At 42.4% G+C, this 71769-nt stretch overlaps 4 protein-coding genes across 7 annotated transcripts; all 4 read left to right on the forward strand.

The window, feature by feature from the left end:
* Positions 1 to 9078: 9078 nt before the first annotated feature.
* On the forward strand, positions 9079 to 19833 carry LOC110499412 (oocyte zinc finger protein XlCOF6.1). Of its 2 annotated transcripts, XM_036956264.1 has the most exons (3): positions 9079 to 9380; positions 15241 to 16260; positions 17326 to 19833. In XM_036956264.1, the coding sequence occupies exons 1-3, from the start codon at positions 9185 to 9187 to the stop codon at positions 17358 to 17360; spliced, it is 1251 nt and encodes a 416-aa protein (XP_036812159.1). In that variant the 5' UTR covers positions 9079 to 9184; the 3' UTR covers positions 17361 to 19833. The 2 variants fall into 2 exon arrangements, with proteins under 2 accessions (XP_036812159.1, XP_021432218.2); XM_021576543.2 differs by having other exon boundaries at positions 15241 to 19833.
* An 86-nt stretch (positions 19834 to 19919) lies between these two features.
* On the forward strand, positions 19920 to 30355 carry LOC110499413 (serine protease HTRA2, mitochondrial). Its single transcript, XM_036956263.1, has 7 exons — positions 19920 to 20581; positions 20920 to 21124; positions 22739 to 22933; positions 27700 to 27841; positions 28066 to 28135; positions 28257 to 28352; positions 28510 to 30355. The coding sequence occupies exons 1-7, from the start codon at positions 20106 to 20108 to the stop codon at positions 28673 to 28675; spliced, it is 1350 nt and encodes a 449-aa protein (XP_036812158.1). The 5' UTR covers positions 19920 to 20105; the 3' UTR covers positions 28676 to 30355.
* A 2838-nt stretch (positions 30356 to 33193) lies between these two features.
* On the forward strand, positions 33194 to 36842 carry LOC110499414 (phenazine biosynthesis-like domain-containing protein). 3 transcript variants are annotated; one of them, XM_021576546.2, is made up of 10 exons: positions 33194 to 33524; positions 33963 to 34068; positions 34247 to 34346; positions 34606 to 34704; positions 35031 to 35140; positions 35852 to 35881; positions 35963 to 36051; positions 36167 to 36342; positions 36422 to 36484; positions 36655 to 36829. In XM_021576546.2, the coding sequence occupies exons 2-10, from the start codon at positions 33985 to 33987 to the stop codon at positions 36765 to 36767; spliced, it is 864 nt and encodes a 287-aa protein (XP_021432221.2). In that variant the 5' UTR covers positions 33194 to 33524; positions 33963 to 33984; the 3' UTR covers positions 36768 to 36829. The 3 variants fall into 3 exon arrangements, with proteins under 3 accessions (XP_021432221.2, XP_021432220.2, XP_021432222.2); XM_021576545.2 differs by lacking the exon at positions 33194 to 33524 and having other exon boundaries at positions 33531 to 34068; positions 36655 to 36842; XM_021576547.2 differs by lacking the exons at positions 33194 to 33524; positions 34606 to 34704 and having other exon boundaries at positions 33531 to 34068.
* Positions 36843 to 58611: 21769 nt separating this feature from the next.
* On the forward strand, positions 58612 to 59568 carry LOC118942012 (transmembrane protein 100-like). Its single transcript, XM_036955559.1, has 2 exons — positions 58612 to 58714; positions 59020 to 59568. Exon 2 carries the CDS (start codon positions 59154 to 59156, stop codon positions 59559 to 59561), a length of 408 nt encoding a protein of 135 aa, XP_036811454.1. The 5' UTR covers positions 58612 to 58714; positions 59020 to 59153; the 3' UTR covers positions 59562 to 59568.
* Positions 59569 to 71769: the final 12201 nt, after the last annotated feature.

The raw sequence follows: 71769 nt of genomic DNA on the forward strand, positions 1-71769 counted from the left end.
TTGTGGGGCCCCAGTGTTGAGGATCAGCGGGGAGGAGATGTTGTTGCCTACCCTCACCACCTGGGGGCGGCCCGTCAGGAAGTCCAGTACCCAGTTGCACAGGGCGGGGTCGAGACCCAGGGTCTCGAGCTTGATGACGAGCTTGGAGGGTACTATGGTGTTGAATGCCGAGCTGTAGTCAATGAACAGCATTCTCACATAGGTATTCCTCTTGTCCAGATGGGTTAGGGCGGTGTGCAGTGTGGTTGAGATTGCATCGTCTGTGGACCTATTTGGGCGGTAAGCAAATTGGAGTGGGTCTAGGGTGTCAGGTAGGGTGGAGGTGATATGGTCCTTGACTAGTCTCTCAAAGCACTTCATGATGACGGAAGTGAGTGCTACGGGGCGGTAGTCGTTTAGCTCAGTTACCTTAGCTTTCTTGGGAACAGGAACAATGGTGGCCCTCTTGAAGCATGTGGGAACAGCAGACTGGTATAGGGATTGATTGAATATGTCCGTAAACACACCGGCCAGCTGGTCTGCGCATGCTCTGAGGGAGCGGCTGGGGATGCCGTCTGGGCCTGCAGCCTTGCGAGGGTTAACACGTTTAAATGTCTTACTCACCTCGGCTGCAGTGAAGGAGAGACCGCATGTTTTCGTTGCCGGCCGTGTCAGTGGCACTGTATTGTCCTCAAAGCGGGCAAAAAAGTTGTTTAGTCTGCCTGGGAGCAGGACATCCTGGTCCGTGACTGGGCTGGATTTCTTCCTGTAGTCCGTGATTGACTGTAGACCCTGCCACATGCCTCTTGTGTCTGAGCCGTTGAATTGAGATTCTACTTTGTCTCTGTACTGACGCTTAGCTTGTTTGATAGCCTTGCGGAGGGAATAGCTGCACTGTTTGTATTCGGTCATGTTACCAGACACCTTCCCCTGATTAAAAGCAGTGGTTCGCGCTTTCAGTTTCACGCGAATGCTGCCATCAATCCACGGTTTCTGGTTAGGGAATGTTTGAATCGTTGCTATGGGAACGACATCTTCAACGCACGTTCTAATGAACTCACACACCGAATCAGCGTATTCGTCAATGTTGTTGTCTGACGCAATACGAAACATGTCCCAGTCCACGTGGTGGAAGCAGTCTTGGAGTGTGGAGTCAGCTTGGTCGGACCAGCGTTGGACAGACCTCAGCGTGGGAGCCTCTTGTTTTAGTTTCTGTCTGTAGGCAGGGATCAACAAAATGGAGTCGTGGTCAGCTTTTCCGAAAGGGGGGCGGGGCAGGGCCTTATATGCGTCGCGGAAGTTAGAGTAACAATGATCCAAGGTCTTTCCACCCCTGGTTGCGCAATCGATATGCTGATAAAATTTAGGGAGTCTTGTTTTCAGATTAGCCTTGTTAAAATCCCCAGCTACAATGAATGCAGCCTCCGGATGAATGGTTTCCAGTTTGCAAAGAGTTAAATAAAGTTCGTTCAGAGCCATCGATGTGTCTGCTTGGGGGGGGATGTATACGGCTGTGATTATAATCGAAGAGAATTCTCTTGGTAGATAATGCGGTCTACATTTGATTGTGAGGAATTCTAAATCAGGTGAACAGAAGGATTTGAGTTCCTGTATGTTTCTTTCATCACACCATGTCACGTTAGTCATAAGGCATACGCCGCCGCCCCTCTTCTTACCAGAAAGTTGTTTGTTTCTGTCTGCGCGATGTGTGGAGAAACCCGTTGGCTGCACCGCTTCGGATAGAGTCTCTCCAGTGAGCCACGTTTCCGTGAAGCAAAGAACGTTACAGTCTCTGATGTCCCTCTGGAATGCTACCCTTGCTCGGATTTCATCAACCTTGTTGTCAAGAGACTGGACATTGGCAAGAAGAATGCTAGGGAGTGGTGCACGATGTGCCCGTCTCCGGAGTCTGACCAGAAGACCGCCTCGTTTCCCTCTTTTTCAGAGTTTTTTTTTTTTTGGGTCGCTGCATGGAATCCACTCAGTTGTCCTGTTTGTAAGGCAGAACACAGGATCCGCGTCGCGAAAAACATATTCTTGGTAGTACTGATGGTGAGTTGATGCTGATCTTATATTCAGTAGTTCTTCTCGACTGTATGTAATGAAACCTAAGATGAGCTGGGGTACTAATGTAAGAAATAACACGTAAAAAAACAAAAAACTGCATAGTTTCCTAGGAACGCGAAGCGAGGCGGCCATCTCTGTCGGCGCCGGAAGTCACCACTACCACCACCATGCTTGACCGTTGGTATGAGGTTCTTACTGTGTTTGTTTTTCGCCAGACATAATGGGACCCATTTCATCCAAAAAGTTGACTTAAGTTTGCCAAGAAGCACCTGGATGATCATCATTTTCGGGCGGTAAGGTAGCCTAGTGGTTAGAGCGTTGGACTAGTAACTGGAAGGTTGCAAGTTCAAACCCCTGAGCTGACAAGGTACCAATCTGTCATTCTGCCCCGGAACAGTCAGTTTAACCCACTGTTCCTAGGCCGTCATTGAAAATAAGAATTTGTTCTTAACTGACCTGCCTAGTTAAATTAAAGTACAATTTAAAAAATCAAGACTCTTGGAAGAATGTTCTATGGACAGATGATTCAAAAGTTGTAACTTTTTGGATGACATTATGCAAGCATGGTGATGGTAGTGTGATGCTTTGCTGCCTCGGGGCCTGGATGACTTGCCTTAATAGAAGGAACCATGAATTAAGCTCTGTATCAGATAATTCTACAGGAGAATGTCAGGCCATCTATCTGTGAGCAGAAGCGCAGTTGGGTCATGCAGCAAGACAATGATCCAAAACACAAGCAAGTTTACATGAAAATGGCTAAAAAGCCACAAATTTGAAGTTTTGGAATGGCCTAGTCAAAGTCCAGACCTAATCAGTTGAGATATGGCAGGACTTGAAACGAGCAGTTGATGCTTGAAAACCCACAAATGTCGCTGAGTTAAAGCAGTTCAAATCAAATTTGACTTGTCACATGCGCCAAATACAACCTTACAGTAAAGTGCTTACTAGCCCTTAACCAACAATGCAGTTTAAGAAAAATAAGTGTTAAAGTATTTACTAAAATTCCATTTAAAAAAAATAAAAATAAAAATGCATGCTAGAGTTGGCCAACATTCCTCCACAACGATGTGAAAGACTGATCAATAACTGCAGGAAGCGTTTGGTTGGAGTCATTGCCGCTAAAGGTGGCACAACCAGTTAGTGAGTGTAAGGGGGCATTCACACGGGGGCATTGGGTGATGCATAACTTTGTTATTTGTAAACTCAGGTTCCCTTTATCTAATATTAGGTTTTGGTTGAAGATCTGATAACATTCAATATAAAAAATATGCAAAAATAGAGAATCTGAGAGGGGGAAATTACTTTTTCATGGTACTGTATGATATGGTCATTAGAGTGGACTCTGCTTGTAAATTCAAGGTAGATTTTCCATGAAAATATTACACAATACACACTGCACCATTCTACGACATCAATCACTTGAATAGAGCCTGCCACACACGCATCTTGTCTGATTTGTGAAAACAGCTCTTGCAAATGTGTGGGGAAAATACTTTAAGGCAGAGAGAGGTAGGGAGGGCTACGTGATCTCTAAACATGTACAGTTTTACACTTTGGACTCTTCTCTGACACGACCCCCCCCCCCCCCCGCCCGCACTCGAACATTGACCCCCTGTGCTAGCAATGACTCACGTATTTTCTTTTAAGGCTTAATGTTTCCACTTTAAGCTGTTTGACCACAGTTGTGAATTCTGTGAATGTATTGTAATGTTTTTAAAATTGCATAACTGTCTCCATTTTGCCGGAGCCCAGGAAGAGTAGCTGCTGCCAAGGGGATCCATAATAAATACAAAAGACCAGCAACACTTCCTTTGACCTGGCTTTTTATTAACTCCTCTGTTTTTGTATTCTAGGGACCCTAGTGAGTAGACTGGACCCTGGTTTTACGGACACAATTTATAGTTTTTTTCTGTACAATGCTATACTTTTATGTGATGTATACAGTAGGCTACTTAAGTATAATTGCTATATAAAGTATAAGTACTTAAGTGTAATTGCTAAAATATACTTAAGTATCAAAAGTAAAAGTATACATCATTTCAAATGCCTTATATAAAGCAAAGCAGACGGCATCATTTTCTTGTATTAATTTATTTACAGAGAGCCAGGGACACACTCCAACACTCAGGCATCCTTTACAAATGAAGCATGTGTATTTAGTGAGTCTGCCAGATCAGTGACAGTAGTGATGACCAGGGATGTTATCTTGATAAGTGTGTGAATTGGACAATTTCCCTGTCCTGCTAAGCATTCAAAATGTAAGGAATCATTTTGGATGTCAGGGAAAATGTAAAACGTACATTTTTTTTTTTTTAGAAATGTAGTGATGTAAAAGTTGTCCAAAATATACATAGTAAAGTACATATATTCCCCCCCCCCCCCCCCCCCCAAAAAAAAAGTAGTACTTTAAAGTATTTTTACTTAAGTACTTTACACCACTGGAAATATGCCTACCTTGAAAATGTAAATATTTCCTCAATTTGGTACTTGAAAAGTCCTTGTAATTATTGTAGCCAATTTACAAGTTCTCCTGCTGCCTTATAATGATGCATGATTTCATTTTTGATCTGTTTTTGTGAGAGATGTGGCCACTTTCGTTTGTTTCCTGCTGCTTCAATTGAAGGGTGTTGTGCTACTTACTCTGTTGCGGTAAAACCACGTGCGGTTATTATGAGGACAACAACACGTTGGCTTCAACTTGGCTTTCCATACAAATCCTTTCATTACTAAAGGAACCCATTTCTGGTCGCTTTCTCGTTTTAAAAACAGCAACGGTGAGTGTGAAATGGTGAGATTAATGCTATGGCTATTCATGGATGTACTATCTGTGCCTGCTTCGGCCACAATAGGCTTCAGAAAATCGACATGCATGCATCCAATTTATTTAGTCAGGCACGTCTGTTATGTTTATTCCTTATATAATGACAAACTGGGGCGTAGGTTTAACTACTTTTATACTACTATGTATATGAACATATACTTCAGCTAGAAAACTCCATGTTTAGCCATGCAAGGCATTCTTTAACCATCCAGCCTAGCCTGCTGGGTAACGTAGTCTAAATGTTATTAACGCATAACAACACAACGTCCAAAATTATTCTATGTTAGGCCCTATTTCTACAAATATCCCTAGTGAATTGATGTTGATCATCTGTTGTTTTCTGCTTGATTGAAATTGATATTATTATTTGACCCTGCTGGTCATCTATGAACATTTGAACATCTTGGCCATGTTCTTTTATAATCTCCACCAGCACAGCCAGAAGAGGACTGGCCACACCTCATAGCCTGGTTCCTCTCTAGGTTTCTTCCTAGGTTCTGGCCTTTCTAGGGAGAATTCCTAGCCACCGTGCTTCTACACCTGCATTGCTTGCTGTTTGGGGTTTTAGGCTGGGTTTCTGTACAGCACATTGTGACATCAGCTGATGTAAGAAGGGATTTATAAATACATTTGATTGATTGAATGATTGACAGCACTGCCTCCTTAGATTTAAGAAAGAAGGCATCAAGGTAATGAGTTCATGTTTTCTATTTATTTAGTCAGGTATGTCCACATTATTCAATAAATGATACAATTGTATAAAACTAAGGTCCTTGAAAATTGTCATTTTAAATGCTTACAAAATGTATAATCCTAGGCCTATTTTGTTGTATAGGTAGAGTTATGGGCCAATTTGCATGTATTCTTCTAAGTACATGTGGAACTGCATAAAAATACGTTTTATTTTGGTTTCAAACCCTTTTGAAATGTTGATCCCAATGTCACACATGGGCCCCATTGTTTATAGAAAGACCCATACATTGCACTGTACACAATTATCTGCACAAAACAGATGAGTTTGAACAAAAAGCTAGGTCATATGAAGTGCTGCTGGACTTCTACGGTGGTCAAACAGTTTAATGTGGGGTGCTTGGACACTACAGGCAAAACAATCAATTGTGTGTCCATAAAACCAGGGTCTAGTCTACTCACTAGAATCCCTAGACTACAAAACAGATGAGTTTGAACAAAAAGCTAGGTCATAGGAAGTGTTGCTAGACTTTTACTGTGGTCAAATAGGTTTTGTGTGTGGCCCCTGGACACTAAATGGTACACACTTAGCACTGTACAGCACTGTTTGTGTCCATAAAACATGGGTCCAGTCTGCACTTTTGTGCTGTCGCTTACTCTTTGTTTGCTTCCAGTGTGAAATAAAATGCCATTTTATGCCAGACTTGCACTGTTGGCTTTGCCCTATAACTGAGGTGACACATTCTGACTATTAGCAGGTGATTAGGTGAGAAGCTAACTGCTTCAGCAAAAACAATGGAAACAATGTGATCAGTAAATGGAGTGTTAACTGTCTGGCATACCTGTAGATGACCTACATTATCCTAATGATGAGAAGACTGCAGACTTCACACATTTAAAGCCAGCCTTACATGCCAAAATATGCACCAGGTCAAGTGTTTGGCGAGACAAATCAATAATATATTTTTGAGGCAGTATCCTAGTGAGATCATGTTGCTACAGGTTAATATCCCTCCAATTATCACATGTATATTTTTCTTAAAATTACGTGGAAACAATGTTGATTCAACCAGTTTGTGCCCAGTGGGCTGACTCTATGAAGAGGATCTTGCATATAATTTGAAACTTCTGTTATACTGATTGATACATTTCAGGAAAAGTATTTGATTAATTAACTTCATTGTGATATTTGTTATGAATAAAGTATGCTTTTTAACCCAATTGCATCTCTTGACTTTTGAATAAATACAGTTGAGGACGAAAGTTTACATACACCTTAGCCAAATACATTTAAACTCAGTTTTTCACAATTCTTGACATTTAATCCTAGTAAAAATGCCCTGTTTTAGGTCAGCTAGGATCACCACTTTATTTTAAGAATGTGAAATGTGAGAATAATAGTAGAGAGAATGATTTATTTCAACTATAATTTCTTTCATCACATTCCCAGTGGGTCAGAAGTTAACATACACTCAATTAGTATTTGGTAGCATTGCCTTTAAATTGTTTAACTTGGGTCAAACGTTTCGGGTAGCCTTCTACAAGCTTCCCACAATAAGTTGGGTGAATTCTGGCCCATTCCTCCTGACAGAGCTGGTGTAACTGAGTCAGGTTTCTAGGCCTCCTTGCTCACACACGCCTTTTCAGTTCTGCCCACACATTTTCTATGGGATTGAGGTCAGGGCTTTGTGATGGCCACTCAAATACCTTGACTTTGTTGTCCTTAAGCCATTTTGCCACAACTTTGGAAGTATGCTTGGGGTCATTGTCCATTTGGAAGACCCATTTGCTACCAAGCTTTAACTTCCTGACTGATGTCTTGAGATGTTGTTTCAATATATCCACAAATTTTCCCTCCTCGTGATGCCATCTATTTTGTGAAGTGCACCAGTCCCTGCAGCAAAGCACCCCCACAACATGATGCTGCCACCCCCGTGCGTCATGGTTGGGATGGCGTTCTTCGGCTTGCAAGCCTCCCCCTTTTTCCTCCAAACATAACGATGGTCATTATGGCCAAACAGTTCATTTCATTTTTCCAAAAGGTACGATCTTTGTCCCCGTGTGTAGTTGCAAACCGTAGTCTGGCTTTTTTATGGCGGTTTTGGAGCAGTGGCTTCTTCCTTGCTGAGACGCCTTTCAGGTTATGTTGATATAGGAGTCGTTTTACTGTGGATATAGATACTTTTGTACCTGTTTCCTCCAGAATCTTCACAAGGTCCTTTGCTTCGCACCAAAGTACGTTAATCTATAGGAAACAGAACACGTCTCCTTCCTGAGTGGTATGACGGCTACGTGGTTCCATGGTGTTTATACTTGCGTGCTATTGTTTGTACAGATGAACGTGGTACCTTCAGGCATTCGGAAATTGCTCCCAAGGATGAACCAGACTTATGGTGGTCTACAATTTGTTTTCTGAGGTCTTGGCTGATTTCTTTTGATTTTCCCATGATGTCACGCAAAGAGGCACTGAATTCGAAGGTCAGCCTTGAAATACATCCACAGGTACACCGCCAATTGACTCAAATGATGTAAATTAGCCGATCAGAAGCTTCTAAAGCCATGACATCATTTTCTGGAATTTTCCAAACTGTTTAAAAGCACAGTCAACTTAGTGTATGTAAACTTCTGACCCACTGGAATTGTGATACAGTGAATTATAAGTGAAACAATCTGTCTGTAAACAATTGTTGGAAAAATGACTTGTGTCATGCACAAAGTAGATGTCCTGACCGACTTGCCAAAACTATAGTTTGTTAACAAGAAATGTGTGGAGTGGTTGAAAAACGAGTTTTAATGACTCCAACCTAAGTGTATGTAAACTTCCGACTTCAACTGTATGTGGTTTGTTTGTAGAATAAGTGATGTTCCTCAGAGTGTAAACTGTGAATTTGGAAACTAGAAGTGCTCCTGAGTAGAATTGACGTACAGATCATTTTGTATGGTGGAATATGTATGTCCAATATGAACATATTGGATTTAACTTGATGGTCCGACCCTACTGTCGGGGATGGTGCTTCCGATGGTCCTGGCATGGTTTCGAGGCCTGTTCAGAAATCTTGTGTTCGTGAATGTGCGGTGTCAAAGCACACTTTGATAATGAATAACGTTGACTTCATAGCTTTTATTGGTAAGGTTATCAATACGACTTGGGTTGTGGAAAGCAGAAATGCCAGGTTGAAGGTTATTGTGGAGATGGCAAAAGAGATATTGGAGTAAAATATAATTTTATTTTTTATTTAACAAGGCAAGTCAGTTAAGAACAAATTATTATTTACAATGATGGCCTACAGATGTTACTGTTGAAATGATTGTTGACATGCTGAACAATCTGAAGGGTGGAGTGTATATCAAGTTGAATGGGGTTGGGAAAGGGGGTTTGGGGGGAGGGTGTGTTAGAAGTTAGGGATTTATTTGGTTTCGAATTTTATTTTCATGGTAGTACAGAATTGGGGAGATCATGATTGATCGTACATTCCAGCACGGTAGGTGGCGGCATGCACTTCAAATATGTTTTGCGGACCGCCATGATACCATAGAAGCATGAGCAGCAGCGTTGTGTCCGACCGTAACTAGCGAATCTTGCTGCAAAAACAAAAATTTCTCAATCTCATCCCTTTCTTCCCTAACATGTATAAACTACAGCTGCTTAATCTGTTTCTCAACGAAAAATTAATCGCAGTTCCTTTGGAGATATCCGTGGCAGTTAAAAAAACGATAGCAGAGCACCAGGAAGAAATCTGCCGTTTGAGACGGGCGAATGAACGTTTACGAAGAATCCTGGATTTGGTTTTCAAACCAGAGATAAAGTTGCATAGATTAGCAGGTTTGTGACTATATCTCTCTATTTGACTGTCAGTTGACATTTAGCACAATTTTAGAGGCTTTGCGTACCACAAATTAGCCATACACTGACAGTGGGAGAATCTAAAATGTTTTGCTCAATTTCTCGCGTTTCTCCTCCGGTTGCCAGGTGTAGCTACATTTTCGAGACAAATGACGACCCAAAACCTGCCCAAAAGGCCTGAACCTGGGCAAATTTGATTTCACACCCTAATTAAACTCGCCAACGAATGTTCCATCAATGTATGTCGTTCTAACTCGTATGACTGCTATGAGTATGGTATATGGCCAGTATACCATGGCTAAGAGCTGTTATTTCATGACGCAACAAGGAGTGCTCGGATACAGCCATTGGCCATACACTAAAAATTCCAAAGGTCCCTTATTGCTATAATAAACTGGTTATCAAAGTAATTAGAATCGTAAAAAGTTTTTCTTGTCATACCTGTGGTATATGGTCTGATTTACTTTGGCTTTCAGCCAAGCAGCATTCAGGCTGAACCAGGTTTATAATTGTAAATAAATCCCCTTTGCGCATGTGCATAACTATAGATACATTTGACAGGAGAGTTTGGGCGATGAAAGTTGGACAGAGGATCCCAGTCTCTGAGCAATAAACACTTGGATGAACATAAACAAATGTTAGGCTATTTTCCTGCAATTGTGCTCTTATTATGTGCCAGATGTTGAGACTAAAAACCATTATAAATGGAATCCTATAGCCCCTGATAGGCCTACATCTAATTTTAGATGATCTACAGTAGCCTAGACATGATGTAGGCCTGATGTAAATTGAATGAACTAGCAGCTTGCTTAGTTCAAATTAAGACACATTTATTCCACGTGAATAGCGAGGGGATTTCGAGGTAAGATGTACTTGTGTTTCCCAATAGCCTGCTGGAATAGGCTACTGAGGATGGGGTCATAATTTCAATTTCTGAATTAAATATTAATAATATGTTGCTACCATGCTGTGTTATGTGTTGCTGCCTTGCAATGTTGTTGTCTTTAGGTCTCTCTTTATGGAGTGTTGTCTCTCTTGTCATGATGTGTGTTTTTGTCCTGTATTTATATCGAATTAAAAAAAATTTAAAAAATTATCCCACCCCGCAGGAGGCCATTTGCCTTTTGGTAGGCCGTCATTGTAAATAAGAATTTGTTCTTATCTGACTTGCCTGGTTAAGTAAATATGAAGTGAATATAATTGTATTTATTTTTCTCCCTGTAGCCTAATCTGACTACAGTTACCATCAATCTAATGCGTTCTAGCAACTGATCGGCAGTTGCGATAGAACATTGATAACTTCCAATTTAATTAATTAAACGTCCATTCAAATTTGCATAGTAACATAAGGCTACAACAACAAACTGAAGTTATAGGCTACTTATTGAATTGGTTTGTCAGCTCCATGTATGCTACACAAGTGGCACAAATGTATTTGCAATGAAGCCATTGATATCATCATTTCAACATATTTATTGTATCAAATGGTAGCCTACAATGGCATATTGATGAGTTTACTTGATGGCCAACAAAGGCAAATGTATCATTTTCCACAGTTTTAATGTCAGTTTCATTGAGGACTTAACAAATAAAAAGAACCACACAAGGGAGTCTCAACTTCCATTTCAGATTTCCACTCGTGCAGCCCCCAAGAACTAAGCATGGCATAAAACATTTAGCTCTTTAATTACTTGTTCCTTTTTATTCCTTATTATTTGTATTTTTAAAACGGCATTGTTGGTTAGGGCCTTGTAAGCAAGCATTTCATTCGGCGCATGTGACTAATAAAATGTGATTTATACCCTTTTCTAGTAATGTCAACATTCAACTGCAGTTTAAACCACCTCCAAGCGAATGTACATAATGCGCTCTAGTGCACCCAGTCGTTTTCCAGTGCTTTGTCTGCACTATTTCTTGCCGTGCATCAGTTCTAGCGTATTAATATGTTTTACGGAAAAATGGTTGAAAATAGATGTGCATTCTAGACATGCATTCTCCTCATGCTCACGTGACTCAGCCAATAGCTGTAGTTCTCTCTCAACAGACACACACCCCTCCGGCCCTCCCCATCACTCACTCACACCTGACAGTAAACTGCAGGTCACAGTGAAATATACATTTTAAAAAACACCATGGCAGCTGCGGTGCAACTTAGCCCAAAAACCAGCAACCCGCGACCAATACATTTTCACCCATTTTCACCCCTTTTTAAAGTACCAATTAGCGGGGAAACCAAGAATATGGCAACACTTATCTGCTGTGGTTCTCTCTCCTCTTTTTGAAAAAGGTAACTACATCATCTAAAATTGTGGCTCTTGTTTTAGCTCTTTAAAAGTATTTTTGTGGTAATTGAAAAAGTGTTCTGATTTTAGATTTGAAAATCAAGATTCCATGCGCTCTTAGTTGGTCTAAATTCAGAAAGTGGCCTACTTTGTCTGTCCATATAATTATTCCATTGCTGACGAAGTCTGTCATAATCTCGTGATCCAAGCCCATGCTTGCTATTATTATTTATTCTCAACCAGGCATGTTTACTAAACAACAGATCATTAGAACATAAAATTACAAATGTAATTACCTTCATCTAAATATGTGTTTGGATAAATGCGGTTAGAATTAAACTACCTTCATCTAAATCGGTGTCTGGAATAAAATCAGGCAGAAGTAGCCAGCAATGCTGTTTTGTTCAGTGGCAACTCATCATTCAGGGCAGGTGGGGCAGAACCACACCAGTTTTGAGTCCCACCTGTTTAGCTAAAAATATATACACACACACACACTGCCTTTGGAAAGTTTTCAGAACCCTTGAATTTTTCTATATTTTGTTACATTAGACTTTTTCTAAAATTGATTAAATAAATGTTTTTCCTCAGCAATCTACACACAATACCCAATAATGACAAAGATAAAATGAGTGTTTAGAGATGTTTGCAAATGTATTCAAATAAAAAAACTTAAATACCTTATTTACAAACTATTTAGACCCTTTGCTATGAGACTTTGAAATTGAGCTCCGGTGCATCCTGTTTCCATTGATCATCCTTGAGATATTTCTACAACTTGATTGGAGACCACCTGTAGTAAATTCAATTGATTGGACATGATTTGGAAAGGCACACACCTCCCTTTTATAAGGTCCCACAGTTGACCGTGCATTCCAGAGGAAAAACCAAGCCATGAGGTCGAAGGACTTGCTCGTCGAGCTCCGAGACAGGACTGTGTCGAGGCACAAATCTCGAGAAGGGTACAAAAAATGTCTGCAGCATTGACAGTCCCGAAGAACACGGTGGCCTCCATTATTCTTAAATGGAATACGTTTGGAACCACCAAGACTCTTCCTAGTTGTGTCAAAAGTTACATAGAATAGAATGTTGGGAGTCATGATGTCACAATGGGCCCTTTAGAATGCTGAGGAAATCCCATGAAAGTGGATGGAGGACAAAAAGCTTAATAGTTTGAAAAGTATTAAAGATATCAAAAAGTTGTATACACGCAACTCAATCCAGACCAGTCTGCATGACCACTCTGCAAGTTTGAACAGCGTTTCTATCTTAAACGGTGTAAGAGGAGTAGCGTCCCAACGAATAATACGTCTGAAGTATGTCTAAGATTTAATGTGGGGACTCTTGCTACACAAGCCCCATTAATAAATCAAGGTGACAAGAAGAAAAGTGGAAACAAATGGGCTTGTATGAAATAAGACTATTTGTCCACTAGCAAAGACTAGCAAAGCTTTGTCTATCAGGCAAATTACATTTACAGAAGAGGAATCCCAAAATATAAGGGAGATTCTCAATTGGGTTGCTTGACTCCTCGCGTCTCCTCCATCCTCTCCTTGCCTCTTTTTCAAAAAGGTAAAAGGAAGTCAAGGAGAGGTGGAAACAAATGTTCTTGTATGAAATTACTCTCCTTCTCCACTCGCAGGTCATCGGGCACATGACGTTTACAGAGGATTCCCAAACTGTACAGTACCAGTCAAAAGTTTGCCACACCTACTCATTCCAGGGTTTATTTTCTATGTTGTATAATAATAGTTTAGATATCAAAACTATGAATGAACTATGGAATCCTGTAGTAACCAAAAAAAAGTGTTAGACAAATCAAAATATATTTTATATTTGAGGTTCTTCAAAGTAGCCACCCTTTTCCTAGATGACAGCGTTGCATACTCTTGGCATTCTCTCAACCAGCTTCACCTGGAATGACACACTCACGTTCTGTCTTACACAGATCTTATTACTGTTAACATCTGTTCTTGTAGTCATGTTTCTTAACTTTGTATTATATGACATTTCAGATGTAGATTTGACAATTTGTTTATGAGATAGGTTTGATGTAGTGAACTACTTTTTAAAAGTAACTTAAACGGTAACAAAGTAACAAAATACACTATATTCCTCTTAAGGACAGCTTTACTATAGTTTTAACGTCTTCCAGTGTGATGTAATTGGTAGCTTGTTAAACTATATTTCAGAGTACCTCCCCCAACACTGTATACAAAGCATTCAGAAAGTATTCAGACCCCTTGACTTTTTCCTAATTTGGTCACGTTACAGCCTTATTCTAAAATGGAGTAAAACATGTTTACCTCAATCTACACACAATACTCCATAATGACAAAGCAAGAATATGTTTTTAGAAATTTTAGCAAATTTATTACAAACCAAAAATATTTTACATAAGTATTCAGACCATTTACTCACTACTTTGCTGAAGCACCTTAGGCAGCGTTAACAGCCTCTAGTTTTCTGGGGTTTGACGCCACCGCCATGCTTCACCATAGGGATGTTGCCAGGTTTCCTCCAGACGTAACACTTGGCATTCAGGCCAAATAGTTCAATCTTGGTTTCATCAGACCAGAGAATCGTGTTACTTATGGTCTGAGAGTCAAGGTGTCTTTTGGAAAACTCAAAGTGGGCTGTCATGTGCTGAGGAGCTGCTTCCGTCTGGCCACTACCATAAAGGCCTGATTTGGTGGAGTGGTGCAGAGATGGTTGTCCTTCTGGATAATCAATGGAAACAGGATGCACTTGAACTCACATTGCTATGAGACTTCGAAATTATCTGAATACTAAATAAGGTGTTTAAGTTTTAACATTTCTAAAAACGTGTTTTTTCTTTGTCATTATGGGCTATTGTTTGTAGATTTATGAGGAAAAAAATATTTTATACATTTTAGAATAAGGCTGTAACTTAACAAAATGTGGAAAAAGTCAAGGGGTCTGAATACTTTGCCTATACTTACAGTGCATTCAGAATCTATATCGGACCTTCAGCGGCATAGCTGAGCTGGTAAACTTATTTTCAAACAACCTCTACTTGGCTTTCTTCATTTTGGATTCGGAGGGCACTGGGTGTCTTATACACACCTGTTTTGAGTTGCAGGTGGAACTCTGATAACCAGAGAATATTCATAACAATATTTAAACCACTTTTTGTGTAAGGAGTTCCCTCGCCAATTTAGTCGCCGGACGTCTCGCGTTTCCCAACGTCTTTGCAGGAAGTATTAATTTCTAAGTGACACGGCCACATGTCGAAGAAGATGACTCTGGGTGCGTTCATAAATTCACTCCGGCTATCTACTCCGATTTCAGAGCACCCTCGTCTGAGTGTGTTAGAGACTACAAATTTCACAGCAAAAACTGTTATTCTTAATCTATATTTTAGGCCATTTTGTATTCAATTGTATCTAATACGTTTCTGAAAGAGTAAACCTATTATATTTTACTGGGATGCATCGTGTGTTCAGTCCAATAATCAGTCAAAGGTAGGTAGTAGCCCCATTTCCTGTCACTTTTCAGTGTTTTAATTTTGCTCTTTCATCCTTTCTTCCCTCCAGACCTCCAGCAATTCACTCTTCCTGAAGAGGAGGTTAACTATGGCCAGCAGCACTGTGAGCAGGAATGGAGTGCCAATCTGGGGCCGGTGGAATCTGATGCCGTAGAGTCTATATGGGACTCTATCAACATCATAACGGTAGAGAACCAAACAGAATCTGAAGACGAGAGCAACAGAGAGTCCCAATCAACCAGTGACTATCAGCCCCACTCTGATGTAAACCCAGACAGTGACAATGAAAAAGTGGATGGAGTGGTGAGCAGAATACCACCGTCAAGGTCAAAGAGGGGAAGAGGACGGCCAAGGAAGCACACCGGTGAGTCACCTGATCTGAAATGTGACGTGTGCGGGAAATTCTTGGCGACAGCAGCTAATCTGAAAAGGCATCAGCAAAATCATCACCGTGAAGAGAGACCAAGAAAAGAAACCAGTGGATTGCCTGATCTAAAATGTGAGGTGTGTGGAAAATGCTTTACGGCAGCACGTAGTCTGATGAGGCATCGGCGGAATCGGCACAGTGATGAGAGACCATACATGTGCGACACATGTGGACAATGTTTCACCCTGAACTGCTACCTGACCCGGCACATGAAGCGACACACGGAGGAGAGACAACATTCCTGCACCGAATGTGGCAAATGTTTCTTTCACCAAGAGAACCTGGAAAATCATATGGGTGTTCATAGAGGGGGGGATTTTAAATGTGATGTGTGTGGAAGATGCTTGACGACAAAAGGTGGTCTGAAATTTCATCAGAAAAAGCACACGGAACAGAAAACGCATCGGTGTAAAGAATGTAGCAAAGCCTTTTTCTGCAGGTCAAACCTGAAAAAGCATATGAGGATTCACACGGGGGAGAAACCATTTTGGTGCAAAGAATGTGGCAAATGCTTTGGTGAGAATGGAAGCCTGTCAAAGCATATGATGACTCACACCGAGGAGAAACCTCATCGCTGTAATGAATGTGGCCGATGCTTCGGTCTGAAGGGAAACCTGACAGTTCATATGAGGACTCATAGAGGTGAGGGAGTGCAATGTCATTTGTGTGGAACTCACTTGAAGTTAGCTTCAAGTCTGAAAAGACATCTGCGAACTCACAGAAAGAATATTCATAATGACTGAGAACATGTAAAAATCCTTTGTGTAAAATGTGTTAGTTGAAAGAGAATATTAAGAGGACATACCCCTCAGGTCACTGCTCGTGGTTAAAAGTACTGTCTGAAGTCTGGGAATCTGTTCAATGGTAAATTCCATTAATATAGTCGCCTATTAAGGCATCAATCATGAGCTAAGCACAAATGTTTTACTTTATTTTAGTTACTTTTTGAAAATAAATTGGGTAGAGCCCAGAGAAAAGATGTTTATCCATTGTTCTTTGTCAGGTAGCGATGTAGCCCACATAATAGACACATTGTTTTAACTTCTATGGCACTTTTCATGACCGAAAAAAATCTGGGTAGCCTAATTGCAGTTGAGGCAGTGGTGTGGTCAATTCTAGGGATGGGCATTTGAAAGTTATGAAAATGATTGAGTACTCGCATGTTTGTGTGAAACGGGGCTGAAGGCAACAACAAAAAAAGTCTGCAGTATGCTATCGGTTGTTCCAAATACTGGATGTTCTGACAATTGGAAATGACATTTTAACATATTTTCATTGCACTTGACATAATTTCAGGAAATGTAAATTTCTTTTGGAATGTCAGTTGGTATGGAATGCCTCGAAGTGACTGAATTTAAGTGGAATTGATCCCAACCCGAGTCATAGTAAGGTGTGTAGCACCCATGGCGATACTATATACTTTAATACTTATTACATTTCTGTTCAATTGTTATCATTTAATTATATGGTAGCAGCACTTGAGCCAGGAGTCTGGTTCCTCACTTATCCCATAACACCAGGATTGTCCTCTCCACAGGAGAGACTATGGGGACTTTCCTGACCAGCATCCATGCAGACAGATTAGCTTATCAAATACTTGCCCATACTTTAACCTAAGCCTTTACCAAACCCTTAACCCTATTCATTTACAAAGTTCTCTTCCAGAAATTACATTTTTTGTTTAAACTGACTGGTTTTGTATTATAGGGACTGGACCCTGGTTTTATGGACACACAAACTGATGCATTCTAACTGCAGGTGATATTGGGAGAGTATGTACATTATCCTGTGCTTGCTACATGGCCGCATGTACTATTAAATCTCTACCTGGCCACCAATCGGAGCCTGGTTCCTCTCTAGGTTTCTTTCTGGTTTTCTGCCTTTTAGGGAGTTTTTCCTCACTACTTTGCTTCTGCCTCTGCATTTCTTGCTCAGTGGGGTTTAGGCTAGGTAACTACTGTAACTGTAAAGCACTTTGACAACTTCTGATGTACATTTGCATGTACAGCACATTTGAGTAGAATTTGAGTAGGATGGCTTACCCACCACTACCTATGTGTTTTTATTCTTAGATTTGTTTTAAATTAGTTTTTATTTTTAGATATCTGATCTGTGCTCTTTAAGATCCTATTCTGGATGTTTTATTTTCTTTTGATATTGAACAGTGCATTGTTGAGAAAGAGCTTTTAAGTAAGCATTTCGCTGGATTGTTTTAGAATGTACACCTCTTATATCCTGTGCACCAGACAAAATAAACTTTTGATTTGATGTTCCAGGAGGAAGCCAAGAGCTTCGTCACCCAAGAGAACCATGACTAGCGTATTATGGAATCCCTGGACAACCCTAAGAACTATAACTTTGCCATCGACACAGATGGCCATGTGGTGAAGAGGACTTTGCTGCAATGTCTACCTCACTGCAGCACAGTCATCTTCACCACATGGCCATTTTTGTCGCGGGATGGCTTCTTCTTCTTCTATGAGGTTAAACGGCGGTTGGCATCCAATTTGTTGCATTACCGCCACCTACTAGACTGGAGTACAACTCCCTTATACTTTACTTGAAAAATAAAAATGAACTAAATAAATACCCTACAATCTAACGCTATACTCACTAATTTCAAATGTATATAAAATTAAATTAACACCCCCCCCCCACTCCACTAATTGAATGTATTTATTCCTACCTCATGCCATCACCCTAAAAGGATGGGACATCACCACTTAACACATCCTGTAACTCTTCTGCTGTTAAGTCTCGCACACCCAAATACCTCTGCAGCTGCTACCACAACCTCCATTTTCTGAAACTTCCGATCCATCCCTGCAGTACGATTGATAACCATTGCTATAAATGCAAAAAATCCTATCTTAATTAAACTTATTTCACTTTTTGGCCTCTCCCTCTATACTGATATTTCTACTACTCTCCCCATTCCTCCCCCTTAACCCATCTAACTCTACTTTCTTCACTGCCTCAGCATATGACAACTTCTGCACTACTCTAACCCTGGAAACCTCAACCTGCCTCTCTCACATGGAACATTTCTAATCCCCAGCACCATGGGCACCCCTACAATTAACACATACCACTACTTTCCCCAATACTACACATTCCTTTGTCTCATGCCTTTCTGCACATTTCTCACACATTGGACCCTCCCTCCTACACATTGCTGCCACATGCCCATAAACTTGACACCTATAACATCTTAATATATTCGGCACATACGCTCGTACAGGATAACTTCTATATCCTAACTACACTTTGTCAGGCAAAGACTCAACTTCAAAACTTAAAATAACAGACAATGACTTTTCTGTTTCCCCACTCTCGCTACCCTGTCTGCGTCGCTCGTCGTTTGATGCGACGCATCACATATGTAACCGTTGTGAAATGGCTAGCTAAAATGCAAAAAAATAAACTGGGCAAAGATTCCCGGTGTATGTGTAACAGTATAGCTTCCGTCCCTCTCCTCGCCCCTACCTGGGCTCGTACCAGGGACCCTCTGCACACATCGACAACAGGCACTGTTATCCATCGCTCCAAAAAAACTCTGCAAGGGGAACAACTACTTCAAGTCTTTCAGGGCCGTCAAGGTATCTGCAATGTAGTCGGGCAGGAACGCAACCCGTATACGTTTTACAGCCCACCGCACAGGGTAATGTCTAGACGGGATACAGCTTTGGTCAAATTGACATCAAAAGTTTATTTTTTTTGCATTTTAGCTAACCCTAACCCTTTCCCTAACCTTAGGAAACCCTCTCCCTATTGACTACATTAAAATGGTGGTATTCCTCAATGGTGCTGCCCATACTAAAATAGCATTTTTTCCACTAGAGGTTTCTATCATTCTCTATGGTCGTGATCTAGGTTGGGGACGTGTCCCCTAATTCTCCTAACCTGATAAGAATAAGTCACCTATAGGCCTGCATTGCCGTGAATAGAGTGGGTGGAGTAGAAAGTATTGCAGGTCATTTAGACCTCACTCCCCCATGAAATAACACTATATTATTTACTTCGGCACCTATAATAGTTCTCTCTATAAGCCTATATGTATTTTTTAAACACTGTATTGTATTGGGGGCATTTATTTGACCTTGGAACATGTTTAAAACCCAAATGTAATTCAAATGTCACTTAAATATGAACAAATATGAATCATTAATGTTTAAATAATCATTTTTTATATTTTATTAATAAATATAGGTTGACACTTCTATTACGTGCGGGGCTTTTATTTAGAACGTTTCTGAAATTCTGTGACCCGGAAGTACTTTTATTTGTGTTACTCGACCTAGTTAGGTCGTGGTCTGATAGCTGGTACGTGGATCTAGCCAGTAGCCACAGTTTTATGATTACGTTTTTATAAATCCGTAGGTTACTAAGGTCAGAAATAGTTGAAGATCCATATGGTCAAGAAAGGAGTGTGAATTGTTGAATTTGTTGTAAAAGTTATTTTACTGCATTCTGACTGATGCAACAACATGTCAACACATGTCAATCGTCCGCTCTTCTGGATAATCAGGAGGTACACTGGGGAATATCTCCGAAAATGTAACATTTTGAACGAGCGAACACTAGGACGAGTTTCCGGTGTTTCTGTCGGTTACAAACAGAACTCAACGGGAGACGCAAACACCTGTCATGTCAACAATGTTCCGACCATTTGGAGCGCAGGAGGCGGCAGGGGCAGTGGCTCAGAGCGGACTACTCTCCTCAAGTCAGTTGCTGTTGGGTTGGGACTCGGTAGTGCGGCAGTTCTGCATTTCAGAGGGGACGAGGAGGACAACGTTTGTGAGAGGAGAGGTTTACTTTGTGATTCGATCCTAGAACGTGTCTTGCCAACAGCCCACTGTGCCTCTCCTTTTAAACCCGACAGTCCACGATTCAAGTTCAACTTCATTGCGGATGTGGTGGAAAAATCTACGCCCGCTGTCGTGTATATTGAAATCGTCGGCAGGTAAGATCACATGACCGCTTTGATGGGCTAGTTTGTTTTGATAACAAAATACAATAGTGCCAGTCCCGTTTGTGCTATCGTACCAACTCCTCCATGTCACTGATGATCATGTCATGTTTGGATTGGCAATGTTGGCAAGAGCACATACAGATCTGAGACCAAGTTGATGATAACCCCTGACCAACAATTGCTCTCCATCCAGGGACTCCGCACTGCATCTGACCCAATTACTTCCAGTGTGTGTGTGTATTTAGGGGATTGTGAAAGGGCGTTCTAAATGTCCATTATAACCAATGAACAATAACGTAACCTGTAATGTTCAACTATGATACTGACAGGCACCCGTTCTCTGGTCGGGAAGTCCCCATCTCCAACGGTTCTGGTTTCATTGTCAGCAGTGATGGGCTCATAGTCACCAATGCCCATGTAGTGGCCAATAAGAGAGGAGTCCGGGTCAAGCTAACCAATGGGGAGACGTATAACGCCACTGTGCAAGACGTCGATCAAGTGGCGGACATAGCCACTATAAAAATCAATGCCCAGGTAAGAGGTTATGATTGAGGCATGACACTCACCCTACCCTCTCGGTCTGTCTACTCTCTTTATCACCCTCTGTAGCATTTTCTCCTCTCTGTAGCACCCTCCCCGTCTCTCTCTTCTCTTTAGCACCCTCCCCGTCTCTCTCTTCTCTGTAGCACCCTCCCCGTCTCCCTCTTCTCTGTAGCACCCTCTCCATATCTCTCTCCTCTCCATATCTCTCTCCTCTCCATATCCCTCTCCTCTCCATATCCCTCTCCTCTCTGTAGCACCCTCTCCATATCTCTCTCCTCTCTGTAGCACCATCTCCTCTCTGTAGCACCCTCTCCGTCTCTCTCTCTCTCCTCTCTGTAGCACCCTCTCCGTCTCTCTCTCTCCTCTCTGTAGCACCCTCTCCGTCTCTCTCTCTCCTCTCTGTAGCACCCTCTCCGTCTCTCTCTCTCCTCTCTGTAGCACCCTCTCCATCTCTCTCTCTCTCCTCTCTGTAGCACCCCCTCCGTCTCTCTCTCCTCTCTGTAGCACCCCTTCCGTCTCTCTCTCCTCTCTGTAGCACCCTCTCCGTCTCTCTCTCCTCTCTGTAGCACCCTCTCCGTCTCTCTCTCTCTCCTCTCTGTAGCACCCCCTCCGTCTCTCTCTCCTCTCTGTAGCACCCCTTCCGTCTCTCTCTCCTCTCTGTACCACCCTCTCCGTCTCTCTCTCCTCTCTGTAGCACCCTCTCCGTCTCTCTTTCTCCTCTCCGTAGCACCCTCTCCGTCTCTCTCTCCTCTCCGTAGCACCCTCTCCGTCTCTCTCTCCTCTCCGTAGCACCCTCTCCGTCTCTCTCTCCTCTCCGTAGCACCCTCTCCGTCTCTCTCTCCTCTCCGTAGCACCCTCTCCGTCTCTCTCTCCTCTCCGTAGCACCCTCTCCGTCTCTCTCTCCTCTCCGTCTCTCTCTCCTCTCCGTCTCTCTCTCCTCTCCGTCTCTCTCTCCTCTCCGTAGCACCCTCTCCGTCTCTCTCTCCTCTCCGTAGCACCCTCTCCGTCTCTCTCTCCTCTGTAGCACCCTCTCCGCCTCTCTCTCCTCTGTAGCACCCTCTCCTCTCCGTAGCACCCTCTCCGTCTCTCTCTCCTCTCCGTAGCACCCTCTCCGTCTCTCTCTCCTCTCCGTAGCACCCTCTCCGTCTCTCTCTCCTCTCCGTAGCACCCTCTCCGTCTCTCTCTCCTCTCCGTAGCACCCTCTCCGTCTCTCTCTCCTCTCCGTCTCTCTCTCCTCTCCGTCTCTCTCTCCTCTCCGTCTCTCTCTCCTCTCCGTAGCACCCTCTCCGTCTCTCTCTCCTCTGTAGCACCCTCTCCGCCTCTCTCTCCTCTGTAGCACCCTCTCCTCTTTGTATCACCCTCTCCGTCTGTCGTCTCTGTAGCCCCCTCTCATTACCCTCGAACTGTGTCTCTCTCCTCTGTATCACCATCTCCATCTCTATAGCACCCTTTCCGTCTCTCTCCTCTCTGTAGCCCCCTCTCCCTACCCTCTAACTGTGTCACTCTCCTCTCTGTAGCCCCCTCTCCCTACTCTCTAACTGTGTCTCTCTCCTCTCTGTAGCCCCCTCTCCCTACTCTCTAACTGTGTCTCTCTCCTCTCTGTAGCACCCTCTCCCTACCCTCTCTCTGGGGCTGTCGTCGGATGTGCGTCAGGGGGAGTTTGTGGTTGCCATGGGCAGCCCGTTTGCCCTGAGGAACACCATCACGTCAGGTATTGTCTCTTCAGTCCAGCGGGGCAGCAAGGAGCTGGGTCTGTCCAAACCCAACATGGACTATATCCAGACAGACGCTGCCATCGATGTGAGTACCCTGGTTTGTTTACAGTAACCCTAGCCTGCTAGTAAAGCATTGACAGTGACCCTAGCCTGCTAGTAAAGCATTGACTCTTACCCTAGCCTGCTAGTAAAGCATTGACAGTGACCCTAGCCTGCTAGTAAAGCATTGACTCTAACCCTAGCCTGCTGGTAAAGCATTGACTCTAACCCTAGCCTGCTAGTAAAGCATTGACTCTTACCCTAGCCTGCTAGTAAAGCATTGACAGTAACCCTAGCCTGCTAGTAAAGCATTGACAGTAACCCTAGCCTGCTGGTAAAGCATTGACTCTAACCCTAGCCTGCTAGTAAAGCATTGACAGTGACCCTAGCCTGCTAGTAAAGCATTGACTCTAACCCTAGCCTGCTAGTAAAGCATTGACAGTAACCCTAGCCTGCTAGTAAAGCATTGACAGTAACCCTAGCCTGCTGGTAAAGCATTGACTCTAACCCTAGCCTGCTAGTAAAGCATTGACAGTGACCCTAGCCTGCTAGTAAAGCATTGACTCTAACCCTAGCCTGCTGGTAAAGCATTGACTCTAACCCTAGCCTGCTGGTAAAGCATTGACTCTAACCCTAGCCTGCTAGTAAAGCATTGACTCTAACCCTAGCCTGCTAGTAAAGCATTGACTCTAACCCTAGCCTGCTGGTAAAGCATTGACTCTAACCCTAGCCTGCTAGTAAAGCATTGACAGTGACCCTAGCCTGCTAGTAAAGCATTGACTCTAACCCTAGCCTGCTAGTAAAGCATTGACTCTAACCCTAGCCTGCTAGTAAATCATTGACAGTGACCCTAGCCTGCTAGTAAAGCATTGACTCTAACCCTAGCCTGCTAGTAAAGCATTGACTCTAACCCTAGCCTGCTAGTAAAGCATTGACTCTAACCCTAGCCTGCTAGTAAAGCATTGACAGTAACCCTAGCCTGCTAGTAAAGCATTGACTCTAACCCTAGCCTGCTAGTAAAGCATTGACTCTAACCCTAGCCTGCTAGTAAAGCATTGACTCTAACCCTAGCCTGCTAGTAAAGCATTGACAGTAACCCTAGCCTGCTAGTAAAGCATTGACAGTGACCCTAGCCTGCTGGTAAAGCATTGACTCTAACCCTAGCCTGCTAGTAAAGCATTGACTCTAACCCTAGCCTGCTAGTAAAGCATTGACTCTAACCCTAGCCTGCTAGTAAAGCATTGACTCTAACCCTAGCCTGCTAGTAAAGCATTGACTCTAACCCTAGCCTGCTAGTAAAGCATTGACTCTAACCCTAGCCTGCTAGTAAAGCATTTACTCTAACCCTAGCCTGCTAGTAAAGCATTGACAGTGACCCTAACCTGCTTGTAAAGCATTGACTCTAACCCTAGCCTGCTAGTAAAGCATTGACTCTAACCCTAGCCTGCTAGTAAAGCATTGACTCTAACCCTAGCCTGCTAGTAAAGCATTGACTCTAACCCTAGCCTGCTAGTAAAGCATTGACTCTAACACTAGCCTGCTAGTAAAGCATTGACTCTAACCCTAACCTGCTAGTAAAGCATTGACTCTAACCCTAACCTGCTAGTAAAGCATTGACTCTAACCCTAGCCTGCTAGTAAAGCATTGACTCGAACCCTAGCCTGCTAGTAAAGCATTGACTCGAACCCTAGCCTGCTAGTAAAGCATTGACTCGAACCCTAGCCTGCTAGTAAAGCATTGACTCTAACCCTAGCCTGCTAGTAAAGCATTGACTCTAACCCTAGCCTGCTAGTAAAGCATTGACTCTAACCCTAGCCTGCTAGTAAAGCATTGACTCTAACCCTAGCCTGCTAGTAAAGCATTGACTCTAACCCTAGCCTGCTAGTAAAGCATTGACTCTAACCCTAGCCTGCTAGTAAAGCATTGACTCTAACCCTAGCCTGCTAGTAAAGCATTGACTCTAACCCTAACCTGCTAGTAAAGCATTGACTCTAACCCTAGCCTGCTAGTAAAGCATTGACTCTAACCCTAGCCTGCTAGTAAAGCATTGACTCTAACCCTAGCCTGCTAGTAAAGCATTGACTCTAACCCTAGCCTGCTAGTAAAGCATTGACTCTAACCCTAGCCTGCTAGTAAAGCATTGACTCTAACCCTAGCCTGCTAGTAAAGCATTGACTCTAACCCTAGCCTGCTAGTAAAGCATTGACAGTAACCCTAGCCTGCTAGTAAAGCATTGACAGTGACCCTAGCCTGCTAGTAAAGCATTGACTCTAACCCTAGCCTGCTAGTAAAGCATTGACTCTAACCCTAGCCTGCTAGTAAAGCATTGACTCTAACCCTAGCCTGCTAGTAAAGCATTGACTCTAACCCTAGCCTGCTAGTAAAGCATTGACTCTAACCCTAGCCTGCTAGTAAAGCATTGACTCTAACCCTAGCCTGCTAGTAAAGCATTGACTCTAACCCTAGCCTGCTAGTAAAGCATTTACTCTAACCCTAGCCTGCTAGATAAGCATTGACTCTAACCCTAACCTGCTAGTAAAGCATTGACTCTAACCCTAGCCTGCTAGTAAAGCATTGACAGTGACCCTAACCTGCTTGTAAAGCATTGACTCTAACCCTAGCCTGCTAGTAAAGCATTGACTCTAACCCTAGCCTGCTAGTAAAGCATTGACTCTAACCCTAGCCTGCTAGTAAAGCATTGACTCTAACCCTAGCCTGCTAGTAAAGCATTGACTCTAACACTAGCCTGCTAGTAAAGCATTGACTCTAACCCTAACCTGCTAGTAAAGCATTGACTCTAACCCTAACCTGCTAGTAAAGCATTGACTCTAACCCTAGCCTGCTAGTAAAGCATTGACTCGAACCCTAGCCTGCTAGTAAAGCATTGACTCGAACCCTAGCCTGCTAGTAAAGCATTGACTCGAACCCTAGCCTGCTAGTAAAGCATTGACTCTAACCCTAGCCTGCTAGTAAAGCATTGACTCTAACCCTAGCCTGCTAGTAAAGCATTGACTCTAACCCTAGCCTGCTAGTAAAGCATTGACTCTAACCCTAGCCTGCTAGTAAAGCATTGACTCTAACCCTAGCCTGCTAGTAAAGCATTGACTCTAACCCTAGCCTGCTAGTAAAGCATTGACTCTAACCCTAACCTGCTAGTAAAGCATTGACTCTAACCCTAGCCTGCTAGTAAAGCATTGACTCTAACCCTAGCCTGCTAGTAAAGCATTGACTCTAACCCTAGCCTGCTAGTAAAGCATTGACTCTAACCCTAGCCTGCTAGTAAAGCATTGACTCTAACCCTAGCCTGCTAGTAAAGCATTGACTCTAACCCTAGCCTGCTAGTAAAGCATTGACTCTAACCCTAGCCTGCTAGTAAAGCATTGACTCTAATCCTAGCCTGCTAGTAAAGCATTGACTCTAACCCTAGCCTGCTAGTAAAGCATTGACTCTAACCCTAGTCTGCTAGTAAAGCATTGACAGTAACCCTAGCCTGCTAGTAAAGCATTGACTCTTACCCTAGCCTGCTAGTAAAGCATTGACTCTAACCCTAGCCTGCTAGTAAAGCATTGACAGTAACCCTAGCCTGCTAGTAAAGCATTGACTCTAACCCTAGCCTGCTAGTAAAGCATTGACTCTAACCCTAGCCTGCTAGTAAAGCATTGACTCTAACCCTAGCCTGCTAGTAAAGCATTAACAGTAACCCTAGCCTGCTAGTAAAGCATTGACTCTTACCCTAGCCTGCTAGTAAAGCATTGACAGTGACCCTAGCCTGCTAGTAAAGCATTGACTCTAACCCTAGCCTGCTAGTAAAGCATTGACTCTAACCCTAGCCTGCTAGTAAAGCATTGACTCTAACCCTAGCCTGCTAGTAAAGCATTGACTCTAACCCTAGCCTGCTGGTAAAGCATTGACTCTAACCCTAGCCTGCTGGTAAAGCATTGACTCTAACCCTAACCTGCTAGTAAAGCATTGACTCTAACCCTAGCCTGCTAGTAAAGCATTGACTCTAACCCTAGCCTGCTAGTAAAGCATTGACTCTAACCCTAGCCTGCTAGTAAAGCATTGACTCTAACCCTAGCCTGCTAGTAAAGCATTGACTCTAACCCTAGCCTGCTAGTAAAGCATTGACTCTAACCCTAGCCTGCTGGTAAAGCATTGACTCTAACCCTAGCCTGCTAGTAAAGCATTGACTCTAACCCTAGCCTGCTAGTAAAGCATTGACTCTAACCCTAGCCTGCTAGTAAAGCATTGACAGGGACCCTAACCTGCTAGTAAAGCATTGACTCTAACCCTAGCCTGCTGGTAAAGCATTGACTCTAACCCTAGCCTGCTAGTAAAGCATTGACTCTAACCCTAGCCTGCTAGTAAAGCATTGACTCTAACCCTAGCCTGCTAGTAAAGCATTGACTCTAACCCTAGCCTACTAGTAAAGCATTGACAGTAACCCTAGCCTGCTGGTAAAGCATTGACTCTAACCCTAGCCTGCTGGTAAAGCATTGACTCTAACCCTAGCCTGCTAGTAAAGCATTGACTCTAACCCTAGCCTGCTAGTAAAGCTTTGTGGTCCACTGTCGTCGACGTAACTCCACTGGTCTGGTCATGGACGTGAACTAATTGCCAGTAGTCATTTAGTAGACACTCTTATCCAGATAAATGTACAATCGGTGCGTCCTGCTTGTAAGGAACGAGTTGTATGAACAACCACACATCACAAGCACCTATCTGCAAAATCAGAGCTAGTAAGAGTAAAGCGGTATGTTCTCCAAATGTATGACATGATCAATAATGCTTCTGGATTGTTCTGTCTTGCAGTTTGGGAATTCTGGAGGGCCTCTGATTAATCTGGATGGTGAGGTGATCGGCATCAACACCATGAAGGTGACGGCAGGGATTTCCTTCGCGATCCCCTCGGATCACGTCAAACACTTCCTGAACCAAGCCACCGACAAGAAGAGTGAGTTACTTTACCGTGCTGACAAAGTGCCATAGCCTGGTCCCAGATCTGTTTGTGCTGTCCTGCCAATTCCTATGTTGGCTCCTATGGTCATTGTGTGACAATAGGACTAGGTCAGACACCACCAACAGGTCTGAGACCAGGCTAATAAGACCATAGACCCACTACCTTGAAGTTATTTGCACTTCTTGGAAGTTTAAGGTTTTTGTGATTGTCTCTCCTAGAGTCTCGATTGGGGGTGTTGGACACCAAGCGGAGATACATCGGGGTCATGATGCTGACCCTGACTCCAAGGTAAAGGTCATATGACAGCTATTGTGCTGCACCTGAGTGAACAGGAAAGCTATCACCTACCTGGGGTAGGATGAATGACAGTGGAGGATTTAGCCATAGTTGGATGTCTATTCTGTTGCAGTATCATTGCCGAGTTGAAGCTGAGGGATCCCTCCTTCCCGGATGTCACTTACGGGATCATGATCCACCGGGTCATCATGGGCTCTCCAGCCAACAGGTGAGCAATTCAACTGATGTGTACATTGTTTATTCTTTCTTCCTGTGTCAGTGAAATACACTTAAGAATGTGGAATGCACTCTAAAGGTATATTTCAATAAAAAAATTCCAGGGCAGTTATGAAGCTAGGTGACCGTGTCGTTATAACCCTCCACAGGGCAGGTATGAAGCCAGGTGACATAGTGCTGGAGATCAATGGCACCAAGGTGAACACGTCAGAGGAGATTTACAATGCCGTGAGGACCAGCGACAGCATCACCATGGTGATCAGAAGGGGTCAGGACCTACTCAGACTACACATGACCCCAGAGTTCACAGAGTGATGTCATCAAACGTTGCCAGTTAGTGGAGCCGCATGACATTGAGGTAGTGTACGAAGAAGAGGACAGTTGGTGCACTGAAGAGGACGGGGATACTGAATGATCCCACCCACAACATGCTATCACATCACTGTCTGTGTGGTTCTACACAATAAATAAACCACAGGACAGAAGTCATGTAAGATATAAGATGGCCTATTAACAGATAGCAGCCGACTTTAAAGCCGAGTCCAGTCTGACTGATATACAAATCACCTTGTATCATAAATAACTACTCCAATATTATTTGTAGATCCATCAGTCACAATTTGCACGATTACATCGCAGTTTTGATGCTCTCGAACTCTGCCTACCATGGGTTTACAGTCGTGAGATAAGATGGGCTATGATTAACACAGTATTAGATACTGTAACTGAAGGCTGAAGGAAGTGACAGTTGGTTGTGACTGATTGGGTTCAAACCAAGACACTGCCCTCAACAGACCACCATGTGATTTATAATGAAACAGATACTTATACTAACATATTGAGCTATAAGGCTCTGCACTGAAGTATTTACAGTTATGACATCAATATACAGTACATCCATCATCAATTAACTTGTATTGTTCTGGGATTTAATTACAACTTCATTGAAGATCTGATATAACCAACAAGGGGTGTGATTCAATCCGGTCTGTGGTAGATCCGCGTTATAGCGTGCTTGACATTTTAAAGGTAATTTTTAATACAGCCAACATATGAAATGTTTACCATTAATGCCATCTCTGAAAATGCTGTGAAATTGTCTTTAAAAGTTGCATTGTCTACAAGTGCTTTCAGATTTAATCCCGCCCAAGGTTGTAATTAGGGTTTTCATTATAATACACTGTATCAGTTGTGGCACAATATTTTTACTGAAAGTCACTACAATAAACTATTTTAAAATCAGATACAGTCCTACCAATCTCAGCATCCCAGAATAGAAAACCTCATGTTAGTCTGAGAGATTACTGTACAACACACTTTACTTGTTTGTTTTTGGTAAAGCAGGTAGTAGGTTAGCATATTTCCCTTTCTACTTCCTGCCTGTGTCTTAAATAGTGTGGTTTTAAAGGTTCAGGTTGGGTTGTGAGAAGTAGGTATTGATCTTAAGCCAAAAAAGTAAATTAACATGAGCACCACAATGCCTAACTTCAGTGATGCTCTACCAAGGGGTTCCAGCAGACAGCTTTGACCTACTACAGTAGCTATGTTGGTCTATTGTATTTCAAACAACATATAGACAGGTTAGTTAGGATTCAAAACTACTGTAGTAGGTCCAAGCTGTGTGCTGGATAATTTTATTAGAGCATTGAAGTAGGCATTGTGGGGCTTATGTGATTTTCCTTTTTTGATCACAGACAAATGCCTGCCTGACAATGTTGTTTAATTTCCATGGTTTTTTTTACACTGAAAGTAATTATACAACATTTCCACATGCAAAAGGTGTCTTTTTTTTGTAATTTGCACTTCAAATTATGTTCTAAAAATTGAAGTGTTGGAGCTGAAAATGTGGACTCAATTGTTAAACAAATTTGTCAGAGATGGAGAAGTATGCACTCTGGAAAGATATGGATATGCAACCACCCCAGATTTAGACATTCGAGTGGTGTGACAGCCACAAACTCAAACATAACAAATGCAAATACATATTACCTTACAGTCAATGTCTCTAGTCTCATCCTTCAGATGCAGTTGGAACTGAGTTGATAACCTATAGCATTGAAAAGTGTGAGCTAAAGGTCTGTTACTGGTGGCTATCTTAGGTTGTACTGGTATGTCAGAATAGCGAAATTGCCAATTTCTCAGCCTCTGAGTACCACAGAAACACTTTGAATGAATACCAGACATGTTCATAACAAGTGACAATGGATGAAGATCAAAATATCTGTTCAAAAACATATTTTAAAAACAAATTTAACTACATTTTAAAATATGATTATTTTAGGGAATTTAAACCATTTCTTAGCTAAATATAGCTAGGTTTCCTCGCTTGTTGGTTAGCTAGCAAGCCAATGTTAGCGCTCCTTTGGCTGGTACAACTTTATTTTAGCTAGCTAGCTGATCAAAACACAACCACATTCATTGGCTCAAATCAGAAACAGCTCACCGATAACAACCCATTTTCTCATGTCGGATAATGTCGGATGCATTTTATTAAATAAAGGGTGGCTACAATTAAGAATCTCAAATATATTTTGGTTTGTTTAACACTGTTTTTGGTTACTACATGATTCCATATGTGTTCATAGTGTTGTCTTCACTATTATTCTACATACAAGTAGGTACTTTTCATGAACGTAAAAACATTCAAATTCATTAAAATTCAATCTTCAAGACTTCAAGGTTTAGTTAACTCCGTTTTAGAACATCCCCCTCAGTCCACTCACTCTTGAGCCCATGACTCTTGAGTTACCCTAGAAACCATCACCATGGCCTAAAACCTAAAATCCAGAAATTAAAAACATTGATTCAACCATTGTCATCTGCGTGTTTTCTGAAATACAGGCAGATGATGGTATCAGAGGAGATGATGGAAAGTATTTACCCATTTTAGATGCTCCACTAGCAGTTGAGTTTAAGAAGAGCTCAATATATCAATGTTCTGCAGAACAAAAAAAACATAATGATTTATGTAATGGTTCTCATTGAAAGGGGTTATCATAACGGGGCAATAGTTAAAACTTATTATGGCTGCAGGGGCAGTATCGAGTAGCTTGGATGAAAGGTGCCCAGAGTAAACGGCCTGCTCCTCAGTCCCAGTTGCTAATATATGCATATTATTATTAGTATTGGATAGAAAACACTGAAGTTTCTAAAACTGTTTGAATGATGCCTGTGTATAACACAACTCATGTGGCAGGCAAAAACCTGAGAAGAAATACAAACAGGAAGTGGGAAATCTAAGGTTGGTCGATTTTCAACCCCGCCCCTATTGAATACACAGTGGGATATGGATAAAGTTACACTTCCTAGGGTTTCCACTAGATGTCAACCGTCTTTACAAACTTGCATGAGGCTTCTATTGTGTTGTGGAGCCGGATGGGAGCTCTTTGAATCAGTGGTCTGGCAGAGAGCCAGGTCCTGGTCACGCGCATTTCACATGATAGCGACCTGCGTTCCATGGCTTCGCTACAGACATAGAAATTCTCCGGTTGGAACTTTATTGAAGATTTATGATAACAACATCCTAAAGATTGATTCTATACTTAGTTTTACAAGTTTCTTCGACCTGTAATATAACTTTTTGAAGTTTTCGTCCGACGTTTGAATGGACCTGCATGAGCGTTTGGATTTGTGTACTAAACGCACCAACAAAAGTAGCTACTTGGACATAAATAATGGACATTATCGAACAAATCAAGCATTTATTGTGGAACTAGGATTCCTGGGAGTGCATTCTGATGAAGATCGTCAAAGGTAAGGGAATATTTATAATGTGATTTCTGATTTCTGTTGACTCCAACATGTCGGATAATTGTATTTATTTTCTGAGCACCGTCTCAGATTATTGCATGGTGTGCTTTATCCGTAAAGTTTTTTTGAAATCTGACACAGCGGTTGCATTAAGGAGAGGTATATCTATATTTCTATGTCTAACAATTGTATTTATCGACATTTATAATGAGTATTTATGTAAAATGATGTGGCTCTGCAATATCAGCAGATGTTTTTGGAACTAGTGAACGCGCCAATGTATACTGAGATTTTTTTTATATAAATATGAACTTTATCAAACAAAACATACATGTATTGTGTAAGTTTGTACATCTCAACTGTCAGTAGAAACCACATTTGTTTTAAGCAAGTCAGCCATATCAGTTTTTTTTTTTAAGGGCAGTAAATGAGGCTGAGTTTCGCTGCCAGACAAGGCCCTGCTGATAGCCAGGTGTAACAGTGGTAAGGATGCACTACATGGTGCTGAAAAGAAGGTTCTGCTGTTGGGACAGCTTTTATGTAAGCCTTAAAAAATATATATCTATTATTTTGTTGTGTCGTTGCTTTTTATTTAACCAGGCTTTGCTGGCATGCATCTAAAAAAAAATGTTTTTTGAGTTTGCCGCACCAAGATTTACATGCTAAAATCGGCACAGGGTCTTAAGTTTTTCTCGGGTGACAGTTCACAGCAGGTAATGTCGCGAGAACCAAACATCTTAGCGGGCAGTGTCAGTCTGCGGTGCGTTTCGTTCGATAAAACTTTGTGCAACGTTTTATTCAACGGACACGATACTGTACTAAACGACTATTTGAAGAACGATGTGATTATGGTAGCCCAGATGGAGATTGTGTATGGTGTGTGCTGCACGAGTTGTGATTTCAAATGGTCACACCCATATTGATCAGGCCACACTACAACGTACCCACCAAACTGTTGTAGAACAATGCAGTTTTGGGAAAACGTGTCGTTTAGTACAATCCGCTTTTGCTCGAGGGAGCAAGTGAAGAACTGTAATCACTTGTGGGGTTGATATGACCCACAATGCAATGCAAACTATAGTCACGTGTCAAACTCCGGCGTACAGGAAGTCTCAAATGTAATCAACATGACTGCGTTTTTGGCATGTCAGACAAAATTACAAAACTAGCTTTCTAAATATATATATATTTAAAATGTAGCTAGTTTCATAAACATATTTTTGGGAATTCTGATATTTATTGGAATAAATGCCCAAACTATAAAACTAGCTAGCTACCTGACAGTTACGTTAGTTTTAACTAGCTATGTTCGCTTGCTAGGTACCTTTTTAAATACGTTTTTAAGATCAATATTTCCACCAAGGAGGTTGCCTCTCCAATCATCACTCTCACTCCCTTAGGCAAGGGACATAAGGTATACTCGGATTTGACGATGTAAAACGTAATTCGAGGGTTTAGGACCCAGGGCTGTAGTTTGTACTGCTGCCTATATAGGATCAAAATAGTCTAGGTGGGGTTCTCTCATTGTCTCCTCTTGACAAGGATTTTGAAACAAAATACACATTTACCCTGGGCAGATGCCTACCTACAGTTTCGATCAAATCAATGAAATAAAGATAGCTAGGAGACCAGGGATGCCTAACCTTTTTCACCTGCACTGGTCTGAAAGCGCAATATTTTGGGCCTATTCTATGGGGAGATTGTCTAGCCAAGCCTGCCCTATCAAGTCGGTGCAGACGAAGAAACTGAGGAAGCAATAGACTTTAGACTCTTGGAATGATACACCCTCTGGTTAAAGTTTATTTGGAGGCGTGCAGCTGTTAAACTTATTCATTTCTCTCCGTGAAATCAGCACAGGTCTACTCTAGTAAGTAATGGAGATTCCAGTATTCACTGTTGATGCGTTTACCAATTTACCTTTCAAAGGAAATCCTGCAGCAGTTTGTCTGCTTTTACATGTAAGTACACTTTTTTCTACTTGGGCAAATAATACATGATTACATGTCATTGCATATGTTCATGTGTTGCTGAATAATCAACATGAGTATTTGCTTTAAGTTATCTTACCACAGGTATACTTAAATATTACCAATGTAATCATGCAAAAAAAATACTGTTGACTGTTCTCAACCAAAGGAATTGCAGGATGATATGTACCAGAACATTGCTGCTGAGATGAACCTGTCAGAGACTGCCTTCATCATACGGCTGAATTCAAAAGATGACTTCAGCTCAGGTATCTTTTTCTGGACGTTCTGAAATAGAGTTGTAACTTACAAATGTATTCGAAATCAAAAGGTATGCCACTTTTACCATTTTCTGTGCAGAAGTTTGCAAATCTGCCATCTGGTGGTAATCTATTTTATTGCAATTAACAAAGAAGGGGTGACTGCTGCCTATGAAAGTAGATGGGGATTGAGGAAAGAACATGTAAATCAACTCACCAAAACTTCCTAAAATGACTGACATGGGAACTTGTATGTGTTGTATTGAAGGAGCACGTTTTCGTTTGCGTTGGTTCACCCCCACCACTGAGGTTCCTCTGTGTGGCCATGCCACCCTGGCTTCAGCTGCAGTACTGTTTTACAAAAAAAGTAAGAATGACAGTGACGACATTAAACAATAAGGCACAGGGGGCATATAAGGCACAGGGGGCATATACCACAAACCCACAAGGTGTCTTATTGCTATTATAAACTGGTTACAAACATAATTACAACAGTACAAATAAATGTTTTGTCATACCCGTGGTATATGGTCTCATATACCACTGCTTTCAGCCAATCAGCATTCAGGGCTCGAACCATCCAGTTTATAGTACAGTATCTCACATGTAAGCAAGTGAATTGCAACAAGTACACACTTTCTGTATAGACTGCAATTCAATGAACTGTTTCTATCCCACAACCCCTTCCTTCAGAAAATGTCAACTCAACAGTGGTATTTGAGACATTGAGTGGAGAGCTGTATGTGCGACAACAAGGGGAATCTATAGTGATGGATTTCCCCCTGAACAAACCTACTCCTGTGGTAGGTGATGGAATCAATGTGGTACATTCATGTTCAGCATGTTATATACACGGAGTATACCAAACATTAGGAACACCTACCTAATATTGTAGGCCGCCATTGTGAATAAAAATTTGTTCTTAACTGACTTGCCTAGTTAAATAGAAAAAATTTAGTTGCACCCCCCTTTGCCCTCAGAACAGCCTTAATTCGTTGGGGGTATGGACAAGGTGTCAAGCGTTCCACAGGGATGCTGGCCCATGTTGACTCAAATGCTTCCCACAGTTGTGTCAAGTTGCCTGGATGTCCTTTGGGTGGTGTACCATTCTTGATACACACGAGAAACTGTTGAGCGTGGAAAAATCCAGCAGTGCTGCAGTTCTTGACACAAACCGGTGCACCTGGCACCTACTACCATACCCCGTTCAAAGGCACTTCACTTTTGTCTTGCCCATTCACACTATGAATGGCACACATACACAATCGTTGTCTCAAGGCTTATCTATCCTTCTTGAACCTCTCTCCTCCCCTTCATCTACACTGATTGAAGTGGATTTAACAGGTGACCCCAATAAGGGACACTAGCTTTCACCTGGTCAGTCTGTCATGGAAAGAGCAGGTGTGCTTAATGTTTTGTGCACTCAGTGCACATGCTATTATAAATATTGCATAAAAGCCTTTGCATATCAATGTAACTTTTTAAATGATCTAATTTAAGCTTAATATCCACAGGGTCTTAATGAATTTAAAGACATAGTTAAAGTAAGTGCGTCATCCTTCTTACCACTGTTTCTATAATTTATGGTGAAGAATAAGACTTGATGTGACAGTCTGAATGTGCAGGCTGCTGTGGGAGACCAGCCAGTTCAAGAAGTGTGCCTCTGTGCCATCACCAAAATGCTAATGGTGTGCCTTGCTGACAGTTGTGACAGGTAACATTCAAATATATAATAAAAACACTCATTATCCCTGGGCTGTTGGGAAATGGAGAGGATGGAAGGGCAACGTAACCTGAAAGGGATTGAAACAGTGAGTCTTGGGTTATAGGTCAGTGCTCACATCCCTGCAGCCAGACCCAGCAGTTCTGCTTCGTGTAGACACTGGCGGGAGGGTTAGGGGTCTGCTTGTCACCAGTATTGGAGACCCTGGCTGTCAGCCTGGCTATGACTTCTACTCCAGAAACTTCTTCCCTTGGTTCGGGGTTCCTGAGGACCCTGTGACTGGTAAGAACAGAGGACATTGGCCAGTCTTATTCTTATTCTTTAATTCAAATATATATATTTTTTAAATATTTTTTTTTAGGCTCTGCGCATACTGTCCTTACAGGCTACTGGTCAGAGAAACTTGGCAAGAAAAAGATGCTAGGTGGGTAATCTAAACAGTATTGCAACATGGAGGTCAAATTCCATTGCACAGAACAATACATTTACAGATATTGGTGGACATGTACATCTTGAGTCCAGTAAAATCCAATCAATAATCATGTAATTTGAAGAACTGCCACTAACATACTATATTTCCCCGCTGTGTGACAGCCTATCAGTGCTCTAGTCGTGGCGGGGAGCTGGAGCTTGAACTACAGGATGATGGCAGGCTCAATATCGCTGGCCAGGCGGTAACTGTCCTGCAGGGGATTCTCACTGTGTAGAGACTATGCTGTTTACTCAGAACGAGCCAAATGTACAACAGGAGCATAGCAATTAAATGTTTTAAAAAACTCTGACTGTGTCTACAAATTATTTGGGTTTTGAGAGATTATTCCATTGTGTCAAGTTGTTAGTCAACATTCAGCATACAATCCTCACTATTTGTACAGTGAAGCTAAAATTTTAAATGTCTCTATACTCCAGAATTTTGGATATGAGATCAAGTTTTGAATGTGAGGTGACTCCTGAATGTCACCTTTCCATTGGGGGTATTTTCATACATGTCGGTTTTACCATTAAGGAAGTTCACTTTATTTAAACCAAAAGCTGTATTTTGGGTATAAATGACATGTTATAGAGGGGTCCAAACATTGTTTGTTTGTTGCAATTTCACTTGGTTTTGAGAAACGTCCCCCGCCAGCAATATACTTTCTCATGCTCATCCTGCAGTGTAGGGGTTTAGATAAAACATGAACAAAAGCAACAACAACAAAAAACACACACCCAAATACATCTTTTAAGAAACGGAAGCACTCTTAGTATAGTGATGCAGGTCTTTAGACGTTATACACATGAAATTGTGCCATACCAAACTTTATCTGCAAAGTTGTATTTCATTTTGTTTCCCCTTTCCAGCTGTGATATCTATGTGTAGCCCGCCTATGCAAACACAAAGAAAGTACGACTCAAGTCGTACAAAATGGAATGTAATGTTGCAGATAAAATTCGCAACGACACAGTTTCATGTGTATAACATCTAAAGACCTGCATCACTATACTGAGAGCATTGCCATTTCTAACGTTATGTTTTGGGATTTTTTTGTTCAGAACGATCGTGGTAAGTTGCTCAAAACCAAGTGAAATTGCAAAAAAAATAAAATTGTCTGGATTCTTCTATAACATGCCATTTACATCCAAAATACAGATTTGTCTCAAATAATAAAGTGAACTTCTCCTTTAAGAAATAAAAGCACTTTAGGTATCCCCACACTTGAAGTCAGAATTCAAATTTTAGCTACGTTGTTCAAATACATATGGTGAGGACTGTATTTCAACAGTCTGGGATTTTACTGACAAACAGGGAAATAGACATGTACAATAAAACCCCAAAATATTTATTCACATTAAAAAAAATACACCATTTGTGTGAATATAAAAAGTAAAAGTTTGACAATCAGTACTGTCTCAAAAACATGACTAATTACCAATCTTAATCTAACAGAGGGCAGCAGGGTAGCCTAGTGGTTAGTTCAAATCCCCGAGCTGACAAGGTACAAATCTGTCGTTCTTCCCCTGAACAAGCAGTTAACCCACTGTTCCTAGGCCGTCAGTGAAAATAAGAATTTGTTCTTAACTGACTTGCCTAGTTAAATAAAGGTAAAATAAACAAAGAGGTCTGTGTGAGGAAAGGTTTGAGTAATTATTTCATTTGTTTTGCTGCAGAGTATTGCTACATAGCCCTAATAATTGTGCAGATTCAGTGTTAATGGTACCTGTACTTCAACTTTCCAATGGTCACATTCTGTTGTAATATAAATCTTTAAAACGATAACAAAACATACCAACCCATAGTTAAAACGATAACAAAACATTCCAACCCATAGTTAAAACGATAACAAAACATTCCAACCCATAGTTAAAATGATAACAAAACATTCCAACCCATAGTTAAAACGATAACAAAACATTCCAACCCATAGTTAAAACGATAACAAAACATTCCAACCCATAGTTAAAACGAAAACAAAACATTCCAACCCATAGTTAAAACGATAACAAAACATTCCAACCCATAGTTTAAACAATATCATAACATTCCAACCCATAGATGCAATGCCTTGGTGTTAAAACACTCATCTCCAAAAATACTGTAGCATAGTTTCAACTACTTTTTTAAGTAATCAATATTTAGAAATTGATCCATTGCTTGATCAGTCTGAAGGCTGATTTCCAGATGGTGAGCAGAGGAAAGGCACTGTTCAACCTCAGATGTCCTGTTACAGGTGCATGGTGAGTCAGACCTCATGGGAGGGAGCTGGAAAACGTGGGCCAATTAATAAAAACAATCCTGAATGGATTGAACAGTTATCATTATCAATCATCATTCAACAACTTTACACGTTTTTAAAACCTGTAAAATACTGGCCTCTATACAACATTGATATGTCACAGCACCTCTACAACATATCAGCCAGCTTATCTGCAAACTACAGAATCCATTCATCACTGTATTTCTCTCATCCAATATTTAGGCCATACTGACAAGGCCATGCTGGACAGTGTAAAGGATATCATGCTCTCCTGGCTGGACAGTGTAAAGGATATCATGCTCTCCTGGCTGGACAGTGTAAAGGATATCATGCTCTCCTGGCTGGACAGTGTAAAGGATATCATGCTCTCCTGGCTGGACAGTGTAAAGGATATCATGCTCTCCTGGCTGGACAGTGTAAAGGATATCATGCTCTCCTGGCTGGACAGTGTAAAGGATATCATGCTCTCCTGGTTGAGGTGGCTGAGGAGTTTCTCCAAGGGCGCGTAGCAGTGCAGGATGGTGTCCGAGACCACCATGAGGAGCTTTTGTGATGGCCACGTCCAGCCTCCTCTAGTCTTTCAGCAGCTCAGACCAGGTCACACACAGGTCAAAGGTCATGACCCATACAATATGTCCAATTCAGATACAAATAACTCATGTTGAAATTTGCTCAAAGTCTGTTATAACTATCCATCCAAAAGTTATGCACTTTGACCAAGTAAAGGTTCATATCTCAAGAGACATGGTTGGTTTAAGGTCCACTCACGTTGCCTTCTGGGTGACTCCTGACGAGGGAAATGGTGATGACTCTGTTGTACTTTTCCACAGCGTTGACCTCCACAGTGCTGAAGGCTTGCGCAGTTAGCAGGCTTAAGATGGCCTTCAGCTGCTGTCTGTAGGGAGCAATGATCCCACTATCACTGGCCCTGCAACCAGCCTAGTAGAACAGGATGGTATAAGGCTAAATTCTCTGCTGTTTTGGTATCCTTGCTACCACACTGTAACAGATCTTGTTCCTCTCAACATCTGCTGTGCTGCTAGTGGCAATGGCATTTCGCTGACTCTACCGTTAAGTGTGGTTGGTTTGACCTGTGTATTGTGTAACTGTGTTGTTGGACCTTTGTACAGTATGTTATTGGAACTGTGTCTGCATGCTGCAGCTGTCTGGCCGGTTCCTGTCCTGGAGACGGTTGACAAGGGGGGAGTCAGCAACCAAACGGAAGCTGCTCTGATGCACTGCTTAGTCAGCCTGCTACTGAAGGTGAGAGCTTAAATGAAAGTCAAATGAAATACACAAAATAATACATTTGAAAATAATTTGTCTGATTTACATAGATTCACAGCAATGATAGAGATTGTATGTACTGTGTATCAGAACAGCATATCTGTCTTGAATAAAGTATGTAGTAATCTGGTCACTGGTTCAACATCCATTCCTTTGTGTTCGACTACCGTTTTGGTTCAAAATGCCCCGGTTTGTGATTAATACTGATACATGTAGAGGTATTACTACACTAACTAATCGCTTTTAGTTGTTCCGGAAATTGACCCACTATGCTGTTTACTAAGAGAGAGAGAGAAAAGAGAGAGAGAGCTGCCTGGACCCAGGCCAGGTCTCCCAGATGGATCAGCCCCAGCTCCCTCTGGACAGAGCCCTGGGAGGGCAGGGTTAGCATGCCTCCGTACATCAGTGTTACTCAGGGACATGATCTTATAGAGTGGGACACCAAGAAATTTGTTTAAAAACATAGGGTGTGATGGATGAAAACAGCAACCTTTGAGTGCATAGAAAAGGAGATATGATATTTGAAAAAAAAAATGCAGTTGAAATATTTTATGAAATAGTTGACATGATTTTGTTATGGAGAATAACCCACCTGTTCTTCCTGTACTGGACGTTCAGCTTGACTACAGCCTCACTGTGATTCTCAAGACGCATGAATAGACTCTTGTCCATCCCCATCGACCTGAAGATGTGGCACTGATGATGATGTGGAACATTAGAAACTGAGAGGAAACTACACTCCAAGACTCCACACTCTTGCCACTTAGGAGGCTGGTGGGAGGAGCTATAGGAGGACAGACTCATTGTAATGGCTGGAATGGAATCAATGGAATGGTACCTAACACATCAAACACGTGGAAACAATGTGTTTGATTCCATTACATTGATTCCATTCCAGCCATTACAATGAGCCCGTCCTCCTATAGCTCCCCCTACCAGCCTCCTCTGGTGTCTACTCACCTGCCCCCTGTGCTCTGTACAATGGCATTCAAAGAAAATGGTTATATAAAGGTGAGAACTAAAGTGAGAAAATGAGGGAGAGTGGAAAATGGGTTACCAATCAGAAGACACACCTTTCAGGATGTTGGCGACTGTGTCCTTAGCTTCCTTGGGCTACACACTGCCTAGGTTGTCTTTAAAGCTAGGAGGCCAGAAATCCACTAACCCATGAGTTATTACCTACCATTAAACAGAAGCACGATGTTCAAGAGAAAAACACTTTTCATCATTCTTTCCATTTCAGGCAGTAGTACTGAACAGACCTTGGAGGAAAGCTTTCCATCAGCTTGGAGAGGTTGACCAGATGTGTGCTCAGCCCAATTGCTCCTTCGTCCTGGTCAGAACACAACATCACAGGAACACTTTAAAAGTTCTCTATGGAGAGGAGTCCATGAAACTTATATGACATTTTTCTAGCACATTTTTACTCCTGAACTTATTTAGGCTTGCCATAAGAAAGGGGTTGAATACTTATATACTTATTGAAAAAAGGGGGCTTACAAGCCGAAGAACACCATCCCAACATGAAGCACGGGGGTGACAGCATCATGTTGTGGAGGTTGCTTTGCTGCAGGAGGGACTGGTGCACTTCACAAAATAGATAGCATCATGAGAAATGAAAATGATGTGGATATTTTGAAGCAACATCTCAAAACATCCGTCAGGAAGTTAAAGCTTGGTCGCAAATGGATCTTCCAAATGGACAATGACCCCAAGCATACTTCCAAAGTTGTGGCAAAATGGCTTAAGGACAGCAAAGTCAAGGTATTGGAGTGGCCGTCACAAAGCCCTGACCTCAATCTTATAGAAAATATATAGGCAGAACTGAAAAAGTGTTTGCGAGCAAGGAGGTCTACTAACCTGACTCAGTTACACCAGCTCTGTCAGGAGGAATGGACCAAAATTCACCCAACTTATTGCGGGATGCTTGTAGAAGGCTAACCAAAATGTTTGACCCAAGTTAAACAATTTAAAGGCAATGCTACCAAATACTAATGGAGTGAGTGTATGTAAACTTCTGACCCACTGGGAATGTGATGAAATAAATAAAATCTGAAATAAATAATTCTCTCTACTATTATTCTGACATTTCATATTCTTAAAATAAAGTGGTGATCCTAACTGACATAAGAGAGGGAATTTTTACTAGGATTAAATGTCAGGAATTGTGAAACTGAGTTTAAATGTATTCGGTTAAGGTGTCTGTAAACACCTGCGATAGTACTGTGTCTGTATTGACCTACTGTACCTCAAACAACATGTACTCACATTGGATGAGTAAATCCATCTTTGGTTCAGGGTTACCTTTCGTATCAGGTCTGGGGGAGAGAGGAGAACAGAGATGCAGTGGCGAGGCAGGTTTATATACATCATTGCTGGTAACCCTTGGAAAACACAAAGGTTATCTATGCACCCTAACTAAGTTCTGGGTCCTGTTCCAGACAACAGTCAGCCTATTACATGTGGCTGACAGAGGCTATACTGTTGAGCAGACATACTATACACTTCTCCAGAATAGCCAGTAGGTGGCACCATTGCTTTGAGTAAATCCCTCCTTGGTTCAGGGTTACCTTCAGTATCAGGTCCACTACCCTTGTTTCCCTTGGGTGCCCAAAGGTTCTCTACGCACTTTCAAGCATGACAAGGAAACTATATGCAACCATAGCATGACTCTGCATATAGTATCTACAATTCTTGTTTTGTATTTGATTGTTGGACTGAAAGAAGTGCTGATGACAAGCCAACAATCTTTTAACATCATTAATCTACTATATAACCTATCATATCATATACTGCATGCTGTACTTTCAGCCATTTCTGTAATGAATGCCAACAATAGTTACAAATGCAAGAAATCCATCCTAATTCAACTCTGAGGGGACTTGAAATCAACTGTTTGAAATGTTTTAATAAGGTTTTGAGATCCCCTCCCACACATTTCCCTTTCATTTATTAGTTATGAGATCACCTCCCACACATTTCCCTTTCATTTATTAGTTATGAGATCACCTCCCACACATTTCCCTTTCATTTATTAGTTGTGAGATCCCCTCCCACACATTTCCCTTTCATTTATTAGTTGTGAGATCACCTCCCACACATTTCCCTTTCATTTATTAGTTATGAGATCACCTCCCACACATTTCCCTTTCATTTATTAGTTGTGAGATCACCTCCCACACATTTCCCTTTCATTTATTAGTTATGAGATCACCTCCCACACATTTCCCTTTCATTTATTAGTTGTGAGATCACCTCCCACACATTTCCCTTTCATTTATTAGTTATGAGATCACCTCCCACACATTTCCCTTTCATTTATTAGTTGTGAGATCACCTCCCACACATTGCCCTTTCATTTATTAGTTGTGAGATCCCCTCCCACACATTTCCCTTTCATTTATTAGTTGTGAGATCCCCTCCCACACATTTCCCTTTCATTTATTAGTTATGAGATCACCTCCCACACATTTCCCTTTCAGTTAATGGTTGTGAGATCCCCTCCCACACATTTCCCTTTCATTTATTAGTTGTGAGATCACCTCCCACACATTTCCCTTTCAATTAATGGTTGTGAGATCCCCTCCCACACATTTCCCTTTCATTTATTAGTTGTGAGATCCCCTCCCACACATTTCCCTTTCATTTATTAGTTGTGAGATCACCTCCCACACATTTCCCTTTCATGTATTAGTTGTGAGATCCCCTCCCACACATTTCCCTTTCATTTATTAGTTGTGAGATCACCTCCCACACATTTCCCTTTCATTTATTAGTTATGAGATCACCTCCCACACATTTCCCTTTCATTTATTAGTTGTGAGATCACCTCCCACACATTTCCCTTTCATTTATATTTCTTCATTATATTGTTCTGTTTTATCTCATTACTCTACCCCAAGTGTTTTAATCCAATATAGATATGCTCACACAGAACTATGGCTGTTTACAGTGAGGGAAAAAACTGCCTCCTTTCAGAATTGCTTTTGGCCCCTGGGCAAAGGAAAAACGAATAATTTGGTAATAACTCTGGGAGTGGGAAATGAACCATATTGTTTTGTTATTGCCCTAGCGTTTACTATTGACTATTGGAAATGAAATATATTTCAGCCTCGTTATTGAGCTAAGAAGACATAAAAAAAAACAAATAAAAAACTGGTAGTAGCAGGCAGAGAGCAGATACAGACAGAAGAAGAAAAGACTGGTAGTAGCAGGCAGAGAGCAGATACAGACAGAAGGAGAAAAGACTGGTAGTAGCAGGCAGAGAGCAGATACAGACAGAAGGAGAAAAGACTGGTAGTAGCAGGCAGAGAGCGGCTACAGACAGAAGGAGAAAAGACTGGTAGTAGCAGGCAGAGAGCGGCTACAGACAGAAGGAGAAAAGACTGGTAGTAGCAGGGAGAGAGCGGCTACAGACAGAAGGAGAAAAGACTGGTAGTAGCAGGCAGAGAGCGGCTACAGACAGAAGGAGAAAAGACTGGTAGTAGCAGGCAGAGAGCAGATACAGACAGAGTGAAAAGACTGGTAGTAGCAGGGAGAGAGCGGCTACAGACAGAGAGTGAAAAGACTGGGAGATGCAGGGAGAGAGCGGCTACAGACAGAGAGCGAAAAAACTGGGAGATGCAGGGAGAGAGCGGCTACAGACAGAGAGCGAAAAAAATGGGAGATGCAGGGAGAGAGCTGATACAGACAGAGAGTGAAAAGACTGGGAGATGCAGGGAGAGAGCTGATACAGACAGAGAGTGAAAAGACTGGTAGTAGCAGGCAGAGAGCGGCTACAGACAGAAGGAGAAAAGACTGGTAGTAGCAGGCAGAGAGCGGCTACAGACAGAAGGAGAAAAGACTGGTAGTAGCAGGCAGAGAGCAGATATAGACAGAGAGTGAAAAGACTGGTAGTAGCAGGGAGAGAGCGGCTACAGACAGAGAGCGAAAAGACTGGGAGATGCAGGGAGAGAGCGGCTACAGACAGAGAGCGAAATAACTGGGAGATGCAGGGAGAGAGCGGCTACAGACAGAGAGCGAAAAAAATGGGAGATGCAGGGAGAGAGCTGATACAGACAGAGAGTGAAAAGACTGGTAGTAGCAGGCAGAGAGCGGCTACAGACAGAAGGAGAAAAGACTGGTAGTAGCAGGCAGAGAGCGGCTACAGACAGAAGGAGAAAAGACTGGTAGTAGCAGGCAGAGAGCAGATACAGACAGAGAGTGAAAAGACTGGTAGTAGCAGGGAGAGAGCGGCTACAGACAGAGAGTGAAAAGACTGGGAGATGCAGGGAGAGAGCGGCTACAGACAGAGAGCGAAAAAACTGGGAGATGCAGGGAGAGAGCGGCTACAGACAGAGAGCGAAAAAAATGGGAGATGCAGGGAGAAAGCTGATACAGACAGAGAGTGAAAAGACTGGGAGATGCAGGGAGAGAGCTGATACAGACAGAGAGTGAAAAGACTGGTAGTAGCAGGGAGAGAGCAAATACAGACAGAGAGTGAAAAGACTGGGAGATGCAGGGAGAGAGCAGATACAGACAGAGAGTGAAAAGACTGGGAGATGCAGGGAGAGAGCAGATACAGACAGAGAGTGAAAAGACTGGGAGATGCAGGGAGAGAGCAGATACAGACAGAGAGTGAAAAGACTGGGAGATGCAGGGAGAGAGCAGATACAGACAGAGAGTGAAAAGACTGGGAGATGCAGATACAGACAGAGGTAGAAAAGGAGTGAAAATAGAAAAAGAGATAGGAATTAGAAGGAGCGAGGTGACATTGATCCTACGACAGTGACAGATGAAATCATTTTACCAGAACCTGATCTCCTAATGTAAGTTTCTGTGGGTCTGTGTCCTGGGAAAAGGAGCAGATAGACTATGAATAGTCCTAAATCTTCCAAAATATACCCCAGGTCAGGGTGCTCTGTGGTACATTTTTAGGGATGGTTAAATTGGTTCAAGGTTTCTGTGGGTTTAGTAGCTGAGCTCCAAGCTGATGATGTTCTGCTAAAAAGGAAGGAAAACAATGACACACACACACACACACGCAATAACACACGCACACACACAGGAACCACTTATTACATCATTATAATAAACTTCAATGGCTCTCTCTCGCTCTCCCTCTGTGGTTTTGGGGGAGAAAGGTATTCATTCGAGTGTTGCATTCATTCATGTGTGAGTGTGGCTCTGGATTGGTGAGATATTTAGTTCACACATACACACAAATGCAATATAATCTGTTGAAGTTGCACGAACACTCTACCATCTTGCTTAGGTGAAAATAAGGCTAGTTCAGTTTAAATCTTAATGCAAAATGCAGACTTTGTTGTTGTTGCAAGATGCAGAGAAATACTCCTGGTTTCGACTGTTTCAAAGGAAAGATGTGCCTATTTTGGGTGGAAGTCTGAGAGGAACAGATGAGGCTGGCATGGCTTTGTGTGCCACACTGCCACTTAAAACCCTCAGGTCCTTGAGGACTGAAAGTAGATGGACAGAGAAAGAGAGAGAATTCATGTAAACGGTTTATTTTTTTTTATTTTGTACAGATGTAGGATCTTAATTTGATCACTTTTGTTACTGAGAATTTTCCTACACAGCAGTGCGTGCATGCGTGTGTGCGTGTGTGTGTGTGTGTGTGTGTGTCTGCTTGCATATGTGTGTACTGATCCAAACACATTCTCATCTAATGGGCGAGTTGGAATGGCAGTGAAATTAACATACAGTGGTTGAGAAAGTATTCATCGCCCTTGGCATGTTTCCTATTTTGTTGCCTTACAACCTGGAATTAAAATGGATTTTTTTGTTCCATGTAGAACCTTTTTCACAGAGGGTTCTATATGGAACCCAAAATGGTTCTACCTGGAACCAAAAATAGTTTTACCTGGAACCAAAAAGGGTTCTCCTTTGGGGACAGCTGAAGAACCCTTTCAAAAAACGTTTTTTCTAATAGTGTAAACCCCCATGACTGAGTCAAAAAGATTAAGGATTAGCATAAAACAAAATAATCCACATAAAGCCGAAGCCCGTTCCATACTCCTATGTCATCACAGGATACTGATGAGTTTAACCATGAAGATAGAATAATGTTGACGTTGTTCTACACAACTTCTCCTGGTTGTTGCACACCTGTTCTGGAGGACCTCTATAAAACGGAATTATGTATCTGTTATTGCTCTTTACTCAATGCCATCCTGGATTAAATAGGCTGAGTGCTCAATGGGTGAGTGAATTCTTTGCTTTATGCCCTACAATTTGCAAACACTCCGACGAGACCATCATGTCAATACCACCAGGAACTTGGTCTCTCTCTGCAGCTGCATTTGTACCACTCTCAAACGCAAGTGGATCTACACTTGATGGCACACTTCCAACATTTCAAACTACTGAATTACTTTCTTTCTGTGTCAAAAGATTAGTTTTATTGACAATGGTGCTGGCTCCGCCAAGTCCTCACGCATTGGGCAACTGAGAGGTATTGTTATGCTTTTACTGTTGATCTCCAGTAATGTGCGACCAAACCTTGGGCTGGTGGATCCCATGCAATCTCTACTGACTCACTATGATTTTAAAAACAGAGCAGGTTTTGGCCTCTTACAGATTAATGTCAGAAGTACATTTTCAAAAATATAATATGGGCCAATAGGGACAAATGCAGATATGATTTTATCAGAAACTTGGCTAAAGAAATGTGTAAAATAACTTGATTTCTACACGGTTTTTAGAATGGATTAGATGAGTAAAGGAGGAGGGGTTGCAATTGATGTGAGTTTAACACCTCTGAAATTCTCGACGCCCAAAGCCTAACATTTTGAATTGCTTCCAGTTGAAGTGAACGTATATAAGGACTCCCACATGTAGTTAGCTGCTACAGACCACCCTTGGGAGGCGCACGTAACTCTTTCTGATGTCCTGCACAAGCGAAATGACTGAATTCATTCTTTCGGTTGACTTGAACATGCTTACGCCTGTATCGGACTCTTTTAAATAACTGTGTGACTCTCTTAAACTCGCAAAATTAATGAATGTGCCTACAAGACTAAATCCCAGAGCACCTAACAAATCAACACTATTTATAAGGGCACAAGGAGAGACCCAAATGCAGACACAGGAGGCAGATGGTTGAGCTCCGATATTTATTATAACAAAAGGGGTAGGCAAAAGGCAGGTCAGGGACAGGCGAGAGTTTCTAAACCAGATCAGACTCGAGACAGTACCAGGCGATAGGCAGGCTGGAGGTCAGGACAGGCAGAGTGGTCAGGCAGGCGGATTCTGCAGCAGGACAGGCAAACGTCAAAAACCAGGAGGGCTAGGAAAAAAAACAGAGACTGGGAAAAATAGGAGCTTGGAAAACCGCTTGTTGACTTGGCAAAACATTACGAACTGGCACAGAGAGACAGGAAACACAGGGATAAATACACCGGGGACTAATGGAGAAAACAGGTGACACCTGGAGGTGGGTGGAGACAATCACAAAGACAGGTAATACAGATCAGGGCGTGACACTACTGGACATTCCGAATACCCCTCACAAATACACATTGACTGGGATTTTCTGTAATGATGTCAGTGATCACTATGCAATTGCTTGTGTTAGAAATACAAAAATGACCAAAGCCAAACCCCGCAACAGACATTTTGATGAGCAAGCGTTCTTATATGATCTGTACCATAATATTGACAGAGTAAGCCTGATTCCTGATGTTTACCCTGCCTGGGACTATTTTTATATGAAATATGTGTCCGTTTATGATAAGAATGCCGATGTTAAGAAATTTAGAATCAGTGGAAGGAACAATCCCTGTTTTTCAGATAACTTGGCAGAATTAATTTGAAAGAGAAATGTACACATGTTCCTGTTGACTAGCCCTCCTTCAGAGTGCTAAAAACAAATGTACAGGATTGATCAGGAAGTCCAAAACAGATTTCTATCTAAACGCAGTCACAGAGAACCTAAACAACCCTACCAAGTTCTGAAAGTTAATCAAATCAGTGTCAGGTTCTAATGATGAATTCTAATGAAGTGAAGGAATAATGCCAATATTGTAGGGTTTTTTAACAAGCACTTCATATCTGCTGGTTCAGGTTTTGATAATGGTGGGGCCCAGGCCTCTAATGTAAGCTCTGTTACAGTCAACTATGATGGCCCTCATGTGAGCCATTTTAATTTTGAGCCTGTTTCTTATACTGAGGTGTATAAAGCACTAAAGGCAAAAGACACTGAAACGTCTGCAGGTCCAGACAACATGGGCCCCTACCTCTTAAAGATAGCAGCTGGTATTATTATTGAACCTGTGGCTCACATTTTCAACTTGAGTCTCTTGACCAATTCCATACCCAGCATTTAGAAATCAGCTTATCAGCCCATTGCTAAAGGGTGGATATCCCTCAAATGCTAATAACTATGGTCCTATTTTCAAACTCCCTATCCTGGCCAAAGTCTATGAATCCCTAGTGAACTCACAGTTTAAAAATGCCTTAAGAACATACTGAGCGGGGTTCAGTCTGGCTTTAGATCAGGGCACAGCACCACAACTGCAGCTATGGCAGTGGCAAATGACATCATAAATGTACTTGATAAAAAGCAATGTTGTGCTGCTATGTTTGTGGATTTATCAAAGGCATTTGATTCAGCTGACCATGAATTGTTGCTAGCTAGACTCAGTAACGTTGGTCTCAGTGAAGGGGCAGTATAATTGGTTTACAGAACTATCTTTCTGACAGAACACAATGTGTTATATACTGACAATCACAAGTCTAGCTTTCTTGAGATGAATAGAGGTGTGCCCCAAGGTTCCATTTTAGCTCCTGTTTTGTTCTCAATTTGTATTCATGATTTGGGACGTGGGATGCAACCAGCAGAGTTGTATCTGTATGCAGATGATACAGTCATATATTCATGTGCTCCTTCTCTGGTTCAGGCTGTTGAAGAGCTCCAGACTGCTTTTCAGTCACTGCAAGCCTCCCTTTATGGTCTCAAACTGGTCTAAATTCATGACCTTTACCAGAGCTCGCACTCAGACAGAGAAGGTTAGCATTGTCACATCTGGTGGATTATCCATTGAAAAAGTGTCATCCTACAAATACCTAGGTATATTGTTGGATGACAAGTTTTCCTTTAAAGTTCATATGCATCATCTTTTGAGGAAGCTTAAATTGAAATTGGGTTTTTATTTTTGTAATAATCTTCCTGCTTATGGCTAGAAAGAAGCTTGTTCAGGCCACTTTTCTCTCTGTAATTGATCATGGTGGCTTGTTGTATATGCATGCAGCCTCCTCTGTATTACAGAGAATGGGACACTGTTTATCATGCATCCTTGCGCTTTTATTACAAATGCCAAGTCACTCACCCACCATTGCACATTGTACCAAATGGTAGGTTGGACCTCACTTTATATGCGCAGAAAGCTACATTTGTATGTGTTCATCTACAAAGCCCTTTTGGGTAAACTCCCTCTTTACCTCTGTAGTCTGGTCTCCACCACCAGCAGTTACCATACCTGGTCTGCTAGGTGGTTGCTACTTAAAGTCCCCAGGACATTTACAGTATTAGGCAAGACTGCCTTCTCCTCTTGTACCAGAGGTATGGAATAGTCTACAAGCCATGCTCCATCTAGATATGTTAGTGCCACTGAATTAATTTACATGTTTAATGGGAGAGACTGTTACAGAGGAGTATAAATGTTTTTTTTAGGCTGGATCATGTTTTGAATTGTATTGTATTGTTGCAAGTTTTAATTCTGTAATGTTTTGATTTTTGCTGCCTTCTTGGCCAGGTCTCCCTTGAAAAAGAGACTGAGGCCTCCCGGGTGGTGCAGTGGTTAAGGGCGCTGTACTGCAGCGCCAGCTGCTCCACCAGAGACTCTGGGTTCGCGCCCAGGCTCTGTCGTAACCAGCCGTGACCGGGAGGTCTGTGGGGCCACGCACAATTGGCCTAGCGTTGTCTGGGTTAGGGAGGGTTTGGCCGGTAGGGAAATCCTTGTCTCATCACGCACCAGCGACTCCTGTGGCGGGCCGGGCGCAGTGCATGCTAACTAACCAAGGTTACCAGGTGACATATTGGCTTCTGGGTTGGCGCTGTGTTAAGGAGGACGCATGACTTTCAACCTTCGTCTCTCCTGAGCCCGTATGGGAGTTGTAGCGATGAGACAATATAGTACAATTGGATACCATGAAATTGGGGAGAAAAAGGGGTAAAATTCACACAAAAAAAGAAAAAGCAAAAAAAAAGACACTAGAGACTTTGGGCTTTTTCAATGGGCTTTTCCTGTTAATTAAAGGTTCAAATAAGCCACATAAAGCCATTTCCAGTTCCATACTCCTATGTCATCACAGAATACTGATGAGTTTAACCATGAAGATGGTGTCTCTACTTTTTCATAACCCTCTTGCATTGCCTCTCATTGGACATCAGACAAGCTGTGGCAAAAGGTTGTTGTGGCCTTATGTCACACCCGGGACAATGAGGACTACAGGTGTAGGATCTTAGTTTGAGCCAGTGTGCTACAGTGGGAGAATAATCCTGCAGCAACAGAACATGTGAATTATTACGTGGATTATAATTATTGGACATTTTTGTAGGGGTTTAAAAAATTTTTTGTAAAGGAAAATCAAGTCTGAAATTTCGAAGTGGAAATTACAAACTTCAGAAGCCTTTTTAAACCTCAAATTTTAAATTTCCTACATTGCAGGACAGTTCTCCTGCAACAGGGTGATCAAATTAAAATCTTACATCTGTAAGTAAGTAAGTACTTACCGGGGCAACGGGTAGCTTAGCGCTTAAGAGCGTTGGGCTAGTAACTGAAAGATTGCCGGTTCAAATCCCTTAGTCGACTAGATGAAAAATATGTTGATGTGCTCTTGAGCCAGGCACGTAACCCTAATTGCTCTGGGTGAGAACATCTACAAGAATTGTAATGTGAAATACATTATCTCCACCTGCCACTCTGTTACCCAGTTGATGGAATGTATTGTTTCATGTGTATATCTCTCAAGGTTCTGTAATGTTGTCAAGGTTAGGTAATTTATAATAGACTGTAACTAGAGCTGTAGCGGTGACCGTATTACCGTCACACTGGCAGTCACAGGTCATGACAGCAGTAGAATTCCACGTGACTGTTGAATCACAGTAATCTCCTCTCATGCACTTTGGACATGCTTGGTAGCCAATTCGCTGACGAATGTGATGGGAAAATGTTTGAGTACCAGATAGAGCTGCATTTCTCTTCTTCTTCTTCTTCTTATTTTATAGAACTGAATGCAAGAAAAAAAAAGGTGTCATAGATCTTCAAAAGAAAGGACATTATAATGACATGCTAGCCTAGAGATCACTCAAAGGGAAGACTGTCCCAATCTTTACAGGGATGAAAGAGTGGCAGAGAGTATTGTCGTGGAAATTCAGTACTGAGAGAAACTTGGTCATTTCTTCAAACAATCATCTTTATTTAATATCAATGAATTATTGCAATAATGAGGAAGGTTGACCCACCCCCACCACCCCCCACCCCCACCCACCCCCCACCCCCACCCTTGAGTGTTGGACCGAGTAACCTAACCTTTACACAAATGCAGAGTACTATATATAGCTATATATAGTATGCTCAGTCATGGTTGGTTGCTCATGCCTCATAAGCCACTCTGGGTTCATCATGTCATTTTCTGTCATTTTCTGCACATGGGTTGTTGTCTTAACCCCACCCTGGCTTGGTTTCCCAGATGCAAGGATGATTTAGAGACAATGAGGAATTGTTCTAAAATCCTCCTGGCTATCTCCATCTCGGTTACACCCACAACATCTTGTCTATGTAATGCAGTGTTTAACTCATTTGCCAGCTCAAGCCATCTCTAGTGACCATACGTCCAGATTAGCTGCAGGGAACTAGAGTGGAGACTATAAAAACACAGACACTAACAAGACGTAAATATCCTCCTATTTGTTAATTATTAATTGCTAACTATTAATATCAAACAAATGTAGTGTAATTTTTCACAGTAGTTATCAATCAATGTAATCTTGTTCATTATGACCTATATGGCAGAACTGCTCCTAGATCAGCACTCCTACTCTGAGATGCTTGATACATATGGACCCTGGTCCTAGTGCCAGGGAGATTAGACAGAGGGACAGGGAAGGCTGGAACCAAAAGGTCCTGTGTGTGGGGGCGGACATTTGACGTTAGACCTTTGGAATGACAAGGTGACAGGTGTGGTCTGTGGGTGAAACTCTGACAGGTGACAGGTGGGGTCTGTGGGTGAAACTCTGACAGGTGACAGGTGGGGTCTGTGGGTGAAACTCTGACAGGTGACAGGTGGGGTCTGTGGGTGAAACTCTGACAGGTGACAGGTGACAGATGACAGGTGACAGGTGGGGTCTGTGGGTGAAACTCTGACAGGTGCAAAAGCCCTGTCTCACAACACACACACACACACACACACACACACACACACACACACACACACACACACACACACACACACACACACCATCCCACCATCTGCAACAGGCACCTTTTTAGGCACTACTGAGTCATTCAGGTCTCGTCCAGTGACAGTTAGCTTGTTATCGGCCCTCTGAGATCTGTAATACGGCTCCTGCTCCTGCAGTGACAGTAGAGAGGGAAGGCCACAGACGAGTGCCTTCTTCTCTTTCCCCAGGGCTCTGTCTCTTTAGACACACAGCACAGGCCAACACACGCACCACACACTACAAATACATATACACACATACACACACACAGACACACACATTACAGTAAACTAATCACCTCTCTGAAATTGATTTCTTAAGAATTTCTCAGTTTGTTTTCACCTTTCCATCGAAAATCAATTGCTTCAGTGAACTGGAAGTAAATCCCTGGAACTGGAACAGTCAGAATAACTGTTGAGAGAGCGGTCTTTCGGTGTTTTGTATGTAAGACAATGGTCCGTATTATTTTGGAGCGCATAAAACATCCTAACATGTTGGCAATGACGTGACAGATCTTTATTTAGCTCTCTCTCTCTCCCTGATTTTTCTGTCGAGTTCTATCTATATCCCTCCGCCTCCCTCATCCCTCCCTCTATCTCTCCTTCTGTTCCTTGCTCTTCTCTCCCTGTGAGTCATTCATTCACAGCATCCATTACACCGGCCCTGCGCTTTGCTATTAGCTTGACCCCCATCTTTCGCTCACACATGCATATACTTACCCTGACACTTAGAGACACACACACACACACACACACACACACACACACACACACACACACACACACACACACACACACACACACACACACACATTTCAAGCATTTTGCTACACCCGCGATAACATGTGTATGTGACCAATAAAATTTGATTTTATAAGCCTGGCCTGTTACATGGTATCATTACTAAGCCTGGCCAGTTACATGGTATCATTACTAAGCCTGGCCAGTTACATGGTATCATTACTAAGCCTGGCCAGTTACATGGTATCATTACTAAGCCTGGCCAGTTACATGGTATCATTACTAAGCCTGGCCAGTTACATGGTATCATTACTAAGCCTGGCCTGTTACGTGGTATCATTACGAAGCCTGGCCTGTTATGTGGTATCATTACGAAGCCTGGCCTGTTACATGGTATCATTACTAAGCCTGGCCTGTTACATGGTATCATTACTAAGCCTGGCCTGTTACATGGTATCATTACTAAGCCTGGCCTATTACATGGTATCATTACTAAGCCTGGCCTGTTACATGGTATCATTACTAAGCCTGGCCTGTTACATGGTATCATTACGAAGCCTGGCCTGTTACATGGTATCATTACGAAGCCTGGCCAGTTACATGGTATCATTACTAAGCCTGGCCTGCTTCACTGTCCTGCGTCAACACGCACACACACACACACACACACACACACACACACACACACACACACACACACACACACACACACACACACACACACACACACACACACACACACACACACACACACTGTATACACACACACAGACAGTAAGTCTGACACACACACACACACACGCGCACACACACACACACACACACACACACACACACACACACACACACACACACACACACACACACACACACACACACACACACACACACACACACACACACACACACACACACACACACACACACAGACAGTAAGTCAGATACACACACACACACACACACACATGCACATACACATACACACAGAAATACATACTCATTCACCACACACATACAACCATGAACATAGAAACTATGTCATCCCTCACATGCACTCTGTCACATGGCTTCCCTTGATGGTTGGCCAGAAAACAATCACCAAGGCCCACAAGAATTCATTTATACGTGCAATGTCTTTTTTGGCTCAGTGTTTTTTTTCCTTCTCACAATGCTATGATGGGATATTTTATGTCCTTCAGGCTAATATGTTATTATCCTTTCAGACCGTCTGAGTTCTAAAGTATAAATCAGTTTATGGACTTTTTAAAAAGTATTATTATTTCATTATTTTAGGTGGTAGATCTGCTTTAATATTGCAGCTATCTTGTAGCTTCCATCAATGTAATTGTCTGCATAATTTCCAATCCTCCATATATTTTTTCCAATCCTCCACGACCCTCAACCCCGCGCATCTATTTCTGAAGGCCATCCAGTTTGATTTCTATTTGCCATATTTTTAACTGTGCTGTTTTCACAAAAGTTCTGAACCTTTCTATTCTCATAGTTTCTACAGATTGTAAATTAAAGATAAACATTTTTGCTAAAATTATTATTATATTAATGATTGATTTACTATGACTTTTCAAATCACCCAGTAGTGCTATCTGCAGAGTTGGCTCCAGGTAAATGTTGCAATTTTTCAGCCATTCCTGGACCTACGACCAAAACAATCTACATATGGACAGTACCAAAACAAATGCTCCAATGATTCTGTCTCTTCGCAGCAAAATCTGCAGAGCTGGGACTGTTGTATCCCCCATATATATAACATTCTATTGGTTGCAAGAATTTTGTATAATAATTTAATCTGATTCAAATTATTTATCACAAAACCATTTGATGTTGCCAATTATTTTTTATGATTACTTCATTGGCAAAGTGAGCAAACTTAGGCAGGAAATGCCAACAACGAACAGTGAGCGATCGTATTCATGCTTAAAAAAAACATCATGAAAGAAAAGCAGTACAAGTATTGAATTTTGTAAAGTTAGTGTGGGAGATCAATAATGACAAACCTCCTGGCATTTACAAGTTAGATTGAAAGCTACTGATGGGATAAATCGATTTTCCACAAAGCTTCATCTTGTTTCCTGTAAACAATAGATGTAAAATTCCTTCTAACCTCCGCAACAGATGTGGGATATATAGACACACACTCATACACACTCAACCCCTTTCCCTCTGCAAACAACCACACGCTCAGATGTTCAACAGTTGTTCCATCTCCAAGCCCAACTCAAGAAAGGACTTGATGTGTGAATGTATATACAGTTGCAGCTGTTTGAGAAGGCATGTTTGATTAACCAATGTCAAGTCCTAGGTGATGGAGGTCAGATTTACCCCTTTCCCCTGAAACACACACACGCTGGTCACCCGTTGTGACCATTTTCCCAAGCATCTCTGTGCAGTCAGACCTTTGGTTATTCTGTGCCAGCAGGGACACAATAATTTGCCCCCTCTCTGACTGTCCGAGACAGTTACTGCAGCTAGTGTTACCAGCACTGCCACTACCTGGGTGGGGGTACCCCACCGGAATCCCCACCGGCTAGATACAAGATCGTCAATGTTCTCATTAGCAGCTTTGAGCAATTCCTTGTATATTATGCTCTCCCATCAGGGGGCTTTGTAGGACCAACCCTGCCAGGCAGGCTCAGAATCTTGAGGGGTTTTATGGACGTTATGTGGTTGTATTTCTCAGAATTTCGCAAATTGTACCAGATGCTTTTTTTGTTAACAGCATTGGCCTTTAAAATGACTCAGCAGAACATAGGATAACCCTTTTAGGTTCGAGATAACACCTTTCTTTCCAAGAGTGTAGATAAAGTAACCTGCCATCCAGAGAATTGGAGCGTCGTTATTCATTTATCCTGCTTGTTGGGCTTTTAACACTTTATAGGGATAGAGAAAATGCGGTGGGTGTGTGTGTCTGTGTGTGTCTGTGTGTCTGTGTGTGTCTGTGTGTTTGTTTGTGTGTGTCTGTGTGTGTTTGTGTGTGTTTGTGTGTGTCTGTGTGTTTGTGTGTGTCTGTGTGTTTGTGTGTGTTTGTGTGTGTCTGTGTGTTTGTGTGTGTCTGTGTGTTTGTGTGTGCCTGTGTGTGTGTTTGTGTGTGTCTGTGTGTTTGTGTGTGTTTGTGTGTGTCTGTGTGTTTGTGTGTGTCTGTGTGTTTGTGTGTGCCTGTGTGTGTGTTTGTGTGTCTGTGTGTTTGTGTCATTGTGTGTCTGTGTGTGTCTGTGTGTGTCTGTGTGTCTGTGTGTTTGTGTGTGTGTTTGTGTGTTTGTGTGTCTGTGTGTGTCTGTGTGTCTGTTTGTGTCTGTGTGTGTCTGTGTGTGTCTCTGTGTTTGTGTGTGTCTGTGTGTCTGTGTGTTTGTGTGTGTCTGTGTGTGTGTGTGTCTGTGTGTTTGTGTGTGTCTGTGTGTGTGTCTGTGTGTCTGTGTGTTTGTGTGTGTCTGTGTGTGTCTGTGTGTCTGTGTGTTTGTGTGTGTCTGTGTGTCTGTGTGTGTCTGTGTGTTTGTGTGTGCCTGTGTATGTGTCTGTGTGTGTGTTTGTGTGTGTCTGTGTGTTTGTGTGTGTCTGTGTGTTTGTGTGTGTGTTTGTGTGTGTCTGTGTGTTTGTGTGTGTCTGTGTGTTTGTGTGTGTTCCACTCTAAGTTGATTTGTTTTACTATATTACTAGTTAGTGAGTTGAAATGGCTTTGCATGTTAAAGGTGGCTGACGTGGAGATTATATGGAAGGGAAATAGTGCACACAATGTTAGTTACATGGTATCATTACTAAGCCTGGCCTGTTACATGGTATCATTACTAAGCCTGGCCTGTTACATGGTATCATTACTAAGCCTGGCCTGTTACATGGTATCATTACGAAGCCTGGCCTGCTACATGGTATCATTATTAAGCCTGGCCTGTTACATGGTATCATTACTAAGCCTGGCCTGCTTCACTCTTCTGCATCAACACACACACACACACACACACACACACACACACACACACACACACACACACACACACACACACACACACACACACACACACACACACACAGAGACAGAAACACAGATACTGTATACACACACACACACACACACACAGTAAGTCAGATACACACACACATACATATATACATAAATACAAACATAATGGATCAGAGTGAAGGAGCTGAAGAGGAGATGGTTAACAATCTTCTATCATCCCTCTCCTTCCCAACAGCCCCCCTCCACGTCCCCCTGCATCCCTCTAGTCTTTGACGTCACTGTGACTGTGCAGCCAATCAGGTTCCTGAGTCACACCCACCACCTTTCCTTAGCCAATCCTCCTTCTCTCAGTCTTTTTAAACCCCACAAGCTCTGGAAACACAACACACACACACACCTGGGAGCAAAGCAGTGCGGACGGATGGAACATAAAACACACACTAAGAACTACACCACGCACCACACACGCCGAGACAGAGTAAGTGGATCGTCTTGCAAAGAGATTGCATGTGAAGCTAGAACTCGTATCTCTCTCCCTTTCTCTTTCTGTCTGAATCTTTCTCTTTGTCTCTTTTTTCTGACTTCATCAGTCTCTTCCTCTTCCTCTTCCTGTCTCCATTTATTTTTATTTATCCAGATAACTTCTTCATCCCATCTCTCTCTCTCTCTCTCTCTCTCTCTCTCTCTCTCTCTCTCTCTCCCTTCTGCCTGTCTTTCTCTCTCCATATATCTCAATTTCTCCCTCCTGATACTAATCTCTTCTCTCCGTCTTTCACCCTCCAGACAAATGCTGACTCCAGACAACCTTATCAGAGGAAGCAGCAGCCCCAGTAGCAGCAGAAAGAAGAGAACCACGAGGAAAACCACCAGAGGAACCCCTCTCACTCCTCTCCTCTTCCAAGGACCTCAGCTCTGAGATGGGCTGCTCCTCGGGACGCCAGACCCCAGGGCATCACTCAGACCTGGACTGTGGCAGCAGCCTACCCCCGGAGTCGCCCCATGGAGGAGGGGACCTGGTCTTACCCCCAGAGTCACTCTCTACGCTGCAGTGTCTGGCCCAGGCCACGGGTGGTACGGAGAAGTCCTGGTACCGCTGTGTGTTTCCGTTCGGGGTGATCTCTTTGGTGATCGGGGTAGCGGGAACGGCAGTCACCTTCATGTATAACACGCCAGACCTGTACCAGACCAAGGTGGTGTCCATGGTGCTGCTGGTGGTGGGGGTGGTCATGCTGCTGATGGCGGCCATCTGCTGGAGGGACCACAGGCTGAAGAGGAGGAAGAAGAAGGAGGGAGGTTTCTTCTGCTCCGAACAGGGCAACATGTGAGGTCTGGAGGAGGAAGGAGGGGGGGGGGTGGAGGGATGGATGGTACAGAGACATAGACACAAATAGATGGATGAATGAGTTGAACATCTGAAAGGTCCAAACCGATCAACCTGGCACGTGCTTAACTCTAGGAGCGAGACACTAGATCTCACTAAACTGGAGAAGAGGTGGAAAGGGTTGAGAGTTCCTCTTCCTTGTTTGGAATCCTAACCTCCATCTCCTCCACTTTTTCCTCTCTCTGTTTTTCCAATCCCCATGTCTCTGAGGATGATTACTCTGGTACTCTGAGGAGGGAGGGTGGGAGGGAGGGAGAAAGAGAGAGACATAAAAGGATGGATGGGACAGACATAGATACACATGGATGGATGGAAACGTGCTGAGTTGAACATCTGAAAGGTCCAAACCATTCAACCTTGGAAATCTGAGGAGGATTACTATGTGGGAGTGAGGGAAGGAGGAGGGAGGGGGTGAGGGAGGGAGGTGTTTTCACAGTTTCAAGTTTAGAGAGTTCTGCCAACAGTTAACTGTAGATCCTGCCAACCAACTGTAGCAGTGTGATGTCTCATCAGAATTCTTATATCAGGGTGTGTAAAAAATGGCATCCTATTCCCTACATAGTGTATTCCCTATTCCTTACATTGTGCACAATGTAGGGAATAGGACGCCATTTTGGACGCAAGCCTTTGTGTTCACGCTTTACATTCATAGAATGGGTTGAGATGTTTACTTTACACCACTGGTTTAATTATTGCTGCGTCAGTAATACATTGTGATGAATTGATTTGTGTACGTGCACCTCTAACTGGTTTAAATTCATGGTTGAAGGTTTCACATGATGACATCACCTTGCGACAAGACTGCTGTGAGCTTGTCATCTTTATGGTTGATATTACAGTTATGTTTGGTATTGTGTTTATGTTTGGTGCGCTCTTCGATATGCAGAGGTTTTTGGACTGATAAATAAGTTCATATGATAAACCGCATGCCTGACCTGGGTCAAATACTTTTAAATATGCGAGCCGCGGTTGATTTACTTTAGCCCGACTCAATTGAACAAATGGAATGGTCCCAGAAGTGTAAACGCCAAGCTAAACCAAGTCATCCTCAAATACTTTGTAATATTTATAGCTTTTTGACATAATGTATTTGACATAATGTATTTGACATAATGTATTTGTCACAGGTCAGATCACTAGGTATGGTGTCCTACATTTGCCACGTTTTGAAATGAATGTATGTAACTATATATCTATATATTGTGTACAGATTGTGTACAGTATAGTTTATTGGGAAATGTTTATTTGTACTTATTTTCTATTTGAGATTTCCTGTTTAAATGATTCAACTAGAGAGATATAAGTGAATTTGATATAGTAATCCGTTTCCTTGCAGTCTCTTCATTACCATTCTGTATCGATCTCCTTCTGTTGGGTAGATTTAGTGTGCATCCAAAATGGCACCCTATTTTCTGTATACAGTAGTGCCCTACTTTTTAAAGTAGTGCACTAATTAGTGAACAGGGTTTAATTTGGGGCACCACCTTACTTTCCCCAGTTGGGAAACATTATTAGCAGCAAGCTGTCAGTCAGAGTGTTGGCATGGCCTCTGCTTTTCTTTCAGTGCCTTTATTTCAACATTCAAAATGTCTCTGTAATGGGTTCACTTCAGCCTGTCCAGCCAGTCAGTGACACAGTGCCAGGGCCAAAAGGAGATGTGGCTATTATCTCTGTGTGTAGTCTTGGTGTTTTTCATATTTTGTTGAATTAAAACCTGTAATTTAAATGGATTTTTATTTGGATTTCATGCAATGGACATACAGAAAATAGTCGAAATTGGTTAAGTGAAGAAAAAAAAAAAACTTGTTTCGAAAAATTCTCAAAAATAAGAAACGGAAAAGTGGTGCGTGCATATGTATTCACCCCCTTTGCTATGAAGAACCTAAATAAGATCTGGTGCAACCAATTACCTTCAGAAGTCACATAATTAGTTAAATAAAGTCCACCTGTGTGCAATCTAAGTGTCACATGATCTGTCACATGATCTCAGTATATATACACCTGCTCTGAAAGGTGCCAGAGTCTGCAACACCACTAATCAAGGGGCATCACCAAGCAAGCGACACTATGAAGCCCAAGGAGCTCTCCAAACAAGTCAGGGACAAAGTTGTGGAGAAGTACAGATCAGGGTTGGGCTATAAAAAAATATCAGAAACTTTGAACATCCCACGGAGCACCATTAAATCCATTATAAAAAATAGAAATAATATGGCACCATAACAAACCTGCCAAGAGAGGGCCGCCCACCAAAACTCACAGACCAGGCAAGGAGGCATTAACCAGAGCGGCAACAAAGAGACCCTGAAGGAGATACAAAGCTCCACAGCTGAGATTGGGGTATCTGTTCATAGGACCACGTTGTCTGGAGTCAGCAACACCTCTCATCACCTCGAGAACCTCGAGAACACCATGTTTTTCATCGGCAGGGACTGGGAAACTGGTCAGAATTGAAGGAATGATGGATGGCGCTAAATACAGGGAAATTCTTGAGGGAAACCTGTTTCAGTCTTCCAGAGATTTGAGACTGGGACGGAGGTTCACCTCCAGCAGGACAATGACCCTAAGCATACTGCTAAAGCAACACTTGGGTGGTTTAAGTGGAAACATTTAAATGTCTTGGAATGGCCTAGTCAAAGCCCAGACCTTGGAATGGCCAAGACAAAGCCCAGACCTCAATCCAATTGAAAATCTGTGGTATGACTTAAATATTACTGTACACCAGCAGAACCCATCCAACTTGAAGGAGCTGGAACAGTTTTTGCCTTGAAGAATGTGCAAAAATCCCAGTGGCTAGATGGATGTGCCAAGCTTATAGAGATATACCCCAACAGACTTGCAGCTGTAATTGCTGCAAAAGGTGGCTCTACAAAGTATTGACTTTTGTGAATAGTTATGCACGCTGAAGTTTTCAGTTTTTTTTTGTTCTTTTGGTTTTCTGTTCTTAATATTTTGCATCTTCAAAGTAGTAGCCATGTTGTGTAAATCAAATGATACAATCCCCACAAAAATCTATTTTAATTCAAGGTTGTAAGGCAACAAAAAATGTCAAGGGGGGGAATACCTTTGCAAGCCTGTGTGTGTGTGTGTGTGTGTGTCTGTGTGTGTGTGTGTGTGTGTGTGTGTGTGTGTGTGTATGTATGTGTGTATGTGTGTATGTGTGTATGTGTGTGTGTGTGTGTGTGTGTGTGTGTGTGTGTGTGTGACATAGTTTCTGAGCCGTTACATAAACCCTTGAACTACAAATCAAACCGTCTCAGCCCCTTTGAAGAAAGAAGAAGGACACCAGAATTACAGCGTGTAAATGCAATTCATACACTCTGAATTAAATGCAATATTTTAATGTGAAACTACACCCGTGTAAATAACAATTATTTATGTCAATAAAATTGTAGAAAATGGCAGTCAGTCAGAATATGTCAGGAGGCCTAGAAAGCCAACCAATCCACTTATATAAGGATCCTCTGTACATAGGGCTGAAAATAACTCCAGCTGCAGAAAGAGAGGGGGATGTAAATGTAGTAATCTCCCTCGCAGAGGAGGCTGGTGGGAGGAGCTATAGGAGGACAAGCTCATTGTAATGGCTGGAATGGAATCAATGGAATGGTATCAAACACATCAAACAAATGGAAACCAAATGTTTGACTCCTGCCACCAGCCTCCTCTGCTACCTCAGTGGTAGGCTCCCACACAGTGTTGCACCAAATACATTTTGATCGCTCTCTCTCTCTCTCTCTCTCTCTCTCTCTCTCTGTAATCACTCTCAATGCAAATAGTCTGGGTAGCCATTTGAATAGCTGTTCAGGAGTCTTATGGCTTGGGGGTAGAAGCTGTTATTAAGAAGCCTCTCGGACCTAGACTTGGCGCTCTGGTACCGCTTGCAGTGCGGTAGCAGAGAGAACAGTCTATGACTAGGGTGGCTGGTGTCTTTGACAATTTTTAGGGCCTTCCTCTGACACCGCCTGGTATAAAGGTCCTGGATGGCAGGAAGCTTGGCCCCGGTGATGTAATGGGCCGAACGCACTACGTTTGTAGTGCCCTGCGGTCAGAGGACGAGCAGTTGCCATACCAGGCAGTGATGCAACCCGTCAGGATGCTCTTGATGGTGCAGCTATAGAACCTTTTGAGGATCTAAGCACTCATGACAATTTTTATTTTTATTTTTATTTTTTTTTAAATGTTATTTAACTAGCCAGCCTAAAACCCCAAACAGCAAGCGATGCAGGTGAACAGGTCAGGGTTCCATAGCCGCAGGCAGAACAGTTGAAACTGGAGCAGCAGCACAGCCAGGTGGACTGGGGACAGCAAGGAGTCATCATGCCAGGTAGTCCTGAGGCATGGTCCTAGGGCTCAGGTCCTCCGAGAGGAAGGAAGGAAGAAAGAAAGAAAGAAAGAAAGAAAGAAAGAAAGAAAGAAAGAAAGAAAGAAAGAAAGAAAGAAAGAAAGAAAGAGAGAGAGAGAGAGAAAGAAAGAATTAGAGAGAGCATACTTAAATTCACACAGGACACCGGATAAGACAGGAGAAATACTCCAGATATAACAAACTGACCCTAGTTCTACGACACATAAACTACTGCAGCATAAATACTGGAGGCTGAGACAGGAGGGGTCAGGAGACACTGTGGCCCCATCCGATGACACCCCCGGCAGCAGCAACTCAAGAGGGAGCCACCAACACAGAGGATAATGAGGTGCTGGACAGAGGAGGCAGACTCAATTCTGCAGGACTATTTTGAGAATACTGATTGGAATATGTTCAAAGATTCATCCAACCAGGACTCATCCATCAACATTGAGGGATATATATCATCAGTCACAGGCTTCATTAGGAAATGTGTGGATGTTTTACCCACAATAACAATGTGGACATATCCCAACTAAAATCCCTGAATGAACAGAGATCTCTGTACAATGCTGAGAGCCCGTAATGCAGCATTCAATGTCAGCAGAATGGACCCAGGGGTCAAGTTTTACACCTGTAAATAAATATTGGACAATAAATTGGGCCTTCCTGTATTATACTGACAGTATGCTAAAATGTTTATTCTATTCTACTGAGCCATTTACTTTATGTTCGTGTTCTTATCTTGTATTATTTCTTATTGTAGTTGCATTGTCGAGAAGGAACCTGCAAGTAAGCATTTAGTTGGATGATGTACACCAATGGAGGCTGCTGAGGGGAGGACGGCTTGTAGTAATGGCTGGAACGGAGTCAATGGAATAGTATCAAGCATGTGGTTTCCATGTGGTTGATACCAATCCCTTGACTCCATTCCAGACATTACTATGAGCCGTCCTCTCCTCAGCAGCCTCCACTGATGTACATTGAGTATGCCAAACATTAGGATAATTTTGAGTCGCACCTCTCATTTTGCCTTCAGAACAGTCTCAAATCGTAGGTGCATGGACTGTACAAGGTGTCGAAAGCGTTCGACGGGGATGCTGGCACATGTTGACTCAAATGCTTCCCACAGTTGTGTCAAGTTGGCTGGATGTCCTTTGGGTGGTGGACAATCCTTGATATACATGGGTTACTGTTGAGGATTAAAAACCCAGCAGCGTTGCAGTTCTTGACACAAACCGGTGCATCTGGCTCCTACTACCTAACCCCGTTCAAAGACACTTACATTTTTTGTCTTGCCCACATACACACATACACAATCCATGTGTCAATTGTTTCAAGGCTTAAAAATCCTTCTTTAACCATCTGCTCCCCTTCATCTACAATGACTGAAGTGGATTTAACAAGTGACATCAATAAGGGATCTTAGCTTTCACCTGGATTCAGCTGGTCAGTCTATGTCATGGAAAGAGCAGATGTTCTTAAAGTTTTGCATACTCAGTGTATACCATGTGTATCCCGTACGACTAATAAAAACCTAATTAGCACACTCCAAAGTCGTATGTCATGTCCTCAGCACTAACACCTTCAGTCAGTCACTGTGAATGGAGGGAGAGACAGAGCTACTGTAGTGTCTGAGTCACTGCTAACAATAATGTTGGATCATACATTTGTTTATAAAAATAAGACAATAATGGTACCAATAATTTATTTTACTACACCGGATGCTTGTCCTTGAATTAAATATTTTCAAATCGCACACAAAAGTAGTTATGGGGATAATTTAGTTTCTAATGGCACCCTGCAGTACCACGGTCGGCCTTCAACTTTAGCTACTCAATGAGAGGGGGCAGCATTGAGCTAGCCTCCAACGTCACTTCCTGGAGTTACTGAAACTGCTGAAGTTATGTCTCCATGAGACGGCCATCTTAACCGACTTAATTTGGCTTCAAAGCGCTATTGCGTCTTCACATGTGAAAGAATGGGGTCACGTGATCGATGGATTTGTCCATTCATATATGTAATTTAATTCAACGTCCTACCTGAGCATAGCAGGAAGTTGGCCTCAGTTCCTCTTCAACTACGTGGTAAGTATGCAATAAACCACCATGCGTGAAAATATGAAGAGTGGTACTCAGCGATGTGTTGTGTTGGATTTGCTCCAAACATAACACTTTGTATTCAGAACATGAAGTTCATTTCTATGCCACATTTTTTGCAGTTTTACTTAGTGCATTATTTCAAACAGTAAGTAACACATAAAAAATCCCAGGGCATAGACATGTCTTATATGGCCAGAAAGCTTAAATTCTTGTTAATCTAATTGCACTGTCCAATTTAGAATAGCTATTACGTTGAAAAAATACCATGCTATTGTTTGAGGAGAGTGCACAACAACAAAACACTTATCACGGCAACTGGTTTGATACATTCACCTCTGAAGGTAAATAATGTAGGTACAGTCATTAATCTTGCTCGGATTTGTCATCCTGAGGGTCCCAGAGATAAAATGTAGCATGGTTTTGTTTGATCAAATAAATTTTTGCACCCTGCTGTCTCTGGCTCCACACCCACCCCACATGGCCATCTTAATTATCATGACCTGCCGTGTTAGTTCTCCTAACCTGCCACGCTAATTACCCTAACCTGCCAAGTTAATTATCCTAATCTGCTGTGTTAGTTCTCCTAACCTGCCACGCTAATTACCCTAACCTGCCAAGTTAATTGTCCTAATCTGCTGTGTTAGTTCTCCTAACCTGCCACGTTAATTATCCTAACCTGCCACGTTAATTATCCTAACCTGCCACGTTAATTATCCTAACCTGCTGTGTTGGTTCTCCTAACCTGCTGTGTTGGTTCTCCTAACCTGCTGTGTTGGTTCTCCTAACCTGCTGTGTTGGTTCTCCTAACCTGCTGTGTTGGTTCTCCTAACCTGCTGTGTTAGTTCTCCTAACCTGCTGTGTTAATTCTACTAACCTGCTGTGTTAATTCTCCTAACCTGCTGTGTCAGTTCTCCTAATCTGATGTGTTAATTCTCCTAACCTGATGTGTTAATTCTACTAACCTGCTGTGTTAATTCTACTAACCTGCTGTGTTGGTTCTCCTAACCTGATGTGTCAGTTCTCCTAACCTGATGTGTTAATTCTACTAACCTGCTATGTAAACAGACTGTCAGTCCCAACATACCATCAGTATCACCACGCCGGTGTCCAACCACCAACTCATTACAGTTGTAAACTGCCTGGTATCAGTTCACACATTGTCAGATGCCAGCCTGTGAAGAAAAACATTAGATTAACAATTTTCTCTATATTATAAATTGAGTAGATAGATGGGGAAACAATTAAGTATCCTTGAAAGCTTAAAGCCATAATAGCCATGGACTAACTCAAGGATAGTTGGTTTGATGTACTTCTCTTCTCGTTAACAAGACAAACTACACGGGGTCTGGTAACATTCTGCACCTCCCAATAGTTAAAATAGAAAATCACAGGTTATCTGACTAGAATGGACAGGTGGATCATCATGTGATATACACACACACACACACACACACACACACACACACACACACACACACACACAGTTAGTCCTTTCGGAAAAGCTGACCACGACTCCATTTTGTTGATCCCTGCCTACAGACAGAAACTAAAACAAGAGGCTCCCACGCTGAGGTCTGTCCAACGCTGGTCCGACCAAGCTGACTCCACACTCCAAGACTGCTTCCATCACGTGGACTGGGAGATGTTTCGTATTGCGTCAGATAACAACATTGACGAATACGCTGATTCGGTGTGCGAGTTCATTAGAACTTGCGTTGAAGATGTCGTTCCCATAGCAACGATTAAAACATTCCCTAACCAGAAACCGTGGATTGATGGCAGCATTCGTGTGAAACTGAAAGCGCGAACCACTGCTTTTAATCAGGGCAAGGTGTCTGGTAACATGACCGAATACAAACAGTGCAGCTATTCCCTCCGCAAGGCTATCAAACAAGCTAAGCGCCAGTACAGAGACAAAGTAGAATCTCAATTCAACGGCTCAGACACAAGAGGCATGTGGCAGGGTCTACAGTCAATCACGGACTACAGGAAGAAATCCAGCCCAGTCACGGCCCAGGATGTCTTGCTCCCAGGCAGACTAAATAACTTTTTTGCCCGCTTTGAGGACAATACAGTGCCACTGACACGGCCTGCAACGAAAACATGCGGTCTCTCCTTCACTGCAGCCGAGGTGAGTAAGACATTTAAACGTGTTAACCCTCGCAAGGCTGCAGGCCCAGACGGCATCCCCAGCCGCGCCCTCAGAGCATGCGCAGACCAGCTGGCCGGTGTGTTTACGGACATATTCAATCAATCCCTATACCAGTCTGCTGTTCCCACATGCTTCAAGAGGGCCACCATTGTTCCTGTTCCCAAGAAAGCTAAGGTAACTGAGCTAAACGACTACCGCCCCGTAGCACTCACATCCGTCATCATGAAGTGCTTTGAGAGACTAGTCAAGGACCATATCACCTCCACCCTACCTGACACCCTAGACCCACTCCAATTTGCTTACCGCCCAAATAGGTCCACAGACGATGCAATCTCAACCACACTGCACACTGCCCTAACCCATCTGGACAAGAGGAATACCTATGTGAGAATGCTGTTCATCGACTACAGCTCGGCATTCAACACCATAGTACCCTCCAAGCTCGTCATCAAGCTCGAGACCCTGGGTCTCGACCCCGCCCTGTGCAACTGGGTACTGGACTTCCTGACGGGCCGCCCCCAGGTGGTGAGGGTAGGCAACAACATCTCCTCCCCGCTGATCCTCAACACTGGGGCCCCACAAGGGTGCGTTCTGAGCCCTCTCCTGTACTCCCTGTTCACCCACGACTGCATGGCCATGCACGCCTCCAAGTCAATCATCAAGTTTGCGGACGACACAACAGTGGTAGGCTTGATTACCAACAACGATGAGACGGCCTACAGGGAGGAGGTGAGGGCCCTCGGAGTGTGGTGTCAGGAAAATAACCTCACACTCAACGTCAACAAAACTAAGGAGATGATTGTGGACTTCAGGAAACAGCAGAGGGAACACCCCCCTATCCACATCGATGGAACAGTAGTGGAGAGGGTAGCAAGTTTTAAGTTCCTCGGCATACACATCACAGACAAACTGAATTGGTCCACCCACACAGACAGCATCGTGAAGAAGGCGCAGCAGCGCCTCTTCAACCTCAGGAGGCTGAAGAAATTCGGCTTGTCACCAAAAGCACTCACAAACTTCTACAGATGCACAATCGAGAGCATCCTGGCGGGCTGTATCACCGCCTGGTATGGCAACTGCACCGCCCTCAACCGTAAGGCTCTCCAGAGGGTAGTGAGGTCTGCACAACGCATCACCGGGGGCAAACTACCTGCCCTCCAGGACACCTACACCACCCGATGTCACAGGAAGGCCATAAAGATCATCAAGGACATCAACCACCCGAGCCACTGCCTGTTCACCCCGCTATCATCCAGAAGGCGAGGTCAGTACAGGTGCATCAAAGCTGGGACCGAGAGACTGAAAAACAGCTTCTATCTCAAGGCCATCAGACTGTTAAACAGCCACCACTAACACTGACTCAACTCCAGCCACTTTAATAATGGGAATTGATGGGAAATGACGTAAATATATCACTAGCCACTTTAAACAATGCTACCTTATATAAATGTTACTTACCCTACATTATTCATCTCATATGCATACGTATATACTGTACTCTATATCATCGACGGTATCCTTATGTAATACATGTATCACTAGCCACTTTATACTATACTATGCCACTTTGTTTACATACTCATCTCATTTGTACATACTGTACTCGATACGATCTACTGTATCTTGCCTATGCTGCTCTGTACCATCACTCATTCATATATCCTTATGTACATATTCTTTATCCCCTTACACTGTGTACAAGACAGTAGTTTTGGAATTGTTAGTTAGATTACTTGTTATTACTGCATTGTCGGAACTAGAAGCACAAGCATTTCGCTACACTCGCACTAACATCTGCTAACCATGTGTATGTGACAAATAAAATTTGATTTGATTTGATTTGATTTGACACACACACGTTCAGCCTGGCTGATACATTTGCACAAGGGGACTGAATGCACACACAGATGGGTGCGTTCACACACACCTGGTTTATAGAGGTGCATGGATGCAGAGTGGATGTCCTAATTATGGTTTGTTCAACAGGAGAGTTGAACATGCAGCTGGAATATACTGGAACACTAGAACACACTAGAACACTGGAACACTAGAACACTAGAACACTAGAATACTGGAACACTAGAACACACTAGAACACTAGAATACTGGAACACTAGAACACACTAGAACACTGGAACACTAGAACACTGGAACACTAGAATACTGGAACACTAGAACACGTGCTGTTGAACAGCACAACATGCCATTATTATACTTGGACAACATTATATTATAATTACATTGTGAGACAGGCATGATACATGGAGGAATAGTGAAAGAGGGAGCCTATTGTTTCTAGTGATATTATTTATGTAAGCAATATCCATGATGGGCAGAGAATAATGATGATGATAATGATTACCATTTCCGTATTGTTTTCATTGATGATTTGTGCCTTAGGAATAGCCTATAATATAATTAAGACAGTTAATCAAATTGTTATTTCATCCACTGAGACAAACATTATTGATTTATAATGGATTAATATTTTATTTAAATAGCATTATGTTGTCTTTGCTCTGCCTACAGTGTGAGTGGATTCCCTTCGAACTTCATGCGAATGTCTTATCTCCTTGATTCCGCTCCCATTAACACATTTAGCAAGGAGATGTCTTGTGTCTGATTTACACTCTCTGCAGTCTTACTGGGGCTGCCAAGGTAGAGGGCTGTATCCCAAATGTCACCCTATTCCCTATACAGTGCACTACTTTTGACCTCTGTCCTAAGGCGCACTATAAAGAGAATAGGGTGCCATTTGGGACATACCCAGGGCAATAATAATAAACCTCAGCACTTCCACCACAGCATGCCGCAGGCGCCAAGAAACTCCCTCCATCATTATATTCCTCCTCTACCCCAGCATGTTACTGTACATTAACAGGTTATATTCCTCCTCTACCCCAGCATGTTACTGTACATTAACGGGCATGTTACTTAAAAGGCTTGGGCTTTGCCTTTGCTTCTTATAGCCCCTGCTTGGAAACACACACACACACACACATTGTTTTAATGCAGCATATAAACATCACATGTGTGGTGTTATAGTCAAAATCTCATTCCAGAGATGACAGTTGCTGCTGACGTTCAGACGCTGTATTGAATAAAGAGGACATTGAGAGAATGATTGGAGCTAGCTGAGCCTAGCTCAAAAAATAAGTCCATTGGCTTGTATTGTTTGTCTAATCAGGAACAGTTGTTTTGGAGCCTGTCTTGCTCTCTCTTTAAGAATATCAGTCACCATCTTTAATGTCAAACTTCATTTGAATGTCTTGTCTTCTTTTTTTCTGCTCCCATGAAGACATTTAGCAAGGAGATCTGTTGGAATTGACGCTTTGTGAAGGGAGAGATTGAGAACATTGCGTTTAGACAGGCAGCCCAATTATTATTTTCCACTAATTGGTCTTTTGACCAATCACATTAGATCTTTTCACATCAGATATTTTTCAAAGCTGATCTGATTGATCAAATGAACATACAGACAAAAAATATCTAAACGCAGACTTAAGAAAACATTGATGTCTGTGCAACTGGGTACTGGACTTCCTGACGGGCCGCCCCC

This window comes from Oncorhynchus mykiss, chromosome 20 (genome assembly GCF_013265735.2).
Source record: "Oncorhynchus mykiss isolate Arlee chromosome 20, USDA_OmykA_1.1, whole genome shotgun sequence".
NCBI lineage: Eukaryota > Metazoa > Chordata > Actinopteri > Salmoniformes > Salmonidae > Oncorhynchus > Oncorhynchus mykiss.

What these genes read in the sequence shown, in the direction of transcription:
- LOC110499413 (XM_036956263.1), top strand. Translation starts at nt 20,106, where the DNA reads ATGTCAACACATGTCAATCGTCCGCTCTTCTGGATAATCAGGAGGTAC. An exon ending in TATATTGAAATCGTCGGCAG is followed by an intron (nt 20,582 to 20,919) that starts GTAAGATCACAT and finishes TGATACTGACAG; the next exon opens with GCACCCGTTCTCTGGTCGGG. An exon ending in ATGGGCTCTCCAGCCAACAG is followed by an intron (nt 28,353 to 28,509) that starts GTGAGCAATTCA and finishes AACCCTCCACAG; the next exon opens with GGCAGGTATGAAGCCAGGTG.
- LOC110499414 (XM_021576546.2), top strand. Translation starts at nt 33,985, where the DNA reads ATGGAGATTCCAGTATTCACTGTTGATGCGTTTACCAATTTACCTTTC. An exon ending in AAAAGATGACTTCAGCTCAG is followed by an intron (nt 34,347 to 34,605) that starts GTATCTTTTTCT and finishes GTTGTATTGAAG; the next exon opens with GAGCACGTTTTCGTTTGCGT. An exon ending in TGGCAAGAAAAAGATGCTAG is followed by an intron (nt 36,485 to 36,654) that starts GTGGGTAATCTA and finishes GCTGTGTGACAG; the next exon opens with CCTATCAGTGCTCTAGTCGT.
- LOC118942012 (XM_036955559.1), top strand. Translation starts at nt 59,154, where the DNA reads ATGGGCTGCTCCTCGGGACGCCAGACCCCAGGGCATCACTCAGACCTG.
- LOC110499412 (XM_021576543.2), top strand. Translation starts at nt 9,185, where the DNA reads ATGTATAAACTACAGCTGCTTAATCTGTTTCTCAACGAAAAATTAATC. An exon ending in AAAGTTGCATAGATTAGCAG is followed by an intron (nt 9,381 to 15,240) that starts GTTTGTGACTAT and finishes TCTTCCCTCCAG; the next exon opens with ACCTCCAGCAATTCACTCTT.